Consider the following 72,089-nt stretch of genomic DNA (forward strand, 5'->3'; position numbering starts at 1 on the left):
TCCGTTATCCCAAATCTGCCCATTTCCCTACATCTTTACCTTCAACAGATTTGAGGTGCTCAAGTTACCTGCCTGTAGAGCTCTCCATTATGTATCTTGCAGTGTGAAGTCTAGATTAGCAGTGGAGTTGCTCACAAATCTAGCACAATGTGGACTTTTTACAACTGCTAAAAGACTTAGGCACAATTTTGCAACTCCAAATCTTTCCAAATTCTTACCACAAGCCAGTTCCAAAGGCTCCTTGTCTTGGTTACTTTTCTCTTGTTGCTGAGACAAAACACTTGATACCCAAAATTAGGGAAAGAAAGGCTTATTTTAATTTTTGGAGGTTTCAGTCCATAATCAGCTGGCTTCAAGGCAGGGTGGCACAACACCAAGGCAAGACTTCAAGGCGGCAGCCAGATTAAAAGCCGGGGGAAAAAATCTCTTCTCCTCCCTTATATTGTAAGCAGGCTACCCCCACCCAGGGCAAGTCTAGTACTTACACCACCTCTGAGGCCTTCTCTTGCACAGGCTGAGGATATTTACAAAGCAAGGTTCCTGGATCCCTGCTGAGTCTCTTAGTTAAAATTTTAACTTCTCAACCATAAAAGTGTTATCAACCATAACAGCTCCTAAACCACAAGATCAGGAACAGTCATAGTAACCACCCCATCCTCAGTACCAAAATCTTACTTTTCCTTGCTGAGACAAAATACCTGACACCCAAACTTAAAGGCAGAAAGCATTATTTAGGCTCACAGTTTATCGCTGTCAGTTTACAGACAGCTGGCTCCAAGTCAGGGTCGCATGGCAGAGGGGCATCGCAGAGCAGAACAGTTCATGGTGAGCAGAAGGCAGCAAAGCAGTGAAGCAGCAGCAGCAGCCCGCCTCTCCCTTCATTCTTTCCAAACTACTTGCTCTTCCGGTGGTGGCACCCACACTCGGGGTGGATCTTCCCATTACCCATCCCCAGAACCACGCCAAACCAATCAGTGAAGTAATGTAGCAAACACACATCCTTAATCTCAGCATCACATGCCCTAGAGCCTGATAGTTTTTAAAACCCCACCTATAAATACATTAAGGTTTGGGGGAACATCTTGACAGGAGCTATAATAGCAATGTAGTAAGACTCTGTTTCAAAATAAAAAATGACTGATTCAACCCCCCACACAATGAATTTATCTCAGGTTGTCCAGATTGATATAAAACACAAGCCCTTCAAAGTAGAGAATTTTATTTTACAAAGTAGAGAATTTTATTTATGAAAAGGGTAGGTGGAGCAGAGATAGGAGAAAGGAACTCAGAAAAATTTAGATCTTGAGAGCCGACATTGCTGGCTTTGCAGATGGAGGAAGTGAGGGGCGGTGCATGAGCTAAGCAATGTGATTGGTCTGCAGCACACAGGAACATTAAGACCCAGTTACTAGCCAGGATGAAAAAGACTTTATTTTTGAAATGCCCTGTACTTGATTTCTCCCAACTCCCTCTAGAGCTTCCATCATTGAATATAACCTTATTCATTATTGACTACAACCTTAACTTGATTTGAGAACCATGGAACTGAAAAACACACTACACTCTGCCTGGACTTTTGACATAAATAAATGTGAGTAATAGACAGATACTGTTTTATGATACTAAATTTTAATAATTTGCCATGTCACTAGTAAGAAATTCAATATAGGACAAATAATTTGTTGTGGATAATGAAAACCAGGTTTCTTGCTCTCAGAGAAAGGGTCTACAATAAGAAAAAAGACTAGATTAACTTCCTGGCACTAAATTTCAATTGGAAGTATTCATATATTTATGCCCTTGGTTTTACTTATTTAAAAAAATGCATCTAGGTACTGTGGTGAAGGGTCTTTGCAGGTTCAATGAGTATTACCTGTGCTGCAAGACCAGTGAAATGCAATAAAAGGGATATATTACTTCTAAAACTGGGTGACAATAAGACACTAAGACATAAGACCTCTGCATGTCATTATGCTCTATGAAATGGCTCACATGCAGAGGAATGGACTTCTTTAACCCTCACACAAACACACATGTTTACAGGAAGGTTATCTAATCCTGGGCACATCTTTAATGATTCTGTAGGCTCAGTCTTTACTGTAATCACTTTAGACCTTCAGAACCATGAAGCATAACTGCTCCTAAAGTCCTGACTGTAAGACAATAAGCATCATTTTAAGTTACTAGAATTTAAACTTGTTTAGGACTCAGCAATAGAAAAGAAACACATCATGAATGAAACAAGGAACTGTTACAGATTAGGAAAAACTAAGGACTCATAAAAAACAAATTTAATGTGGGAACTTAGTGTGGATACAGAGAGGATAAAGAACATTAGTACCCAATATGATTTACAAGTTCTGTGCCAAGCACTTTGATAAACTGAGATGAACTAAACACATTCCTTCCAAAACTACATTACTTCTGTAAATATCAGATGTTTTATAATATGCCATTTGTAACATATGGTTACTCATACAAATCTCAGATGTTCAATTTGTTATACAAGGAAACTATTATTGAGAGAAATTTCCCAATACATATTTCATAATCAGTGTAATTTATAGTTAATGAAACATATTTATTGAGATACTCAAAATCATTAATTACATTTGACTTCCAAAGTACAATTTCCCTTTCCCATTAATAAGTGTGCTTATATTCAAACTGAGATTAATCAAATTTCAAAATCTGTGTCGTTTAATAAAGTCGCTTGCTCTAATGTAAATACTTTGATTTAATAAAAGACATATATGGCAAAGTCATTTACAATAAAGAGAAATCTGAACATTCTAAACTTTTATTTATATTTTCTTCCAATTTACATAGTAAAATGCATACAGTTCTTTCCATGTATTTTCTGCTGTAGGAAGTCAAAATGCTTAAATTCTAAGGTAATATATCCAATTATATACAAAATCATAATAGGTCAACTTGTGAGTTCAAACTTTTTGAATACAATCATTATAAATTATGAAAAACATAACTTGTGAAAAATTTTTCTAGAAGTAGCATACCAACACATACAACCTAGGTCAGTGATGGCAAAGCTTTTAGAGCTTTCAATGACAACAAACAGCCCACTGTGACACAAATGCAAGAGATTTGCCACCACTGACCTAGGTGAATTCCAAAGCAAAAAACAAGGGTCATAAATTATAATAGTGTCTGTATCACCCTATCATTGAAATGAGGTATTCTTTCCATAGATGTATAGTATAAAGAGGAGTCAGATTCCTTTTGAATGGGAAAATGACTGTTCTATTGCAACCACTTTCATTAAAAGTTTGTAAAAATATATCATCTTATAAAACAATACATTTAACGCAGGGTAGCCCTTGGTAACTAACAATCTTTATGAAAGTTATTTACTTATTAACTCATCAAACTATTTCTCTCTGTGGAGTTATCTTTTTTTTTTTCTCTTTTTCTAAAATTAAGTGGCTCTGGTCTAAAGTATTTGTATAGTTATTCTGTTTGCTTTGTTTTCATTTCACATTTCTTTCAGGGAGGTTCTTAGAATTTGCCATTCTTTTACAGCTAAGAAATTCTCCCACTGAATCACTTGCTTCCAAGTAGAAAACACAGGAAGTCCCTTAGTCTTGGCCCCACCACGTGGAAACATTTAAAACGTGTCTTGCTGAGTGGAGGGACATACCCAACTGAGATACCATCATGTATTCCTCTATCTTGCATATCCCTTTGGTTGCTGAGATTTTGTTTCCAAGAACAAATTTTTTAAATTTTTGGCAGCCTTCTTCCTTTGATGCTTGTTTAAATGTTCCTAGTTAAGTAGATCTGCCCCTCTGATTACTGACCCACTGGTTCTCTCTCAGGATATTCAACTTGCTTGTCTGACTCCTAACTTACCTCTTCTTGAATCTCAGTCTGTACTGCTACTAGGTTCTTGAATGATCCTTGCCCACAGACTGTTGCCAAAAATCAGTGACATCCTGCCAACTTCTACAGCTTCTCATGTTGACTTTCTACTAGGTCTTCACTCTCAGTTTGCAGTATCCTGATCACAGTATAACAAGAACACTGCCCGTAAAAAACTAACTTAAGACTGATAGGGGAAACCTACCAAGTCTTTAGTTTGGAAAAACATTCAAATGTAATCACTTCTGGGGTTAAATTTCAAATTGCTTTTCCCTGGCTCAGGTTTAGGAAGTTGAGCCTCAAGCACAATAGGGAGGTCGTGCTTTACTACTGAGCAACACCCCTAGCCCTTGAACACTGTTCTCAATCAGGGAAATTCTTAACCATAGTAAAAGTTATTTTTGAGGATGTTCACTGCGATTCCCTCCATATTCTGAGTTAATGTGATGTAAATGTGACCTGAATAAACAAAGTTATAAACTGAGCTCTATCACTTAGCTCTACCCTACCAGCCCTCTTTTCACAGATCATTGGCACTTTTTATTAGCGAGGCAGGTTCTATCCTCTGCAATATATGCAACTGAATAATACTATCACAGGATCATAAAAATTAAGTGTTAAAAACTCAACAAATTACTTCCTGGAATTTTTAAGTTAAAGTGAAAACAGGTGTATTCAAAGCTGGTATTTCTGTATTCACCATATATTGGAACACAAAGAAGATAAGTAACCAATATTCTAACAGTTTGATAATTTACTGTGTTAAATAAAGTTCAAAATAATACACATAACTTAAAAAGAAACTATTTTATAAAGCTGCCTTTAAACTCATGAGCTTCCTATAATAATCCTCATAGGACATTGCATAAATTTGATGAGTTTAATTTTGCACGATTCATTTTCAAATAAACTCAAACTATTAACAATGAAAATTAAAACATAACAAATTGTAAAAAAGAAAACACTGCTCCTTTGGAATTTTTTTCTCACCATGTTTTAAAAATGTAAACATTTAACTAACGGCTGGCTGGCTTTCTTGTTATTAGTTGGTGATTTCATACCTAGAGTGTGGAAAAAAGTGAGCATATGTGATTTGAAGCTTCAGTGGACCTTGAAGGCACAGGTCTGATTCTTGCTTTGAAACAAATCAACAGTGCACACACATGCAACGAACACACTCAGTTAAAAAGCATCAGCTGTTAAAATGGTGTCCTTATTGGGCAGATAATGCTGTAATGGTACTATATTCTCCAAAATGAAGACTGATTTTCCAGCTATAAGACACCTTCTTCTTTCACCCATCATTCACTCCTTTGTTGAGGGCTTGTTCTATTGAGACAGCAGTCACATCTGCATTCTGATTTTGAAATGACACCTCAGTGCCTGGTGGAGGTGATTTGTACAAGAAGACTGCAAGTCCATTGAAGAAAATTGTGATAATTTTACAAGTAACACCTAAATGCAAAACCAAAAATTAATCACACATTTGAGGTTTTAGTTCCTGGAAAAAATAATGGCCTTTAAAAAATTCTACATGAACAGCAATTCACAATTTTAAAGAAAAGGATCATATGAACATTCTAGTTCTGTATTTTAAAATCTTAAAACATTAGGGAAAAATACAACACTTATGTACAAGTTAATTAGCATTTATTTTCTTTCTAAACAATTAGAATTAATTTTACAATAATACTAGTCTTATTCTTGGTCATCATTTACATTCTTGTAGATTAAGTACTATATAGGATCTAAATCCATGTTATATTTCTAACTTTAATAATGCAGTGTCTTACTTAAAAAAAATTACAAGCAACCAAAAGTCAGTGAGAAAATAAATTAGCTTAATCCCTGAACCTGAGTAAGAAGTTGCAAAGTTTTCATATACAAAATGAAAAATTCTTAAAATAAAAATGCTTTGTAATTCTTAGGAAAAAAATCTACGAAATTATATCATAATTAGTAATAATTCGGGGCGGAGGGTTTAGCTTGGCAGCATAAGTACTTGCCTTGCAAGCAGGTGGTCGTGAGTTCGATCCCCGGTACCGATAAAAATGAAAAAGACAAAAAATAATAATAATAATAATAATTTTCTCTAACCGATGAGCCCAAAAAACAAAATGTTCAGATTTCCTTCACAGGCTATGATTTCTTTTCAAACAGCTCCTTTGTCAAATAACTCATACTGTAGGTGGTTTTGAGCTTGACTACATGAAGTGAAACTAGTTTCGGCCCCAGTACTAGGCTGAATAAGTGCTAGCTGAGTTTATAAGCGTCAGCTGAATAAGTTAAACATGATCTCACAGTGTAATTTATACAGCTACTAATTTATTTGTCAATCATCAATATAGTATTTAAAAATGTGCATCCAAAAAACAAGAATGCTTATTGCTTTAAGCATTCACAGATTTGTAGGACGATTCTATAGATTAGAATTTTTACAATTTTTGTGGGTTTTGAAAATGTAAAGTTATGTGTCTTTGGGAAAAATTTCCATATTTACTAGCAAGAGAAAGAACACATCATTATACATATCTCTCAGCTAAAAAGTAGGGGAAAAAACAGTTAAATAGACTACATATGAATGGGCCGAATAAAAAGGCTTTCTAGGGTTAGGCTTGCAGCTCAGCAGCACAGCCCCTGCAGAGCGTGCATAACACCCTGGGTTTGATCCCCAGCAACACCAGGAAAAAAAACAAGAAAGAGAAAAATGTCTTTTAACAATATGCAAAAGTGGAATCAGGACTCTGGAGAACATGGCGGACAGACAACAGCAACTACTGAACGCTCTCTAAAGGCTCGGCTCAGAGGCCAGGAATGATGCGGACTAAGGAGATGCGAACCAGTAGAGATATGCTCTGCTGACTCAGGAACAAACTGGGCTGAGAGAATCCAACTTGGAATACAGTCCTGGCGCTAAAATAGGAACAGAAAAATCTCGGTGTGGAGGCTCGACTCCGCGCCATTGGAAACCGCGGTTTGGATTTCCCACCGCGCGGCGGCCGGCTACCTCCACAGCGGCTCAGCAAGGGGAGACGCGACCGCCGAGCTCTGGGAACGGAGTCGGAAACGCGACGGACAGGAAGGAAGGCTGACTGGAGGCGAGGTGAGCGAGGAACTGACTCCCTACCGCAGTCTGACTCCAGCGGAGGATTTTCTGGGCGCGGGCAGTCCTGTAAGAGCAGGGCGCGGCGGCAACTGCAGCCGCAAGGTTCCCTCTCGGTCGGGATTGGTGAAAGGTGCCTGGCCGGAGGGATGCTGCTCGCGGACCCCCTAGGCTGGCCTAGCCCAGATCCCAGAGCCTGACGGTGGCCCGGAGGAGCGACCGACTTCCGCGTAGGCTGCCTCCTCCGCAACTCCCTGGGGCTGGAACAACTAGCCAGCGCAATTCGATCAAGCTGTAGCTGACAGGCAGGGAAGCCGGGCCTCCTGTGTAAGATTACATTTCATAAGGAACAGAAAATATGGGGAAGGGAAGCAACAAAAAAGGCTCCTCGACCCCCAATCCTGAGAATCAGGCAATAGTGGACACTGTACCAATATACATTAAGTGCCATTTAGAGAGCCTCATAGACCAATTCAGGAATGAAGTTATCAATGACCTGAAGCTAGAAGTATGCAGAATAGTTAGAGAAATGCTAAGCACCACCCAGGAAAAAGCAGATGGTGGAGTGGAAGAACAGAAAAAGAGGGGAGAATTGCTTGATGGAGAAAACAGAGAAAGCATGGAGTATGTGAAGCAGGTGCAAAGGGACTATCAAGAAATCAAGAAGTCTACCCAAGACTGGCATAACAGCTTGAAAGAAACTAAGGACAGACTATCTGAATTGGAGGGCAGACTTGAAACATGGGAGAATGAAATGAAAAACTTCTTAAAAATAACAAAGAAACACACAGCAATAATACAAAGACAAGAAGATAATAAGAGGAGCCATAACTTAAGGATTAAGAACATAAAAGAAGAAGTAGGGACACAAACAAGTGAACTACAAAAGCTACTCACAGAAATAATCCAGGAGAATTTTCCTAATTTAGCAAAAGGTAAAGATACTCAAATGTATGAGGCATACAGGACCCCAGCTACCTACAACCCTAACAGAGAAACACCCAGACATATAATAATAAAAATTCCAGAAATTCAATACAAGAACAGAATATTAAAAGCTGTAAGAGACAAGAAACAGATCACTTACAAGGGAAGACCCATCAAAATTACAGCAGATTTCTCTTCACAAACCATCAAATCACGAAGAGCATGGGGAGAAATAATTCAAGCTTTGAAAGATAATAATCTACAGCCAAGATTGAAATATCCTGCACAACTGTCCCTGGAAATTGATGGAAAAACGAGGTGCTTCCAAGATAAAGAGGAACTGGGGGAATTTGCAACCACCAATTCAACCCTACAGAAAGTATTGCAGGATATTCTAAAAAAAGAAAAATACAAAGAACCCAGAAATAGGGGCGGGGAGGCCACAACGAATAGAGCAGAGAACAAAACGAAGAAGACAAACTGACAGCTACTGACAGAAAAAGAGCTCAACAGAAATGAGACAGAGAAGATTGGATGATAGGAACAGCTTTTTTTGGAGAAAATGACATCTTAATAGGTAATGCTGATTTAGTACCATCTTGTTTTGAAGTCTCATCTAGCTTTTGTTCTTCTGTCTCCAATGGTCTAAACAGGTTGTAGCTTATTGGATTTTGTTATGTACGATAGTATAAGAAAAAACCTTTTAAAGACAAGGAGATTATACAGAGACCATTGTTCATTTTCTGTTAGTCGATTCTAAATACTCTATAATGCTGTCATTCTCTTAAATGGATTTACATTGTTTTGATATACTTAATGCTACAGTATATGAAGTTGTACTCAAGGACTTCAGGGAGGGAGTCAATATGGTAACCATTTTTGGGTCAGGATTAGCTGGTGGTGAAACACTATTCTGCTTAAATGGTTATGTTTTGATCTGCCCTGTTTCGCTGTTATGCCCTCTTTTTTTTTTTTTCTCAATCTCCACTCCATTATTTACTTTTTTATTTTTATCCATTTAATTACAGGGAAAAATATAGCAGGATATAATATAGTAACCCACTTTGACTTTCTATTATCTCGATTTGAAGCCCTGTATTACTCTCACCATCTTGTTTTTGACTGAGGTTCCTATATTCTGTTTTGCTGGATAGTATCAGGTTCGAAAGTTTAGGCATCAGCTGAGAAGATAATGAGATTCATTATAACGCCCATTCTCGTTGACTTTTATCTACTTTTGAAGACCTACAATATCTCCAATGTTTTGGTTTTGTCGGTTTTATTCTTTACGGTTTTGTTCAATTGTATTACAACCAATGATATAGGCAATTCTATTAGAAATAGCATTATGGTATTATGGTAACCATTATGTATGGCATTATGGTAACCATTGTTGATCACCTTGTATTATGTTTTTTATATTATCTATTATGTCCACCCTTTTGACTTGACCGATTCTGTTCTGTTATGTCACATTTGGTTTTACTCTCTTCCAAAAAAGCAACAAGAACTGTGGGAGCAATGAAACCCAAAATGTGTAATAGTCACTGTACAAAAGAGAGGAAAAGAAAGTGCTCTAAACTATATAACTGCATGTATATTTAAAAGTATAAGATAGAAAATGATATCACAGAGTTTTATTGGATCATTGAACAGAACTGTTTGCAGTATCATTGTTGGAATGTCCACTCTACAAGCTTTAATTTTGTGACTTGAACAATTATTTCTAAGATGGCAATATGTAATCCATTAACTAGTGATTTCCTACTGCGCATTTTTTTATTCTGTAAACCTGTATAACTTGTACCCCTTCACTGTTTTTTTTTCTTTCTTTTCTTTTCTCCTTAAATAAAAATTAAAAAAAAAAACAATATGCAAAAGTAATGGAAAGATGAATTTTGTCTATTTTACTCAACATTAACACTCAGTTTTTTTGGAATTTATGTATCTTTTTAGTCAATGTATCTATTACTGTGTAATTGAGTAAACACATGTGAGAGTAATAGCTCATCTACTTACAAGTGTCAGAGAGCAATGAAAATCATATGAATACATATTCGATATTTCTCTATTTTTAAATACTTTAATTTCTTCTGTTCATTTTGAAATTCTACATTTCAAATTTTATCTTAGTACTACAAGTAAGACATGGTGCTCTATTTCTTAAATTTTAACTTTCAGCTATTATTTAACCAAGATATTATAGGCCACAAAAAGTAAAGAAGGAAAAACATTAGGGCTCTGAACTCTAACGAGTTCCCAGAGCCAGAGGAACCTTCCCTGCAGCAGCCCTTCTATGTCTTACAAAGTCCAGACACCTGGATAACAGTCAGTCTACAGAATTTCTCAGAATTCTCCTTAAGCTTCTCAGTACACTTCCTCCCCAAATCTGAGAGTGACAGTTGAAAGCAAGTCATAGGATATACAATGTAATTAAAGCTAGTCTTTTATTCTCTTCTTTTTAAGATTAGGACTTGCAGGCTTCATTCAAAGCCTCTCATAACAGCTGTGATAACTGATCTCCAACAGCACAGAATAAGCCTTCCCAGCACAACTGGGATCTAAGTAACCAGCAGCAAGGTTTTCTAACTCAACACTCATTTACTCCAGTTATCAAGAGGTCACTTACTTATGGCTACCAGCATATGGGCCATCTTGATGTTACCATAAACCCAGCAGGCTCCTTTAATTCCACATTCATTAATATCCCACAGAGTACATGTGCTGTCAATTGTGGCACCAAATATAATCGGTCCAGGTATGGTACCTAGAAGAAATATAGACAAAATACAAATAGGTACAGATTACAATTTGTAATCACAGGTTTTAAACTTTATGTTGACAAAAAGTAGGTATGTCTACCAACATGCAAATTATTTGATTCATGTACAAGCAAAGAGATAGAAGCACAAAAAAAACCATTTTAGATGGTTATGGATAATTTTATATTTCTAATCAATTCAAACAAGATTTTAATAAAAATCTCTAGCATAGATTGGGTTAATATTGAGTATAATAAATATTTTAAATTTCTTGCTTTTATAATGTGTTATGAATATGCCCTTGAAATTAGCTATTACAGATTCAAAAAAATCAAAATAAGTTATTCTTCTTATACAAATAAGTCTGATGAACTATGTGTGGGTAGGCACATTGATATAAGCTAATGTGAACTCATGTATATACAAGATAATGTGAATGTGTGTGCATGAGTGTATATTTATGTGTGGATACAAATATAACTCCATGCTAACACACCCAGCAGAATCATTTATTTTAAATTTTAAATTTTTGTTGTTCTTTTTATTAGTATACCTGTGCAGTAAATAATGATTACACTCATCCCAGGGAGTTGATCCACATACATGACATAGTTTCTTTTTTATTCCCTGCTTTTCTCCTCTCACCCCCTTCCATCTCTGGGCTTCCTTCCTTTTTGTAAAAGATCCATCTCTCTGTTCCCTATTAACCATCTCTTTCTTTGCTGGTTATTTATTTATATTTTGGGTTTCACATTCAAGACATCATGTGAGATTTAAGCTCATGTGTCTGATTTATTTCAGGCTGGAAAGCAATAAATCTCCACGCAGGGTGGTGGACCCTTCCTCTCTAGAGGTTCTACATTGGCAAATTTAGCCAACTGCAGATTGAAAACATTCCCTAAAGATTGTGCTGCTACTGGACATATTTATTATATTTTTCCTGTCACTATTCCTTATAAAGTAACTATTTACATGGTATTTGCATTGTTTTGTATACTATAAGGCATTTAGAGATGCATTAAGGTATGTAAGTTTAAAGTACATAAGAGAAGGACAGGCCTAGGTCACATTCAAACACTGCACCCTTTTAACCCAAGGCTTGAGGAATCAAGGATTTGGGTGTCCACAGGGATCTTGGAATCAACTTTCCCAGGAAACAGAGGAATGACTATAGTTAAGGAACTTGGGCTTATTACATATCGGATGCAGCATATGATTTGAGGAAATATTGCCTAGACAATGATCTAGGCTTCATGGCCTACCAGTTGCACAACAGCAACAAAAATGGTCGTAACTTAAATCACTATCTTAAGTCCTCTTTACACTTTTAAATGGTAGAATAGAGACAAAATGCTGCATTCACAGTTCCTTAACTTATGTATCTGAAAAATGAAAAAGTCAGACCAAGTGATTCCTAATATTTTAACATATGTTTTTGCTTTTAAAAGCTGATCTTAATTTTTTTAATGTTTCTTTCTTTCTACTTTTCCTACATCTAGAACCTTGCAAAAGCCTCCAATATGGGGCAGGAGTTGGCTCAGCAGCATAAGTGCCTGCCTGGCAAGTGCCAGGTCCTGCGTTTGATCCCCAGTACAAAAACAGCAACAACAAAAGATTCTCTGGTATAAATTCTTTCTTTCATCAAACCTTATCTAGTCATAGTCTTTACACCACAGTTACTTTTGAACTGTTTTAACTCCTTATTTTTCATTTCTAATACAACACAATAGTATCACAAATGGAGCTAAAAGCAGAAAGTATAAGCTTGAGGCCATATTTTATCTTTCGAACAAATGAGGTATAATTTTTAATGTTGCATTTATCACAGGTTTGGAAATAACAGTAACAAATCAGGTGGATGAAAAGTAAAGGCATCTTACTCTCATGTGCTATATAAAAATACTATTACATCTTGAACTTTGGGAAAAAGTTGTTTTTTCAATAACAATTCTGTAGTCTTCCTCTTCAATTGTTTCTTGACACATGCTACATCTGAATTAAGTCAATAACATTAATGAAACAAAATATCCAACACTTAACATTGCATCATATAAACTGGCATACCAACCCAGTAACCGAAGCAACATGAACTGTGTTCCCAATGCTAGAGACCGCTGCCTCTGATCAACACATCTGGAAATATACAAAAATGAGACAAGAAAGTTGTACATTCATTCATTGAGCAATTTCGTATCTTTATCAGTTTAGCATTTTGGTGCCAAATTAAATTTTGAGCATATAAAAGACAGAAAATTATTTATATAACCTTAAATTAGTTTAATCATCCTGGGTTTATATGAGAAGAAAAATGCTATCAAAACTAAAATCCTGCAAATAACAGAGTCACCAAGCCCTGTGAATTTTAACAAAGATAAAGGAGAAAAGACATTCATTGACAAGAACTGACCAAAAGGTTTTCATAAAACCTGTCAATAAATTAGATACAGAGCTGATGCACTCCAGCACCCTGCTAGTGTAAGTTACCATGCTACTTTAGGATGACTAGACTCACAAGTTCCATTCAAGATAGTACCCAAATTCCTATCCTAAGTAATTTGGTAAGAAAAAGAAATAAAAGCTATCTACGTTGGAAAGGAAGAAATATAATAGCCTTCATTTCCTGATGATATGAACTTTCATACAGAAAGCCCTAAAAACTCCACCAGAAAATTAGTTAGTAAATACTCAGGATACAAATTAACAAAAATTAAGTTGTGTTTCTATGCACTGTGTAAAATATCAAAAAAGCAACTAAGAAAACAATATCATTTATGATAACATCAAAAGATAAAATACTTAGGATTAAATCTAACTCACAAAAGAGAAATACTTGAAATTAAAAAAATTAATAAAAAAATTGAAAACACAAATAAATGGAAAGACATATTATTTTCTTGCATTGGAAAAGCTAACACTGTTAAAATTCCACTACTACACAAAGCAATCTACAGATTTGATACCTTCTAGGTCAAAATGCCAATAATATCTTTCACAGACATAGAAAACACAATCCTAAAATTCATATACAACTACAAAAGACCTAAAATGGCTAAATGAATCTTGAGCAAGGAGAACAAAGATGCAGGCATTACACTAACATATTTTTAAATATAGTACAAAGCTATGGATATCAAAAGACTATAGGTCTGGTGCATATATATATATATATATATATATATGCGTGTATATATAAAACAGAACAGAGAGATAAAAAATAGGCCTACATATTTATACGCGATTGATTTTTGACAATGGTATCAAGAATGCATAGTACTAGGGCTAGGGATTTAGGTCAGCAGCATACAAGTGCACAGCCATAAGTTTGATCGCTGGTACTGATAAAAAAAAAAAAAGAATACATAGTACAGAAAGAAGACTTTCCTTAATAAACCAGTAAGTGAAATAGTAAATGCTGGATAATTACATGCAAAAGAATAAATTTGGACCCTTCTCTCATAACATATACCAAAATCAACTCAAAATGGACTAAAGACTTTACACATAAGAGTTGAATCTATAAAATGTCTGCCAAAAGCATAAGCATAAAGTTCCCTGACTTTAGTCTCCACAATGATTTTTTATGTAAAATCAAAACTGTTCATCGGGGAATGGTACGTCAAAACCATCAATATCACCTCGCACCTGCTACCTGGCTATTACAAAAAGGACAAAAGACCACACATACTGGCAAGATATAGAGAAAAGGGAACAACTGAAAATTGTTTAAAGAATGTAAATTGGTATGGCTATTATGGAAGGGAGTCTAGAGTCTTCAAAAATTAAAAATAGAATTATTCTGCTATCCGGCATCTCAACCATGAGTACATATCTAAGAGAATAAACTCAATATGGGGGAGAATACTTATACCCTCTCATGTTAATTTCAGTGTTATTCACAATTGCTAAAATATGGAATCAAATTAAGTGTCCATTAGTAAATGAATAAAGGAAATGTGGTACATAATACTAGTCAGTTTCAAAAAGAAAAAGAAACCTTGGCATTTTTGACAACATGGATACACATATTAGATTACATGCCAAACTGAAATAAACCAGACAAGGACAAAATACTAATACTTAATCTTAGTCATAAGCAGATACTAAAGCAATCAAGTTCATAGAAATTGAATGTAGAATGGAGATTGCCAGGAGCCGAAGGTAAAGAACTGGGCTGATGTCAAGGGGTAAACATTTCAGTTATTGCAGGGTAAGCCCTGGAGATGGAATACACAGCTTGGTGACTGTGGTTAGTAACACTGTATTACATAGTTGAAATCTGCCAGGAGAGTCGATTTTAAATGTTCTTATCACACACACACACACACACACACACACACACACACACACACTATGTGAGGTGATGGATATATACAGTAGCTTCACTGTGGTAATCATGTCACACTGCATATTTATTTCAAAATTTTCCTTAAAAAATAAAAATTTTATTTGCCATCTGAAAACAGTTATATTTGTATTTATACCAAAAATAGTGTCTTTTTAGCTACTGCCATTAACCTAAGTTGTAACCACATAATTCTAACTCTTACTTAACTTTGACATTGAAATCCTACCTACGAGATAAAGGTACAACTTTGAAACAACATAAAACAGTTCCTGAAGCTCATTCTGATCCAAAAATCATTCTTTAAGGAATGATCACCAAAGATCAAGGAGGCAGGGTACTAGCCCACAAAAGTTGTGAGAGTCAACTAGTTGAAAGGCGATTTATATAATTTTCAAACATGAAAATTTTAAAAGTATTTTCCCTAAATAGCTGCCATTTCCATATAATATAATTAATGTTAATTATTTAATAGTATCAGAGTTGAATTCATAGAACTTTTCATTTTCAAATATATGAAAAGGAAGTGAAAACAAAATACAGTAAAAGTTTTGGAAAAGCCCTTAGGAAAGATACAGAAAGACCACAGAGTTTATAGATGGGCACACAGGAAATATTTTTAAAACAGTATAGAAGCAGAACATCTGAAAATATAAAACCCTGGCTAACAGCTAGACTGCCGGCTTCTTTTTGATTATCCTCATTTCTAGGATGACTTACTGTCAAAGCTCTTAGTATTTAGGGTAGAATGCACACCATTTTGAGTCTGGGTTACATGGAATACATTTAATTTTCATGAAACTCAACTACAGTGTACCTAACTCCAGCTCACCACTGAAGTTGCATGAAATAATCAGAAAAACTAGCTCCAAGCACACACCAGACAGGCACTATTATTATGGCACCTTCACACACACAGACTATCTCATTAAATTTCAAACATCTGGGGTTCTATGAGGGAGCTTTCCTAATGATAGAGAAATCATGTTATTTTAAGGGCTGGACTGCTCACCAATGGCCGCTATAAGCCCCAGCTGAACCCCTGGGTTAATTTTCTTTGCACTCAACATGTTGTCTTAGGGAATAAAAATTTCACAACACATACATAACTCAGTATGGACACAGTTATACGAGTACCAGCCATAAAGGTGTAGATCACAGTAACAAAAAACATGCCAAGGAAGACAGGCAAATTTGTGCAGTGAGTTTCACATTTTCCTGCTTTTGCTTCGAAGTTCACACTTTCTGTAGATGTTATTTCTGCTTTCTTTTCAATACAGGAACAGTTGTAATACCTCTGAAAAATATGAGACATAAACATAGTGAACGTGTTTATAGGAAGTAACTCTGAGAAACAGTAATTAACCTTAAAAAATTCAAGAATGCAGTTTAATCATTTGTATTTGAGACTTTTATAGCCATTATTTCAACTTGTAACCATTGTGACTTCCAAAACAAGTTGATGAGACTCTTAACAGTTATATGAGCTCACACATTCTCAACTTGCCTTCAAACATAATTATTCAAATAATGTTTTCCTGATAACATTCTTCCTTTTCATTACCAGAAGAAAAAGAAAGGCAGCCACTGTTCCAATTTCACTAACCGTAATTTATGTGACTTCTCAGAATTACTTAACCGAAAGCAAACTATCCTCAAAGTGACACTTACCAGTTACTACAGCAGAGGTGCCCACCAGTGGTTCCCACGAATACCATGCCATACGCAGCTCTCTTCTGCCACACCACTCTGCCTCGAAGCTGACCAACCATACAAGGACTGAAGCTTCTACAGTGTGTGCACCAAAAGGAACCTCTCCACCCTGAACTAAAGGGACTGGCTGCCGTTCAAAGCTCTAACACCTGCCAAATTCCTAGTGTAAGGGGCAGATTCCAGATTCATGCACATGTGCATCCATATTGGTTTGAAAGAACTCTTTAGTAATTTAATAGATTATTTCAGTTAATCATTCCTGCAGAAATGTTTTCTTACAGCTTTCAACTTATCCTCAAATGGGAAAAGAAATGCCATGTCTTTACCCCATATTTCATAGACTAAGGATTGTCATATGATTCTTAGACAGCTACTAACGTCTTTAAACCACAGTGCTTCTATCAAGTACTTTTAAAAATATCTATCACATTACCTACTAATGCACATTACTTTACCTACTGAGTTACATAATGGAAGAGGGGCACAGAAAAAAAAAAAAATAGGCAGTGTAGAATTCCACTACAGGGATTGGGACAATCCTAAATACACAAAGACTTCATGAGGGGTAAAGCAGCAGGCCCATTACCTTTGGTTTACTGTTTGAAACGTAGTTTAAGCAACCCGCAAAGCAGGGAGAAAAATATTGGACCCCATCTCTTCCACAAAGTGGATAATAATAAGATCGCAAACAGTTACAGTTGGTGTTACAAGGGGCTGTCAAGTTTCCAAGATCTCCTATCCTGTAAATAAGAGAAGGCATCACCAGGAACGACAGTTCAGAAGCAGTGTAATATCTTGCCATTCATTTAATCACACCATTACACATGGTACATACGGGAAGTCACAGATCTGCCTTTGTGCATAAGCTTAATTTCTTATGGCGGACAGGCCGTCAAAATAACAGTGATGTCTGCTAGTGAAATATAATGTAAAGCAGAGGAAGTGAGGAAAGGAGGTTCTCCTTTGATGCCAGACAGTTCTGAGTGGCACAGCGTTTGCAGATAGTGAGTATCTAGTAGCATTCCCACCTCTACCTGCCAGAGGTCAGTAGCTCTCACATTAATCACAGCAGCCAAATATCCCTTGAAAGCCGGAAAACTATTAAGTCTCAAAGGTTGAATTCTTGCTAGTCAGCTTACCAATGAAAAAACTAAGGCCTAGAGAGATTGAGTTACTTTTATTTCCTTACCAAATATAATTTTCCCACTGTTGCTTCATTCTGCCTCTTAACGGAAGCAACGTCCTTCATGATGCCAAGCAAGGATTACTCTAATTAAAGGTTCTTGTCCCAAGCCTCATTCATTCACTCTTTCACCCACACACACTGAACCAGAGCTAGGCTCTACACTGGTAACAGAGAAGACTGAATAAGATAGTGTACACCTTCAAAATTTTCACAGTCCAGTGAAGAGCTGTATATAGATAATGAGATTACAAACGTGCAAATCCTGGTTACCGATATCCACAAAGCACAATTTAGAAGCACCAAGAGAGGACACCACAAGTCAGAGTCCGGAGACGAGAGACTGAGAAACTGCTGCCTGAGATGAGCCTCAAGGGTGAGCACCAGCGTGGCCATGGGGGAGGAGAAGGAGACCTCAGCAAAGCCTGGCAGCGACGTGGAGGTCCGACTGGTGCCCTGTGGTGCAATAGGAACAGCGCTGAGCCAGAGCAGAAACACTGCTGGACAGCGATCAGGGACCCCCAGACCTTGTTAAAAACAATGAACGCTGATCCACTGGCAAAGGGAATCACTGAAGTATCTTCCAACTGGAAAGTTCTATTTTCAAATGTTCATTTTAAAGAAATAATCTGAGAAGTGGTATAGAGTTTCAGCTTGAAGGAAGGAGACCAATGATGACACCCAGAGGGCAGGTGCTGACAAGCTGAAGGAAAGCTAAACCCAAGGCAGGATTGCAGGAAACACTGGAGGAAAAAAACCTGGATCCCTAATCAGTGCCCTCTCTCTGAAGATTGGACAAGTTAAAGGCGACTCCTACAGTGCAGCTAGAGAAGGAAGTCAGGTGGGGAAGAGGAGGTGATGCACACCGAGGTTAAGAGTTTTGGGTCTGGCGACTGGCCTGAAGCTAGAGGTCTGCACAGTCCTGGGCCTTCACGCTGAGCTACGTGCTCAGCTCTTTTTATGTTGAGATAGGTTCTCTCTCACTAAGTCACTGAGATGCCCAGGATGGGCTCCAGATTGCAATCTTCCTGCCCCAGCCTCCCAAAGTGCTGAGATTATAGGAGCTTGTCACCATTCTGGGCTAGAAATCTTAGTGTCTGTCTGCATAGAGATGCAGTGGAAACCATGAGACTTGGTAAAATTGGCCTAATACACAATGGTGAGCAGAGCACAGGGGTCCCAGGCATTACTGATTTACTGAATGCATAGCAAACTCCAACCAGGTGCTAGCTAAAATACATCTAAAAGAAACAAGGAGCCAGAGCTGACAGAGAAGCAGGCATGGTGGTAAATTCCTGTAATCTCAGTTATTCAGGAAGCTGAGGCAGGAAATCACAAGTTTAAGGCCACACTGGAAAGTTTACAAAGTAAAGATGAGATCCATCATAGAGGTCTTGGCTAACCATGCTTGAGAACTGGATTCAAACACGAGAGAGACAGAGAGATAGAGACAGGGAGACAGAGAGGAGAAAGGAGAAGGATGAGGAGGAGGAGAAAGAGGAAGACAAAGGGAAGGGAGGTGGAAAAAAGAGATGGAAAGGAAGACAGGGAGAGGGAAGAAGGAAAAACCAAAAATAAATCTTTGGAATTCTGAAGGAAAAAGAAATAAAAGCAATAGCCTGTTGGTAACTATTGCTAGAGTCTCATCTTAATGTAATAATTTACACTCAAATTATGCAATTATACATTTTAACTTTTGACACTTAAAAAATACATATGTATATAGACATAAATGCTTGTCAAAAAATAGTGAAACTAAAACACTAATGTCTTAATAAAACCTCAACTAGCAGGGCATGGTGAAGCATGTTTATAATCTCAGCACTTGGGAGACAGAACAGGAGGAACACCAGAGGTTCAAGGCCAGGCGAGGCTACAGAATGAGTTCAATTTCAGCCTGCAATGCATAGGGACATGCTGTCTCAAAAAAACTAAAATAAAATGAAATTCAAACTGTTGTCCCATAATTATGCCTCTGCAGTAGGCAAAGATTTTCCTAAAATTATTGCAAAATCTTGCTAGACATGGCTTTTTTAAGGAGCAAATAGCTCATATAAACAATAAAACTCTTCCTATAGTTGTATACAAAAAAAGTCATTGCATAAACTTACTGCTGTTTCATATTTTGAGGTCTTAAGTACAAACACCAATCATCATTATCAAAGTATGATGCCAAAATACTAGAGATTATCAAAGCAGAAGAACAAACAAGGAGTTTTAATAAATAATAGGTTTCTGCAAATGTGCTTAGACAATCTCAAGTGAATTTAGTGTTATATCCAAATATAACACATAAATTAATGTAAAATATTATACTACTTAGTGACATGAACCTTGTTGCTATCAATATACACACGTATATAAACATATATAGAGATATACAATATATACATACACATACATAAACACACAGATATAAATATACATACAGATACACACACATAAACTCAAGTGAATGTGGGTATGCTTTTCCACCACTAAGAAACGTATATGCATATTAAACACTATCTCTAAGTTCCAGGTCTTGATGCGTCTTCATGATCCATTCCTCCAGTACCTTACACAGATACCATTACTTCCCTGCCCTTCTGTGATGCCAAAGATCGCTCACTCACTCTTGTGGAAACCAGAAAAGACTAAATGGACTGATACCTACTTTGTTATGCAGGGTGATAAAATGATAAAATATGTGCTAAACTATTCAGGATTATCTGCCTTCCTGAAACAAATATACAGAGAAAGTGGTTTGTTAGGAAAAGTTTGGGTGAAGCTTTAGTGGTTTAAAGTCAGGTCTGTACAACTTCATCTACGTGTCAACATTTGCAGGTACTTTTCTATCTCCAGATACATAACCCAAGTCCCATGCAAGTTGACACCTCAACCCAGACTCCATTTCTCATAGGATTTATACCCTACACTTAGCATGTTCCCTCTATCTTTGTCTCCTCTCAAGTCTTTATGTCTGAAAATTCTTTGTAGCTCTAAAAGATACCTAAAACAGTTCCACTTTGGGTCATGAAACTTCCTGAATGTAATCAACTAAAATCGAAAAGCTTTTCTTCTTTTGAACTTCACAGTCCTTTCTAGAGCCCCCAGTTATGTAAGTCGTTCTTCAGTCATGGTTTTGTTTTCCAATCTCTCTTTCAGAACACATTCGGCCCCAGAGGTCTGCCAGAGGAAGCATTCGACAATGCTGAATAGCCAGCACCGAGCTTAACCAAACCCCGCTCCCAAAACTCAGTCTCACATTAACCTGCAGGACAACAGGCATGTGAATAGCAACTACAACCCATGATTACTGTGACTAGCAAACATCTCCAAGCAAATTACATTTCATCCATGTCACCTGAGAGATGGATTACACAAAACGATAGAGTCCTGGGCCTGGAGTACCACGTCCCTCATCAGCTTTGTGCACATGTGACGAAATAATTAAAGCAATGCCACAAACTCTGAAATATACTTCCATGCAACACTCTCCTGCATGAACCCTTACTCACAGCTTAGGATTCCAAAGCCAAACAAAGCAGACAAACAAGGAAAGACACACAGTCAAACTAGTTTAGGCAGAAACACTCTACAGGACAAGCTAAGTTACTAAGAAGTTGTTATTTCTGTATGAAAAACCTTTAAAGTAAATATACAGTAACATCCAAGACTGTCTTTATTTTAATCTGTTCTTCTAGTCTTTCTCAAACTATCTATTAAGACAATTTTTTCACAGGGAATAATTTTCATTTCTTAAATTTTTAATTAAAGAGAGCTATAAGGTGAAATTCTCCCTACAGTGTTGTCATAGTCTGTTTTTCCTGCTGTATCAACATACCCAAGAATGGATCATTTATAAACCCTGTTTATGTTCACTTGGCGGAGGAGGTCATTACAAGGAAGAGCAAGCAGGCTGGCCTGGCTTCTCTTCCTCAATTTAATAAAGCCACTAATGCCACCATGGGGGGGTACCACCCCCCTGACTTCTAATTTTCATTATCTCCAAAGCCTCACCTCCATGTACCATCAAAATCTGAATTTTGTGGTGATTTCCAATACACAAACTACTGGGAAACAAATTCAAACCACAGCAGATGCAAACTTCTGAAACGCAGTGTTTTTGTTATGTCAGTCTTTATATCAAAGCCAAGCACACTGCACAGCACATGGTAGCTGTTTCTTAGATAAATTTCTGAATACACAGTAACAACTCTAAGAAGACATATTACTTAATCTAAACACTCACACATTCTTACACTTTTTGAAAGTTTAATATCTTTACAAAGTCAATTCCTCATCATTTGATTTTAAAATGGATACCTAGTTTCTTATTCTGATATTAATATGAAAAATGTGAAATATATTTACCCATTATATGACTCAGAGACACCTGCAAATGGCTCATTTTCACATTTGGCACAAATAAGTAAAAAAGTCAGCACAAGTGCAACTCCAGAAGTAACCAAAGCAAACTTCATGGCATATTTACACGTCATTTTGTATCTTGAAACAACGGCACCACCTAGAATCTGACCAAGAGCAGCTCCAGGAATTAAAACAGCTCCTAATGAGAAAAACAGTGAGAAAGCACACAAGTACACTCAGTAACTCATCCTGACAGTGAGAAAGCATCACAGCAAAAAGTATTTGCCCAGCAGAGAAATAATATGCATAAATGACTGAAGAGTCCATCAAGTAAGGGCTTAGTAGAATTAAACAATGAGCATTAAGATTTCTCTTTAGTGTGGAGGGTTATCTCCCTGAGTTCATACAATCAACTGTCTGATTTTAAAAAATCAGAAAATTAAAATCACAATAAGGTGTAAATTTCAGGGTGTGGCACATCCAAATTTTATACATATATACACATATATTTAACATTCAATGTGGCAAAATAAATTATTAGAGTAAATGAAAATAAAGGCAACATTTTACCTCTAATGGTAGCTGCAAAGCTGGATGTCAGCCCAAACTGATTTTCTATAAATTTAGGTAAAAATATAGCAAATCCAGTAGTAATTAAGGCTTCAGAAGAAGTACATATAAAGACAGTGTTCCTCATCAAATTCTAAAGGAAAAATACAGTTCACCAAATAAATAACTACGATCACATTAGCAAGAGCAGCATTCAAATGACAGTACAGTGAAATGGCAAAAATTCTAACACACAATGTAACATCTTTACAACTTTTACAGCATTTTAGATCATAAAAATTTAGCCATGGATAATTACTAGGCAGAGCAGCAAAGGGACTGACAAATGATTTTTCCTTTATCAGATTCAAAGGGCCAGGCGGGGGCGACAAAAGCCTATTTGGAAAGATTGTCTCCTCAGTCTTACTATAAATGTTCCAACTACAAATGTACCACTATGTGATTTTTAAAATTGGGTCTGAATTCCTTGGTCCACTAAATGAAGAACTTGAGACAGTGAGCGCAGTGGGAATGGACTTAAGGATCAAAGTCATCATTCTGTTCCACGATGAAGACACAGTAATCAAGAACAGCAGATGAGTTTAAGGCTGGACACCCTTACATAGCTGCTGTAAAGACAAACTTCTCAAAATCTATTAGGTGTAACTCAGCAAATTCTCTAGCATCAAATACAGACTTTAAAAATTTATGAAACTTACACAAAAACACACACGTAGAACTTCCAACTGTCACACAGTTTTTTTAAATAAAAGGACTGAGCAACACCCAGAGAGTGCTGAAATTAAAGTGCTGAAATAATTCAAAAGTATTCATGTGGTCAGAACTATTATCCAATACTTAAGTAATATCCTAACCCACAAATAAAAGGCTGCACCCACAGAGACCTGACTCAGAATACGAATCCCTACACAGGAAGCCATAAGGACTAAAAAAAAGGCGGGGCTGGGGATTTTGCTCAGCAGCATAAGCGCCTGCCTTGCAAGCAGGCAGTCGTGAGTTCGATCCCTGGTACCGATAAAAACGAAAAAGACAAAAAAATTAAAAAAGGCAACAGTGGTTAATGACTGTTGATAATGTAAATCAGAATTTATAAAATTCACAAAACAGAAATCTTAGCCGGGTGTGGTGGTGCACACCTGTAATCCTAGCGCTTGGGAGGCTGAGGCAGAGGATCCTTGCCAGTTTGAGACCAGCGTGGGTTACAAGCCCAGCTGAGCCTGGGTTACAAGCCTGAACACAAGCCCAGCCTAAACAAGAAAATGAAACTCTGTCTCAAAAAACACAAAACAAACAAAAAACCCCACAGAAATCTTACAACAGAAAATAAAGAGTAGTTGGAATTAAATGTATAAACAATAGCAAAACAACATGCATGTCTATGGGAGGAGAGGGAGGTGGAAGGTAATGAAGAATCATGAAATACTAATATAGCTAATAAAGTAACTCACGTAATTTCAATTTCCTACTGTAGAATATCTCCATCTAAAGCGCTATGAAGTAATCTGGCTGCATGTGGTGCTGCATGTCTGTAATTTCAGTACTCTCTGGACTGAAGACAGGAAGATTGCAAGTTTGAGGTGCCTGGGCTACATAGTGAGACCATAAGCTCAAAACAAAACAAAACAAAAAAAACACCCCAGGTATGACAGCACAACCCTGTGATCCTAGCACTATGGAGGCTGAAGCAGGAGGGTCACTGAGAGTCCAAGGTCAGCCTGGTCTGCATAGGAAGTTCAAGGTCAGCCTGGACTACACAGTGAGACTATCTCAAAAAACAAATGAACAAAAACTGGATAGTTTACATAAGCCCAGAATGGCAGTAAGTAAGCAAATAAGAATACATTATAAGAATCTGTATGGGGTATAAGTATGCATGTATATTGTGTGCTTGAATGAATGTATGGCTATTTGTATGCAATTCTCTACATACATACATGTGTACATATGTACATACAAGAGAAAAAGAGACAGAGAAACACAGAAACTGTTTTATTTTACCTTTAGAGCCACTGGAAAATCTTTAATATTTTGCCCAAAATTCTGATCTACACGTGATAAGGAACTGCGTTTACACTGATGAGTCTGGGAAGTTTTCTCAGCTTGAACTTTTGCTGTACCTACAAATACAGTAAACTTACTTGCTCTATCATTTCACTCATTTTATGTTTTTCCTTCCACTTTTTTAAACTTTTTTACCCCTATTCCCTCACTTCCCTCCCCTTCCCATCTGAACATTTCTTCCTACTTCCCAACATCTATCGTTGATTTTCGTCCTTATTTACTCTTTGGGTTTCTCACATTTAAAAAAAAGGCAGTAAACAGTCCAATTCATTTCATTTAAAAGCATGGTCTGAAGGTGCACCCATTTACTTAAAAATGTCTCAAGTTTACCCTTCTTTATGGCAGGGTGGTATGATTTTTTCTCATTGACAACATACTTCTACGAATATGTAAATCCTGTAACACAAAGGATGTTCCTCTCTGTGAACAAAACTGTTCAAATACCTATGCTTCTCACTAGGGCGTGCTAGAGCTGGAATTCATCAATACTAAGGAGGTGTCCACCCAGCTAAATATTAAAATGAGACACTTTTTCTTCCAATGCACATTCTGTCCATTTTAAGTTTAAAAAAATTTTCCCTATATGTATATCTTTTTCCTCTGCTCCCTTAGGAGCTTAGGAGCTCCCTGCTTAACAGATAAAATAATACCTGCTATCTGTTCCTTCTGACTTTTTTTTTTATGGTACTAAGGATCAAAATCACAACTTCACACTTGCCAAGTAGGCACTTGTGCCACTGAGCTAAACCCCTGGTCTCCTTTAGATTTTTAATAACAGTACTGTGAGTAAATCTGAGAAAACAATCAACATATAGAATTAGAATTGAATGGCCCAGTGTGTAAAGAAATCGATGAGTCCAATCTACTACTTCTAGTTTGTCAAGTTTTGCCTATTTCCAATAATTAATCATCTATTCTGTTGCAAATATCAATGGAAACAAATACCTTCAACCTACAGATAAATATTTCTACAAATAATTTTAGTTGCAGAAGCAAGATCTCATATATAAAGGTACAGATATTATTTTCTTCATAAAACTAATGTTGAAATTTTATTATTGAAATTTGATTAAAAAATAACTACGGCATAACTCTGGTGATAACTGAAAATAAAAGGACTTGTACTTTCAACTACAAATAACATGAATGATTTAAGGCAGGTTGGTCCTTGAAATCAGTGACACAAACTAATAGTTTAAAAGATATTCCATCTTGCATACAAACTTAAAGCAAGAATCAAGATAAAACATAATAAATAAATTTACTAAGTAATAATGAAGTGATAAGAACAGTTGTATTATTAAACAAAAACAGAGAAAACCCATAATAAATGTTGAGATTGCTATTCAAAATTTTCTAAAATGAATATCGATATTTGATGTTTGTGTAGGCAAACAACTGAGATTCTATAAAACAAGGTGAATCTATTTCATTTATATTCATCATGTAGGAAATGATATGTGGCCTAGAATTAGAATAAAATGTTCTGAATTTAAAGAAAACAAGTTTACCTGGCAAATGTTTGGGAAAACAAGAGAAAGGTATTATCAAAGACCAAGCAAAGAGCCAAGATACAAGAAATCCAATCCACCAAGCCCCTAGCCATTGAGGGTCATCTTTAGTGACATCAATGCTACATGAGAGAAAAGAAAAAGCAAAAGTCAACTCAGTCTTGCCCGTTAAAACTCAGCTGTGAAGACCTTACGGTTTATAACTCAAGTGCAGGTCGCAGAATATTACTATAACATCAAAAATTTTAATGAAGTCATTATACATATTCAAGTAACAGCACACTTAAATGGGTTATAAGAGTAATGGTTTAGAAAGTATTTTAAACTGACAAATATGACAAAAAGTCTAAGACATTAAGTAGTAACTGTAAGTATAATGAGTACTTGAAAACACACATAGAATTCTTAAGCATTCTTTACCTTTAGCTACTTTATTTTCTCCTCTGCTGTATGTATTACATAAAACACATCTCAGCAGCAAATCACGGATCTGTGTAAAATGTCATAAACTCTGCTTCCACTAGAGCATCTCTTTACATGTAGGCTGACGTAATGTATTCAAAGTTTTTATAATGGTTTACATATTTTAACATGAATGGGTTCTTTCTATAACACACCATGCACACAATGTGTATTCCTCCATGTATTCCTCCAACAAAGTTAAAATGTCATTTCTTAAAAACCTGATTCCATGCTTCTAGAGTTGCTTCTGCACACCTCTGAATAGTCTTTAAAATACTAACCTAGACTAACAGCTGAAAGAACAAGTCTTATATCTAGGAGCACGTTTTCTTATTCATTGCTCATGGTCATGCCAAGGGTTATGCAGCTATAACCCGTCAACTCCTTTAATGGTAAAATATAAAAGGGGCATCATCAAAGGTCACTGATGTCTACTGTTAAAAAAGAAGGTGACTCAGTGGGGCTAAGGGGGATTTTGGAGTGAAATATTCTACTTCAAGTCATGTGTTGACCACTTACTAATGTGTAGTATCAACTGTCTTACAGGATTACTGGGAGGATTAAACAAACCAATGTGATGAGTGTTGACACAAAAATGTACGGGCAGAAGAGTGTGGGGTAAATATTATCCATTATTACCATACTGTTGCTATTATTAAAGTGACATAATTAGGATCACTATGCCACTGTCAGAACTACCAGAGAACTGACTCTGAGAATCACAGCCTTTCAAGACACTGCAGGCCATCTATCTATAATTAAAGCTAATGAAAATATAACTGTTACCAAATTATTTTTAAAATGTATGTATTTCATTTCACCAGATTCCTCTATTATACATCCTTATTTATGAATAAATACAGACACTGTAGTACTGATTCAGGAAGCCTAAGTAATATATCATTCAAAAACTGTGTGTGTTCAAGTTTTGTTTCCTCCAAAATCCCTCATGCCATTCCAAGTAAGTAGAATGAAAACATTGTGACATTAGCATTATTTAAAAAAGTGAAAGAAATTGCCTTGCCTCTGTCCTATAGCAAAATCAATGTATATGTTTAACAGTTGTCCTCCCAAAACATAGCCAATGGCAGGGCCCAAGAGTGACATAGAGTAGCCAATTCCTAGAAGAAGAAAGAAGACATTGGAAATACTGTATGCACTTTTCTTTCTATGTCTAACAATAACAAGGAAAGAAAAATATTTTACTACAGAAAAATCTTACTGGCCAGATCTAAATCAAAATTACACAGACTCACTGTAATAGTTGGTGGACTAGTAATAGTAATAATTACAATAAGCCAAATAGTTACAAATCCATGCAAAGTTTTATTATGTTCACTGGGGGTAGCAGTAGTATGTCTACTGTTATCATTTTAGTGACAATAATAATTATCATTATAAATAAGGAAACAATGTGAAACGAGAAACTTTTTGCACTCTGCACCCAGTTGGAAAGCATTCTTTACTGTGCACTAACACAAATTTCAGAACCTGAATTTGCTGACAAGTCTGTTTCTTAAAAGTAAGACATCTGATCTTAGCAACTCATTGTTACTAACAGCAGGATTAAGTTGACTTTATGTCAGTCAAATATTTAATTTTTTTCATATATAATTTAGAAAATTTATAAAATTTATTTGTTTTACCATCCTTAAGACTTTTTATTAGCTGATAAGATTTTTATTCTCATAAGAGAACAAGAAACTTAGTTTATACTCAAAACTAAGCACATATAGTGGCAAAAAATACTTAAGCACTAGGTAAGTCTCCAAACAAAGCTTACCTGAAAACACGTAAGACTATTTTTTTTATGGCAGAATATATTTATTGAGAGAAAGAAAGCTTCTGTCCAAGAGACAGACAGAAGGGGTTCCCAGTGGTTTGCTCATGTAAGAAGTTTATCCTTCAACCACATTATTTTATAGTTTAATTTTATAATGTAAAAAAATATTAGTAGGAAAATTCAAATATATAAGTATTTAAGAGTGCACATATAAAAGATCCATGCTCAGAACAGTTTATGACCAAGAGTATACAATTAAAAATGCTGGAGCCAGGCAAAGTGATGCATGCCCATAATCCCAGAATTCTGGAGGCTGAGACAAGAAGATCACAATGAGTGCCAATGAGTTCAACGTCAGCCTGGACTACAAAGTGATTTCAAGGCCAGTCTGAACTGCACGGTGAAAAGGTGTCTCAATAAAGACCAAAAGAAAAATGTTGGAAATCAGTCATTTATACTTTTTTTGTTGTTGAGGGACTTTTAAGAATAATTTCCAATTAGGTCACACCAATAAACTTGTAAAGATACTAATTCACCTCTGTAAAAATATAAAACTGCTTTAGAAGTTTTTATATTAGGACCTTGCAAAGATGGGAAGGAGAGTTGGTGATGGGAGGTATGGCAGTGAGGGAAAGTAAAAAAGAATCAAGATGAGTATACACACATACACCAATGGGAGTGTTCATTATGTGTCAGGAGCATGTGTACTGACACTCAGCAACTGGACTCTCTCTGACAGGATAATAAAGTCATAAAGAGAAAATTTAATAATTAAACATATGGCCTTGTGTAGTCTAGTTAGCTCCAGGCTGTAGGGAAGAATTTACAAACAAAAATTAGCCATATATTTATAAAACAAACAAAAATGTGCCATATATTTAAAAATATTATGTTATATGGAAAATTCCAAGCATTTCTGGATACTTGCTTGTGGCTTTTCTTGTGGACTCCAGTCAAGTCCACACAGGGTCTAGTAAGTCACTGTCTCCATATCTTGTGTACATTTCCTGGGGTTCAACCAATCAGGACACAAGGCTGCTTGGATGACGCTTGCCATCTAGTGAGGTCAGCGTGACAAGGGCAGGACATCAACAGAAGCCACTAAGCATTCTATTCCCTGACTTGAGACAATCAAACCCGTAAAAGTCATACTGCAGTGACCTAATGGAGATATCTATGGTCTGATAAGAAACCTTTTAGTAACCCTAAGTGTTATGTTTTATTATAAAGTAACCAAGAAGACAAAATGATACTGAGACCGTTACCATAGAGAGTAGACTCACCAATGTAGAGAGAAGCTTTGTGTGTGGGTACAGACTCATCAATGAAGGCCGTGCCCAGGGTGTAGAGAGGGGTTCCCCGACCCCCAGCAATAGCTGGCCCAGGATGAAGACATACAGGTAGTTGGAAAGCAATGATCTTGAAGGGGCACAGCTGGTGCTATTTCTTGCCAAGCAAGTACCTTTAGTAGAGGAAAAAATAACTAATTATAGACATTTAAGTACCTGTCTTATATACTTGTCTAACATAACATTTAATTATTTGTTACAGTTACTTCATTTTGATATTTAAACCATTTACATTACTACAGTACTTGTAAAGTGTTACATGTCAAAATTTAGAAAATAAACAGCAAAACTAAGAAATATTACTTAAAGCACAAAATTAACAAATTTTAAATAGAACAATCTAAAGGCAATCAAAGCAACTGATGTCAAGGAATTACAGTTTTCAGATTAAGAAAGAAAAAAGTAGTCTTTATTTTTCTCCAAGTCAGAAGTTCAAAATTACCAATACAATGAATTTATCAACAAATACCTTAAATATATTTGAAGAAGTTTTGGTATTTTGACCACAGTATTAACCTCAATATTTACTGTGAAGCAGGAAAACTAAAGTTACATCTAGTTCTGTTTTTATCGCCCAAACTATTCTATTAAATTTATTTTTTAAATTTTATTTTAAAAAGGATAAAACAGAATAAAACCAAAACAAACCAATGTAAGAGATACAGGATTTCAAAACATTATGAAATCAACAACAGTTGCCATAATGCCTTTTGATGTCTTCAAAATAGTTGCAGATAACTTGGACACAGTGAAAGTCAAACAGAACAGAACAGAATAGAAACAAAACAAGATACTGAATGCAATAAAGGGCTTCAAAACAAGCCTATAGTTAACCCAAATGGCTATCATAAAATATCTTGTTATCTTAGAAATAGCTGCTCCTGCCATAAAATTGAACATAAACAAAGGGGAACAAAACCCAACCTAATAAAACAAACAATAAAGGACCTCAAAATAAGACTAAGGAGTCAACAATGGCCACAATCCTCAGAAGGAGATCCCCTCTAGATACCACTCTGCGTGGCACTATCCTCTGAACCCATGATCAGACCACTGGCCCTAGCCCTGCGATGTTAGTGAAACACCAAAGCACCACAGGCATCCAACTGCACTTCACCTCCATGGCTATCATCACAGCCTGTGCTTCCCTGGCTAGGCCAGTCACTTACAAGAGAGTGGGGGAGGTAAATTGTACTTTTAGTCTGCCAGCCCAGACACCAGAAGGGGCTAGGGTCTGGCTGTTCCCAGTCCAGCAATGGCCCGTGCATGGCGCTGGTTCCCAGATTGGGCTTATTTCTCACTCTCTCTCTCCACAGTCTGTGAATGGTGCTGACTCATGGGGAGAGCTTGGGTCAGCTGTTCCCAGTCCAGTGCCAGGCCACACATGATGCCAGTTCCCAGACTGGGCTTGCTTCGTTGTGTGGCCCTGTTGTCTCTCCCCATAGCCTGAGAATGGCACTGACTCATTTATTTTTTGAAAAAATATTTTTGAAGCAGTATTTAGGGTTATAAGCTATCATTATAAGTATTATAAAAAAGTTATCTTTAAGATGTGACCAAAATCTTTTCTCAAAAAATAACATGAAGAGTAAAGATATTATGCTAAAATTATGTTTCTTAAACTCGATATTAATGAAATGAGATGCCTGTTAAAACCTATTCCCAGAGCACTCTCTCTGAATCTGGTATAAACACTCAGAGATCTGCATTTAACAACAGCCTCAGCTAATTCCACTTTTATTTCCTTAACATTAGATCAAAATTTATTACCTTTTGACAGAAAAGTACAGCCCCCAAGCATCAACCCTGAGATTCTCTAACTGGTATGAAGAAATTAAGTTCATAGTTATCAAAGCATCAGATGCAAACTTGTGCATAAAAATCTGCATTTTTACACTTAAAATATACCTTCTCAGATAATTTATACATACTATAACATGTGGATAAATATCTGGACAGATAATCTACTTCATCCATACCAATTCCCTGGCCATAGCAAACATTCAAATTGTAATTTCTGGTTTTAATACTCACTTTCTTCAGATAGTACATTAGACGAACAAGGTAAGGTAATTAAAATATTTAAATTTAGCCTGTCTATAGATAGACTTAACTCTTAGCATAAGAATGTACATGTAATTGTCTCAGATTTTAAAATTCTTTTCTGCATTTACCTTTATTCATATTCAGTGAATTCATGATACTGGATTATTTTTCTTACTTTTACTTTTTTTTCTCTTCTTTTAATCTTTTCCTTTTCTTTTAATCTTATCATTCTTTTAACAGTTGGGCCAAGACTTTGCATTTTAGATAAGGAAACTGACACGTCTTAGCTCAGAAACTCTGGGCATTTTATCTTGATAGAAATATTTATAGAAATGTTTTGAATTCCTACCCTAAATTTCCTAAGTAACCTGTCATACACATACACACACACACACACACACACACTCCTGTTTCTTCACACTCCAAGACACACATCCATGGGCCAGGGTGGTCTCTGGTTCACCTGGTGTGGAAAGCAAAGGTTATTGCATTTTGCTGGAACCAAAGAATTTACTCCAGCTGTGACAGAGAACTCTGGGACTTCGGTGCTTGCTAGTTCTGACTGCTGAGCTGCCACAGTCACCACAGAAAAGCCAGCTGTGTGGTCAGAGTTGTTAATGCTATGTCAGTTGCTAAGAAAAATATTCACAAAGACAGTGCAGGGTGCTTCCTGGATTGGTTCTGTGAGGCAGGTACTGAACTACTGTAGGTAGCCGTGAGTTCTCAAAGTCTCTCTCTCTCTCTGTCTCTGTCTCTCTCTCTGTTTCTGTTCTCTCTCTCTCTCTCTCTCTGGAACCCCTCAGCCTCGTTTTAGTGGCAGTTATGGCAAGAATAACTCAATATAATGAATTCTCACAAAACCCATGTCATGGGGAAGATGTCAACTCAAATCATTCTCCCACCTGACACACTGTGGGAAACATCTGATGCTGAAATGTTGGCCACCACTAGCTGCCTTAATATGAGGGGGCAGAGAAAATGAGGACATTAGAGCAACATCAAATCAAGCTCTACAGCTCTTCCTCTGTAGCTGGTCAGAGGCCTGAGTGATATGCGTCCTATTTTATCATCCAGTTTATGTTCTCTGTACTCCTGCCTACTTCTCAGCTGGACTGCGATTCTACAGATTCTTTTAAACGTCTCCAGCTGTTCTCTCTTTATTGGGTTATGGTATGCTATTGGTTATGAGGTGGTAAGACGCATCCAAGTACAACTTCTCTTTCAAAATCTATTGTTGCTTGCAACTATAAGGAAACAACTCAATTTTCCCTTGGTATCTATTATCCAGCCTATTGGCTCTGCCTGCGAGGAGACCTTCTTTATTATGTAGAACAAAACACAATTAGGGAATAGTCTTTTGAATTTAAGGCAATAATACTTGTACTCCATGATGGAAAAATTTACCCCCTTGGAGGCTAAGATTCAATAAGGCCAAGACAGGAAGCAGAAGTTCCAGGAAGGAGATCAAGTGAAGCATTGAGACACATCAATCCACCCTGTGCATTGTGGTTGCAGAAGATCTAATACCACAGTGGCTTCCACTTCAATGCATGCACACGTTGAGGAGGAAAGCAAACCATTCTGCAAGTTATACCTCGACAGACACCATTGTGTGGAGCCAGCAGCTCCCCGGTGTTGAGGCACATGGATTTCAGTCTTTAACCTGTGCTTCTGATGGGTTTCTTGCTCAGAAGTGATACAGCACATGACATAATGAGAATGGGTATGGCATTATAGAAGTCACACAACGTTGGGTATTGCTATATGTATCACAGGTAGTAACAGCAAATTCCGACCCAGAATATGAATTTATCTCAAAAAGACAAATTGCAACCAGAATAGGCATCTGTCACCTGACCTGGGCAATGCTGTTTGCCCTGGGCGATGTTATCACAGAACTCAGCATCAGCCTCATGGGTAGTAAATCAGGCAACCGATCTGCAGTGGAGCCTTCCTGAGGCAAAATTCATAATTTTTAACTCATTCTCAGCTCCTTTAACATCATGATGGTTATTTTTACTTGGAACAATCCTAAAACTACCACAGCATTTGGGGGAAAACACAGTTGGACATTCACTGTGTGGACTACTGAGTCTTGCTCTTTGAGAGTCTCTTCCATAACAGATGCTTTCAAGTAATCACTGCGAAATAAAGAATTATCTTTATATCCTGGGCCATTCCAAGAAGCACAGGGCACACCCCTGAGTGGGATGATCTTATACTTTTGAGTATCTTTCATTTTGGTTTCTTTCAGGCTTCTGCCTATCTGATCTAGTGGTGTTGTTTATGAATAATCAATAGAGATCTGTGCCCAGAACAACTTCTCTGCTGTCAAAACTGGGTTTCTGTTTTTTGGGTTGTTTGTTTCTAATTTTGTTTTTCTGAGACACAGTCTTGCTACATAATTAAGGTTGGTCTGGAACTCACTGTGTAGTGCACACTAGTCTTGAATTTGAGGTGATCCTCCCGCCTTAGCCTCCCACAGTGCTGGGATTACAGGTTCCTACTTAACATTGCTCCCAGGGAATATGACTCACTGGAACTGTCATTCAGAGACACCCACCTGTAGTGGATGCTGCATACCTCGTAAGCTCTGTAAACCAGCATATACATCCTCCTCCACTAGCCAGTTACAGAAAAGTTTTTGTGAGGTTCTCACAATGAGTGCCCCAGGTAAAGCTAGTAAGGCCAAGCCAACTTCTCCCTATCATGACACCTTCAAAGGAGGGGGTGCAAGGGACCCTCCACCTTCAAAGGAGGGGGTGCAAGGGACTTTCAACTGATAGAACAGTACAGTAGGATGCAATTCACCAGTTAATCATACATTCTGTAGCAGTACGTGCTATTTCACCCACCAATGAACGCTACTCCTGTAAATTTTCTAATCAGTCACAACAGATAAAAAAAAATACTCACATGAAATTCAAGTCTCATACTTGTAATCATACCTATGCTTAACCAACCAATCTATGGGAATAACTCAAGAGCTGCTTGTCATGTGAAGAGTTACAAAGTGTTACTATAAAAACATAGGGTCTTCCTTCACGATGATTTCCCATCTTGAGACCACTGCTTTCCTACACACTCTGCCTTCCACAAACACTGCCATACCTCTTTCAGAACTTTATTTTGTCTCTTTTCACTGAAATGTGGCAGCCTCATGCATTAATGGATTGAAGTATGTAAATGAGGTAAAAGATTGCTCCAAAAACATTACACATTGTGCCTCATTCTTAATGTGCAAGAGGTTGGTGGATACTGTGACGGGGCCCAAGTTTAGTACCATCTGTGTAAAACCCAGTATGGTGTTCTTGAGGGTGACAAAAGACTGATCACAGTATTTTTAGGGCAGACTCCCAATCTTTGCATCGTGTCGGTTGCAAAGGACCCTCCTACACCGACTGGGGTTTATAGGTGTCCCTCAACGCTACCCAGTAGATGCTGGAACTATCCTACACTCCACCGTCATAACAAAAACTGTTTCCAGATGTGGATACTCAGCCCCTTGAGACCATCAGACTTGTGTCCCCATATAAGAATGCATCACTGCACAGCTCCAAAAGCAGCAGTCACTTAGACGTCAGAATGCAAAGCAAGATCACGGGCCTATTCCCACCCACTCACTGCTTTTTTAAGTAAAAATTTATTGCAACACAACTGCTCTCATTTGTTTAGTGTTGCTATGCCTGCTTTCACACTGTAACAACAGAGTCAAGCAGACATTCAATGGCCTGCAAACCAAAAGTATTTACTGCCTCACCAGTGAAGCCTGTGTTGCTAGCCTAGATTTCCACCTTCCTGCAACAGTGACACCTTTCTCCCTCCCTGCTTCTATGGTGTTGTAAAAAGAACCTAACAAAGTGACATTCTGGCATACTCCATCGAGGCTTTCCCACGTGGTGTCAGCAGCAATCATGAATATGAAACTGACTTTAGAGTAAAGAAATTTACCAGACACAGTGGATATACCAACAATAGTTAATTTAGCAGGAAGGTATGATAATCCAACACACAGAGTCACCAAAAACAGAGCTAAAACATGAAACAGAAACTAACAGTTTATAGCTACATTTTAGGAATACTATTATGGTTTATTAATCTTTATATATTTAGTTAAATTTCTGCTCTTAATGTTGAATCCTATTATTATTGGTTGTATAATTGCTGCAGTTAGTAGATATTTAATGTACGTCCCTGTTCAGTTTATCTTTGCATCTATATTATAATTATAAATCTCCTATTCATTTTAGGAAAGGGGCTCACTATGTAGTTCATGCTGGCTTTTAAACTCACTATGTACCCCAAGCTGGCCTTAAACCCATGGCGACCCTCCCAAACTCACAAGTTTTGGGATTATGGGCATGTGTCACTATACCCAGCTTATTGGCTCTTATGCTATGCCAATACATAGTTTGTCTTTTTTTATTTAAAAGAGAAAAAAAGTAAAAATAACAATAAAGAGTTTTAAAACAGGCTAGGAGGACAGTAACAATCAGTATATGGTGTATTGTTGTTCAGTTTGTCTTTGACTTTGTTTTACTATTGCTGATATTGATGTCATTTCCAGGTGGCCGAGTTGTGATATTAACTGGTTTTTTACTGTATGTCAATTCTGGTTTCTCAAGCCAGGCGTGGTGGCTCATGCCTGTAATCCCAGCACTCAGGGAGGCTGAGGCAGGAGGATCCTTGCGAGTTCGAGACCAGCCTAGGCTACAAAGTGAGCTCAAGGCCTGCCTGAACTGCACAGCGAGACCCTGTCTCAAAAAGACCAAAAAATAAAAAAAATAAAAATTCTGTTTTCTCTTTGTACCATCCACATACAATGGTCCATCCCAGCAGAACTGAGTGCTGAGACTACATAGCATCTCTCCACTCCAAAGTAACAGAGGCAAGATATTGGGACATTTTCAAAGGCCCACTACTAGCCACTCTCAGGATTGTATCACTGAAAAACAGGCACTAGCTAAAGAGATCATCACATTACCAACAGCCTTTCCACTATAACCAACCCTCAATGCTCAGTGCATACACACACGTGCATACACACACACTCTCTCAGAAACACAAAATGAGAAAAAAAATGCCTCCAAAAACTACCAGCACCCCTAAGCAGATCTATGTGATGTTCACATGTACAAAATCAAAAGTCAAACAGCTAAGATACATAAGATAAAAGAGTGAAAGGCACACAAATAGATCAATAAGGTACTTGCTAAGCTCAAAGATGATATAACAGACAACTGATTTAATAAACAAGATAACCACCAGTGACCTTACAGAACACACTAATAGAAAGCTAGCCACCTAAAAAGTACCAAACATGACTGAGTAGTTCAGAGTCCTTAAACTGGCACCAAAAAATCCAGGCATGCTGATACACACCTGTGCATCAGGGGGCTGAGGTGGAGGATTGCAGCGAGGTTACACAATGAGGTTAAGACCAATCTGAACTACGAATTGAGACTCTGCCTCAAAAAACAACCAAGTAACAAAGACAAAACCAGATTATAAAAAATTCTACTGACAGTGTGAGCAGCAGAACTGACCAATGTGAGGGCAGTGTCAGAACTATACTGTAGTATAAGGCTGATGCAAGTGACCATATACTCAAGAGAGTCCTTAAAGACAAGAGAAAGCAGATATGGACCAAACAGCTGCTACATGACACAAACAAGAACAATCTAGTATTAACTGGAATTGGTGAAAAATTAGACAGCATAAATGGCATAAAAACCTATTTATCGAAATAAAAACAGAGAATTTTCCAAGTATGGGAAAAGAACTTAGCACACAAGTAAGTGAGATATCCAGAACTCCAAGTAGCATGAACAAAAAATTTCTACATGACAGATCAGTCAATATCCCCAGAAGTCTTATAATCTCAGTACCCGGAGGCTAAAGCAGGAGGATCACTGTAATTCAAGACCAACCTGGGCTACACAGTGAGTTCAAGGCCAGACTACACTGCATAGGGAAACACTTTCTCAAAAAAGACAAAAAAAAGAATCCCAGAAATCCAACACAAGGAGAGCATCTAAAAATCTCTTAAAGAGAAGCAACCAAAAAAAGAAAAGAAAAACAAAGAAAGAAAACCAAAAAAAGGAAAAACAGAAAAGCAACAAATCACAAATAAGTTTAACTCATTAGAATTATAACAGATTTATTCACACAAATTTGAATGGCAAGAAGAGCCTGGAGTGAAGTATTAAAACCCCTGAAAGAAAACTTTCAACCTGGCCTAATATAGTCTACAAAACTATCTTTCAAAATGGATAAAGAAATAAGATATTTAGATGATAAACAGCACCTAAAGAAATTCACCCAAACATTCCACCAAAAGACTATTAGATTTATAAGCAAATTCAGTAATATAGTTGGATACAAAATCAACACCCATAAATCAACAGCATTCTTGTACATGAATAACAAACTCATTGAGAGAAATTAGAGAAAATATACCTTTCACAATAGCAAACAAAAAATTGAAATACCTAGGAATCAACCTATCAAAGGATATAAAAGACTTCTACATTGAAAACAACAGCCATAGAATTAGAGAAAACAATCCTAAAATTCATCTGGAACAGCTGAAGAACTTCATGAACACCAAACCAACCATGCAAAAAATGTTGAAAGACAGTTTAGATACACAAAGGAAAAAACCACTAAGCAAAGCAGATAATTGAACAGAACAGAAAGATAAAGATGCAACAGCAGAGAGATAACATGTCAACCATAAACCAGCATTTAACAGTAATAACCATTAATGTAAATGGTCTCAATGCACCAATCAAAAGAAACAGACTAGCAGAATGGATCAAGAAACAAAATCCAACCATATGCTGTTTACAGGAAACCCATCTAACCCAGAAGGATACTCACAGACTGAAAGTCAAAGGATGGAAAACAATACTTCATGCAGCAGGAATCCAAAAAAAGGCAGGAGTAGCCATTCTGTTTGCAGACAACGTGAGCTTTAAACCAACAATGACCATAAAGGACAAAGAAGGTCACTACATACTCGTAAGGGGAAAAACTCCAAGAGGAAGAGATAACTATCTTAAATATATATGCACCAAATTCCAGAGCACCCAGTTATATAAAACAATTATTAATAGAAATGAAAACTCAAATTATCTGTAACAGGAGACCTTAATACGCCATTGACAACAAGGGACATATCAACCAGACAGAAAATGAGCAAAGAAATAAAAGAACTCAATCACACCTGCGAACAAATGGATTTGATAGACATATACAGAATGTTCCCCCCATCAACATCAGAATACACATTCTTCTCAGCAGTACATGGATCCTTCTCTAAAACAGACCATATATTAGCTCACAGAACATATTTAAGCAAATGCAAAAGAGTTGAAATCATCGCTTGCATGTTATCGGATCATAGCGCTCTGAAATTAGAAATTAATGATAAAAGATACTGCAAAAACCCCGCAAACATATGGAAACTGAATAACACACTCTTAAGTAATCAGTGGGTCACAGGGGAAATTAAACAATACCTAAAAGAAAATGAAAATGCAAGATATAACTTACTGGAATTTGTGGGATGCAATGAAAGCCGTCCTCAGAGGAAAATTTATTGCTCTCAGTTCCCATATCAGGAAAACAGAACAAATACAAATAAATAACTTGATGCTACACCTCAAACAGCTAGAAAAAGAAGAGCAAGTCAAGCCCAAAACCAAAAGAAGAGAGGAAATTATAAAAATCAGAGCAGAAATCAATGCAATAGAGACTAAGAAAACAATCCAAAGAATCAACGAAATAAAGAGTTGGTTCTTTGAAAGACTAAATAAAATTGATAAGCCCCTAGCCAGCCTTATTTTAAAAAAGGAAGAAAAAGCTCAAATTCATGCAATAAGAAATGAAAAAGGAGAAATCACTACAGACCCAATAGAAATACAGAAGATCATCAACACCTATTTCGAAAACCTCTACTCTCAAAAGTTTGATAACACAGAAGAAATAGACAGATTCTTAGAAACATATGAAGTACCAAAGCTAGATCAAGAGAATGCAAAACTGTTGAATAACCCAATCTCTGTTAATGAAATTGAAAATGTAATTAAGTCCTTACCTACAAAGAAGAGCCCAGGCCCAGATGGATTCACTGCAGAATTCTACAAGAAATACAAAGAAGACCTAATGCCGACACTCCTCAAACTCTTCAATGAAAATGAAAGGGAAGCAATCCTTCCTAAGTCATTCCTGGAAGCAAATATTACCCTAGTACCAAAACCTGAGAAAGACCCAACTAAAAAAGAGAACTATAGACTGATCTCCCTAATGAACACAGACGCAAAAATCCTCAATAAAATATTGGCAAATAGGATGCAGCAAATCATCAAGAAGATTGTACACCATGACCAAGTGGGATTCATCCCAGGAATGCAAGGATGGTTCAACATACGTAAATCAATAAATGTAATCCACCATATCACTAAAGCCAAAAGTAAGAATCACATGATCATTAATATAGATGCAGAAAAAGCCTTTGATAAGGTCCAACACTTATTCACGATAAGAACTTTACAAAAAATTGGAATAGATGGTCTTTACCTCAATATAATAAAGGCCATTTATGACAAACCAACAGCCAGCATCACACTAAATGGCCAAAAATTGAAAGCCTTTATTTAAAATCAGGCACAAGACAAGGATGTCCTTTATCACCACTCCAATTTAATACAGTACTGGAAGTACTAGCCTAAGCAATTAGGCAAGAGAGAGAAATAAAAGGGGTAAAGATAGGAAAAGAAGAAGTTAAATTATCATTGTTTGCAGATGACATGATACTCTACATAGAAGACCCCCTAAACTCCATTGAAAGACTCTTAGATACAATAAATAAATTCACTAATGTGGCTGGATACAAAATCAATACTCAGAAATCAATAGCATTCCTATACATGAACAACAAAATCACAGAGAGGGAAATACGAGAAACTACACTCTTCACATTAGCAAGCAAAAAAAAATGAAATATTTAGGAACTATTCTTACAAAAGAAGTGAAAGACTTATACAGTGAAAATTATAATACACTGAAAAAACAAATTGAAGATAATCTCAGAAAATGGACAGACATCCCTTGCTCATGGATAGGAAGAACAAACATTGTGAAAATGGCCATTCTCCCAAAACTCTTATACAGATTCAATGCAATCCCAATAAAAATACAATCAACATACCTTATAGATCTAGAGAAATCACTCCTAAATTTCATCTGGAACCAGAAGAGACCTAGAATAGCAAAGGCAATTCTAAGCAGCAAAGGCAAGGCAGGAGGCATCACAATCCCTGACTTGAAGTTATACTACAAAGCAACAGTAGTAAAATCAACATGGTATTGGAATCAAAACAGAACCGAAGATCAATGGAATAGATTAGAAGATACAACCACAACTACAAACACACTCAACCACCTTATCTTTGATAAAGGAGCCAAGCAGGTTCACTGGAAGAACGACAGTCTCTTTAATAAATGGTGCTGGAAAAACTGGCTCTCCATTTGCCGAAAACTAAAGCTAGACCCATGTCTACCACCATGTACTAAATTAAAATCTAAATGGGTCAAAGATCTGAATATTAAAACAGAAACACTAAATCTATTGGAAGACAAATTAGGTAGAAACCTTGGAGACATAGGAGTAGGTAAAGAATTCATGAACAGGACTCAAACCGCACAGGAAATACTTCCCAGAATCAATAACTGGGACCACTTCTTATTAAAAAGTTTCTGCATGTCAAAAGAAATCTCCAGCATAGTGAAAAGAAAACCCACAAACTGGGAAAAGATTTTAGTGAACTCTCTCTCAGACAAGGGACTCTTGTCTAAAACATATAAAGAATTAAAAAAACTCAGACCTCCAAAATTCAAAGATCCAATCCAAAAACGGGCATCTGAGATGAATACGCAATTCTCAGATGAAGAAATGCAAATGGCAAATAAATACATGAAAAAATGATCATCATTGGTCATTAGAGAAATGCAAATTAAAACCACACTGAGATACCATCTCACTCCTGAAAGAATGGCCAGGTTCAAGAAAACCAACAACAACAAATGCTGGAAAAAACTAAACACAAGCTAAGACTCCTATTTTGACTACCAGTATTCTAAATCATACGCAAAGTAAAACATTAATACCTCATACACTTATAATAAATGACTAGAAGATAAGACTGAAAATTTAATTTTGATTGACTCAAAACTGTCCTGTCCAGATACAGAGTAAAATGTAAAGGCATTTAAACTTTGCTGCAAATTGAAAATAATAGGACTGCAATTAAATTTTACTAGTTATACCTTTTAAGAGCAACTAAGTTGTTTTCACTAATAATGACTAGAGTATATATGTTACAATGCCTTTAAATGTTGATTTATCAAGACTATAACTAAAAAGGGAAAGGCGATGAAGAAATGGATTGAGTTACCCATCCATGTACCAACTTCCCCATCAGGAACCTAAACATTACGTACTACACACACATACTGATAAAGAAAGGAAGTACTTAAGACACTTCAAGAAAATTGACAGAGCAACTTTCAAAAGTCCTAACATAATATTGGCTTTTAATGCCAATGTTACAGAATCATAAGCTAGTCAACAATTCTTAGAATTTAAAATGAAGCATTCACAGTAACTATGAATAACACTTTTCTAAGGAAATACTTATCAGGAACTATGAAAATTTCCTCATCCAAAACTCAACTTCCCAAAACCTATATCACACTGATTAATAACTAGTCACTAAAAATCACTGCCTTTCTGGTGAAAATTCTCTTTGAAAATAAAAGTTCAAATACCTCTGGAAGGATAGCACTGTAAGTCCAATGAATCCTTTAATGAATCCTAAGCTATACAAATTCTAAGAACACTGCTTGTAAAAACAATTCCATGAAATACTGCACACTACTTCTATTGTTAAAGCATGAAAATAGGAAGCACATTAGGAAATTAAGCACTAAGGTAAACCCTATTTTTTTTTTTAGAAATAGTAAAATCAGTCTAGTTTTGTTTTGCTCCCTAATTAAGTCTCTATTAATATATGATGGAAAGAGTCTTCCTGAGAGTCATATTTGAGATACCCTGAAATAATGTCTTCAGTTACTGGAACTTAAAACTGGAACATGCGTTAATTCTCTTTCACCCCAGACTGTGCTTTTTGAATCGCCTCTGGGTAGATGCAGTTCCAAGCTAACCCTGACACACTTTTCAAGAGTGCCAACTTTACTGGGTGACAATTTTAAACAATACCTTATGGTAAATATAAAACAATATAGTCTTAATATTAAATGTTCAGAGTTTTATTTTCTTGTATGGTACTGGTGATTTTATGGCCCAGGGCCTTCACATTGAATCATATCCCCAGCCCTTTGGAAGTTTTATTTTCAGTTTGGGTCTCACTAAGATTGCTAAGCTTCCCGGGCTGGGCTCAAACTTGTAATCCTGTTGCCTTGGCCTCTGGGCACTACAGGCCAGCACCACCACGCCCAGCTGCTCCAAAGAAAATTTAGGTAAAAAATGAGACAACAACAGTTTTATTTCTGTTCAACTTTTTGAGCTGTGCAACCCCTTGGCACTGAGATGTTTCAAAATCACTGATTTTGGACCTCTAGGGTCAAGTTATGAATAATGGTAGGAAAATGAGGAAGTGGAAATAACTCAGGCACAAATTTTCAGTGGAAAAGCAGAAGGAGACTCACTTTCAACAAATAATTAGCGTTTAACCAGGGACAGGAGTTCCTTGGAGAGGGGAATGAAAATAAGAACGGGAAGTACACACTTTGATTTAGTTTCCTATTAACTTAGCCAAGAGCAATTTCTAACTCCCTCCTCCCAAAATACTCGTTGGGGTGCATTTCTTCCAGTCAGTCCCTGACTGCGCTAGGCAAAATATTCTGAGACCAGGACTCAAATGAGCCAAAAAAACGTCTACATACAAATGCAAACTCAGCCCCAGCACGTCCTTCGGAGCCCTTCCCCGTGTCCTTCGGCCCCCAAGCTCCCTCACCTGAGTGTTCCTTCCCATTTCCTTCACCCCTCATAGCACCGGCAGCGCCAGCAGCTCTGTGCTGCCCGCTCTGTGCCCGCTTTAGAGGGAGCCGGTCTCTCCGCCAGCTCCTAAGGGTTTAAACTTGGACGCGACTCCCCGGAGAACCGAACCGCGGGCCTGACGGCAGCAGCTCCCAGATAACTCCGGAGACTCCAGGGCTTGATAGAGGTTGCGCCCGGCAAGGCCCGAAGCCGGGGCTGCCCGGCCGGTGCGCACGCCTTACCGAGCGCAAAGTCTTTGTACTCCCCGTCTCAAAGCACCTCATCCTTACACGCAAAACACCTCCAGCCTTCTGCTGGAAAAACATACAAAACCACTTCGACAAAAGACACCACACAAGGGATGCTCGCATAAAGCAGACCGCGGAGCGGGGACACGCTGCTTCTGAGGGAAGGTTCTCGTAACCTTCCCTGCAGAACGCCGCATGTTAGTGAGGCACCGCGGATGACAAAGAGTGAACGCTCCGCCCGTAAGTTTCAAAAGCCGCAGCCCAGGGGGCGCGGGGCGCGGGGCGCACGGGACGGTACCTTGCGTGACGGCCAGGACGCAGTAGTGCAGCAGGAAGCCGGCGGGCGTGTTGCAGCGCCTCAGGCTACGCGGGGTGAAGCGCCCCCACCCGAAAGACCCCTCCTTGAACTGAGACAGAGCGAGGGACTCGGGCTCAGCGGGCGGCAGCAGCGGCGGCTCCGGCGGCTTCGGGGGCTGTGCGTCTTCGGTCGGGGCGTGGGAGACCTCGACCTGGGAGGGTGAGGCGGACGAGCGGCGCGGGGTGTCTGGGCTGGAGGGGACGAAAGCCGGGTTATCGATGCCTCTGGCGCCCTTCATGGTAGGGAACCGAGCTCCCGACTCCGAAGCCTGCGAGTGGCGCCCAACCAGCGGCTTGGTGGCTCCTCCCCCGGACAGGTGACAGCGCCCCCGCGCGGGAGCCGGGCCCGCCTCCTCGCTCTCCTCCTCAAGGCGTCGCGCCGCGTGTCCGGCGCTTCCTCCTGGGGCTGCAGGAGCGCGCCGTGCCGCCCCACCTGTCGCCCGGCCTGGCGGCGCGCGGCGGAGTGCGCAGCGCGGGCGTGAGACCCGGCTGTGGCCAGGTGAGGGGCGAAAGCCGCGCCCTGCTGGCCCCAGCGCAGCTCGCTGCGCTCCTCAGCTAGCCCGCAGACTGCAGCAAACAGAGACTGCGAATCTGTGGGCAAAAGTTCTCCCGGGTTCTGATAGGACAGCTGTAAACACGATTGCGTCAGGAGACCTTTCAAGAAAATAAAGAAAATGCGGTTTTTTTCCTACCACATCAAGCCTCCTGGACTCCAAGAATCAAGCAGCCGTGGTAATGTTTTGGGTTTCATGAACATCGTTTTAAGATTTTACCTATCATCCTCACTGGAACCGGAAATCTCCTCCCTCCCATGTTACCACACCTTTAACCACAAAACAACGACCATCGTTTTTTGATTTTACTTCCCCCATACTGAAGGAAAAGAAAGTAAAATTTTAAAAATGACTCTCTGTGGACACATACTGCACATTTAAGATCAACGACAATGATAATCATGAAAATAATTTCTACTTGTGGGTTAAATACACAAAACGCTTTGAGGATCCTAAGGCCATCATATGATACTTACAATGCATTCATTTTTTTCAACTAGCATCAAAAACTTTATTGTATGGGTGCTGAACACCATTAGTTAACACTCCTGCCTTCGTGGTGCTAACATTTCAATAGGAGACTGCAAATAATAATTCAAAGTGCCTGGTACATAGTATACTAAATATTATTTTGTGAAATTTTTGTATCGTTACGTATGCTGTCTTTATTGGGTTGAGACATATACATGTTTGTTTTGTTTTGTTTTGAATAGACATTCTGTTTCCTGTTCCCTCACAGGATAAAAACAGGTCTAGGCTAGCCCAAACAGGGGGAAGGAGTACAAAAAGGAACTAATATTTCAAATATTGGCTGGGTATCCCATTATTAATCCTTCCTTGAGCATAGTTAGTATTACCAATATGGTAAACATTGAAGAAACCATAATCCAGCGATTATGGTTTCTCCTAAAGTAGCTCTCCTAAAGTCATATAGTTAATGAATGGCCTGCCACTTGTTAGGGATTTGAATTCAGTTATCCCAGTTTGGACTTTGCACTTTCTGTCTTTTAATTTATAGGCCCATCTCTTGTGGTTAGAATTATTGCATAGTCATTCTGAAAGATCAAAACACATTTCTCTGAATTTATAAATTTTAAAACGTACATGCTTTGCTTTTCTCAGTACCTCGATTTTGAAGGTGTACAGACTAAGCACAGTATGTAAACTCTCTGGACCTTCTTTAGATGGAAATGGGCTCAAAGTAAATATCTAAAAGTGTAAATAGATAACATCATTTTATCTCCACAAAATGAGGTAATTTACTTAACCAGGAAGGTTTGCTCTGATAAGATGATTAACATACAGTCATGTTTTAAGACTATTTTGCAGCTCTGAATTAATGCATTCCAAATACAATCTCAAAACCAGAGTAGCTTAAATCCATACTAAGGAATAATTTTGATTCTTAACAATGTTAGACGGTAGGATTCTGTTGAAAGACTAGCAAGAGTGCTGTTGCTTCATCATCAAAACATCCTGCTCTTACTGAATGTGTTACCAACAGCACTTTCCAGTTACCTTGCATTCTTTAAGCTGCAATGATCACAGAAGGAGACTCAGGTTTACAACACAGATTTTAAAAATGGATCAATTTAGTCTCCAATGACTCTGGAAAATCATCATATTTTAAGCTAATTATGCAACCAATCTGTGTTAAATCTGTCTGGAATGCATATTGTCAAAATACACCAACTCAAATTTTAGAAGATATTTGATAAACTGCAATTTTTTCAGTGGATTTCATTTGCTTTATTTTTAAGGGTAAAGAATAGAGGAGAAAACAACATCCAGTTTTCACACTAAACCTTCCCATGGATATCATTCTCTCCAACAGAGCTTCCCTACCAGGAAGTGGATAAAGCAAAACAAAATAGTTTAATGACAGAAAGCAACAAGATTATGCCACTAATCCCCTCACTCTAACTCCATGCCCTGCTCAATCTTAGGACTGTATGTTGACATTCCTTGTCAGTGGATCTACTAGTTGAGAAGGTACTGATATGTTTATTTTGAAAACTTCATCATATTCTCTTCTGTTTGCTTTATTCTCTTCCTGTTACAGGCTGTATGTTACAGGCATCCTTTAGAACTGTAACAGTATAATGTTTATAGACTATTACAATTAGAAGGAACAGGGTAAATGCAAGGGTACAAATACAGGCAAATGCAAATGTTGAGATTAATTTTAAAAATTATGAAAATATCTTGTCAGTTAAAGCCTTTTAAATTGAGCTCAATATTATTTATTAAGTATCATAATGTATTTTACAAATATCAATACATAATAGCAAAGAAATCATTGGATATATATATATATATATAATGAGATGTTTTAAACTAGAAGAAAGTATCCTATTGTAAATTAGCACTAAGGGCATTTCTTCTAGAACATATTTCTTTCCTTTCCAAGATCTGATTTTGGTGCCTGGAAAAGTCTTCAGTTGGTTAGTCTTGATTGTCAGCTTGATTGGCTTGCACAACACCTAGGAGATTGGTGAAGCTCACTTCTGGGAGTCTGGGGCGGTGTTTCGGAGACAGTTGGCATTCAGGCCAGGACATTGTGCCACAGATGGAGTGAGAAGGGAGGGAAGGGGAAGCCAGCCCACCTTGCAACCTCGATTCTGTCAGAGCAGGTGATCTGCCGCTGCTATTGCCACCTATAGAAGTGGGTCTCTGGCATCTTTCTTCTTTCAAAGGGGACCATACTAGCAACTCTCTAAGGACCTAGGCCTGCTTTCACTGGAGCTACATCCTTGGTCTGTCTTGTTCTGCACCTTCTAGCTGCTGAGGCCAAGCAGCAACTGATTGGATCTTTTGCCTGTCCAGTGTCCAAGTGGCTTTTGTCCACTATCTTGATCCTACAAATCACCTTACTAAATCTCCCTTGTGAGTTTCTCTGCATTATGTATCCATTCTAACAATTCTGTTCTTTTCCTCAGTTTTTTTTTATTAGTGCGTCTTTGCAGTACACAATGATTGCATTCCTTGTGGGGAGCTGGCCTGTGTATAGAACGCAGCATAATTCCTTCTTCAGCACTTTCTCTTCCCTTCCACATCCCCTCCCTCCACCTCTTGATTCCCTTACCTTTTGTGAAAGTTCTATTATTTTACACTTTATATAGTGTATTTCTCTTAGAAACCGTGTCATAGTTAAGCTTGTATATATGATTTATTTCATTTAACTTTATGGACTCAAAGTAAATCCATTTTTCTACAAATGACACAAGTTTATCTTTCTTTAAGACACAGTAGTACTCCAGTGTGCATAAATAATACAGTTTTAGTTTTTTCTTATGATTATAGCAGCACAGTTCATAATACCTAAACCTTGGAAGTGGCCTAAATGTCTATCAGTTCCTTTTGAGCACCCTAACCAATACAAATACACTATTATTCTATAGAAGATATGTAATTGTAATATCATAATCATGGAAGAATACCACTTTGCTTTTCAAGGCCTTGAACCCAGGGCCGCATGCACCCTAAGAAAGTGCTCCACAAGTAGGCCCCATCTCCCTTTTTTAAAATTTTATTTTGAGGCAGAGTCTTGCCAAGTGGCCCAGGCTGGCCTGGAGCTTGTGTTCCTCTCACTTTACCTCCTGAGTAGCTATAATCACAGGCATGCACCACCTTGTTCAGCACAAAACGCCATGTCTACTGAGTAGAGAAACAACCATACAACTACTCTTGATAGTCCTGTCACAGCTACAATTTAACCATTATTTGTTTTTTAGAAATGGAAGTAGGAGGAGGATAAGGGTTATTAAAATTTAAAACTGTAGAAAGGAACGTCGAGGCATCATTTGTTCCAGGAGGCTACCTCCAGGAATTTTAATAACAAATCCATCCAAAGGCTCAGTTCACTCAGAAGAAAAAAAAATTAAAAAGTTCTGATTATAGACAAGGTAAGAGAGATGAACAAGGAATTTTCATACATTGTTTAGTAGTAATTTTTTTCACTTTCCTGGCAATTAGTTGGAAGAAATCTAGTAGTGTACAGCTGAGGAAGCTAGCAGGCTGCTACTAATTAGCTAGCAAAATACTTACAAATACAAGTCAGAACAGTATGAATAAAGGGTAGGGCAGTAGGCATAGGTTAAACTAAAACTTTAAAAACCTTACATTTCCACTTATAATCACTTGTGGAAGTTCTCAGAGCAAGATCCCAACGGACAAAGAAAAGGATTTCACATCTCACAAAAGAAGAATGATGACAAAATTACTTCACTGAGCATTGGGGAAAGCTAAGAATCAACTGCCTATTTTTTGATTGACGAGGGAGTTACAAGAATCTCCAGTTTATAAGAACATATGAAACTTCCTAAACCAAGGATTGTAGGAAATAGAAGCTTCTGAGGTAGTAGTAAATTAAAGACTAAAAATGTTTTTAAAATGTTAAAGAATTGGCATTAAAATATAGTCAATGCAAAGACATCTTCTTCCGGCCCAAATGAAATAATAAAAACCATATTTAAACCTTTGCCTGAAAGACGCAAAAGGTAGGAAAAAAATGTTAAAAAAAAAAAAAGATGTTAGCTAAGAGACATTGAGAGACCATGATCTCTAAGAGATAAAAGGAAATGAGGTGAGTGGTTTACATCCTTGAGGAAGTTTTCAAGTGAGTAAGGATGGAAGGGAGGGTGGTACAGACAGAGCTGAAGCCCAAGGAACCCAAGACAGAATTTGCAGAGCAGAGTTGTCCTGTGGAGAAAGCTGCACAGGGAAAGATGCAGAGTGGACCCCAAATATCCAGCAGATTGTGGGCAGTACATGCCAGCAAAGAAAGTATTCTAGTATAGGGAAAGAATCATTTAAAAGATTAGGGAAACAGAGGCCAAATAGAAGTAAAATGAAGAAGTTTTATGACATTTAAAAAATCTGAAACTCATCACCAAGAGCAAAAACATACACATAGAAATTGCCTTGGTTATTTTTCTCATTGCTGAGACAAGATACTCGACACCCAGAGTTAAAGAAGGAAAGGTTTGTTTGATTCAGTTTGTCCATAACCAGCTGGCTCCAAGGCAAGGTAACACATAGCAAACAGGCATCACAGAGGAGAAATGGTTTATGGTGGACAGAAGGTAGCAAAGCAGTAAGGTTCAACCACAGTTCTTTCTACCCCTTATATTTTATCCAGGCTACTTAGCACAGGTAGCACTCACACTTTTAATCCTAGTGCCCTTGAGCCTAGCATCACACCATGAATCAATCTCGGTGTCATACAGTCTAGATCCAGTCACCTCTGAAAAATCCCCACCTATGACTGCATGAGGCTTTGAGGGGACATCTAGACACAAAGCATAACAGAAATGTTCAAAAAGTCTTTCAGAAAGAAAAAAAATGGTGCTAGGTAGAAGCAATCTATAGAACAGAATAAAGAGCACCAGAAATGAGAAAATAAAGTATATGACCCATGAATAAATTGTAAGGTTTTAAAATATTATTTCAATCTCTTTCATAGATAAATCACTGTTTTAACAGAATTAAAATACTGTGGGGGTTCAGATGATATGAAAATATAAAATGTATGGCAACAGTGACAAGGCTGCAAAAGAGAAATGGAAGTTACATATATACATGCCTGATAGATGAAATAATATATCAAAGGTAAAATATGATAATAATTTATACTACAAATCAAAATTACTCATAACTTATTTGAATTTCATTGTAGCATTTGTCAAGAACTTTATTATGTCCTTGTATTTAAATGTGGGTTAAATGACAATAGAGCTGAAAGAATCTTTCTTGAATAAATTACTATTGCATATAGTGACTAAAGAACAAATTAATGTCAAAATAGAGAAAGAAGTTTAAGAAAAGCAGAAAATACATACTAGAATAAGTTATCAGTTCTAACTAATATAAAGCAGTAAATAACTGTTCCTCTCTGGCTTTGGCTTAGAGGTTTCCCTTTATAGAATTTCCCAGAAATTTCTCCTGCACACAGTGATTTCACTCAAGGATACCAGTTCTTCCACTTTCTGCTTCTCTCATCTCAAAGTTCCTTTTTGAGAACAGGTAAATTGGAGAGAGAGTGAAGATGTGCTGTGTTCTCCCTAGCACTGAATCATGGTACTTTTCTTATGCTAGTGTTATGGTTTAGGTCTAAATGTCCCCCCAACGTCTCATATGTTTGGAAGGTGATTGGGTTGAGGATGTGCTATTCTCATCGGCAGATGCATCCAGTGATGAGTTCTGGAGGTGAATGTGCTGCTAAGTGTGGGGACTAGTTGTAGGTGGTCACCAGGGTGGCCTAGAAGGGACTGTTCTTGCCTTTCCTTTCTTCTCTGCTTCCTAGCTGCCTTGGGATAAGCAGCTGTGCCCTGCCTTCCACCATGCTGTTTGAAACAGCTGTCTTTGCATTGAGTTCGCTGGGAAAATGTGAGCCAAATAAACCTCTTCTTTAAGTATTTTGCCCCAGCAGTGTGAAAGTGACTAATACAACCAATGATCACAACCTGTTCACTTGCTGGAATACTATGAATGCTTTGTGTAACAGCATCAAGACCAAAGAAGCTAAACCCATGATCCATATGATTGGGCCAAACAAGTTGCCAATTAAAAAAAATTAAAATCAGCTTGAATCAAAACTGTAACATAGCTAGACATGGTGGTGCATGCCTGTAAACCCAGAACCCAGGAGGCTGAGGCAGGAGGATTGTTGTGAGTTCAAGATCAGTCTGGGCTATAAAGTGTGCTCAAGGCCAGACTGAACCGTAAATCAAGACCCTGCCTGAAAAAAACCAACCAAAAATACCTGTAACATAAGTGAGATTTGAGCAAGTTAAAGAGTAGATCAAAAGTGAATGAATTTAAAAGACAATAATTGAAGTACAAAATCCAAGTTATGTTTTTTATCTCTGCTATGTATCATTTACATTTCCCCAATTTTTGTTTTGCTTTTTTTAATTTTGTTTTGTTTTGACATGAGATCTCACTTATGTAGTACAGGCTGGCCTCGAACTCATTAGGTAACCCACCCTAGCCTCAGACTCACGGCAATCCTCTTGCCTCAGCCTCCTGAGTGCTGGAATAATAGACATGTGCTATACCAGGCCTGGCATCACACCAAAATTTCATAATCACTTCTATACATTTGCATCAAGAGAATCCTTGACTAATGAGAGCAAGCCCAATGATTATATAATTAAAATCGAATGAATAATTGAAATACTTCCCTTGAAAATCATTTGAAGAAACTATGAACATTTACCTGAATAATAGTTATACAGTTAATATAACTATAATAAAATATTCAGCAGGTGCACCATTTAAAGACACAAGACTTATGCTTTGCTGTTTTTCAGATTATCTGGATACTTGAAAAGACCAAGACCTATTCATTATGATTCCTACTTCTTATATAGAGTAAATAAGAATAGTTGTCTTGTTTTGGATTCTTCAAAAATAAAGACCAGTAAACCCTTTCATGCATTTTGAAAATAACACATTGAACACAGAAAGTAATATTAAGCTGGTGCCTTAGTTATTTTCCTCACTGCAAAGCCACAGTACCCCACCACCCAGAGGAAGAGAGGTTTATTTTGGTAAACAGTTGCAGAAGTCTCATCTCAGGGCTGAGGCTCTCAAGGGCAGAAACAGAATGGTGGAGGAACCTGCTACGTGGAGGAAAGCTGGCACCTGGGCGGCAGCCAGGAAGCAGAGTGAGGGGTGAGGAAGGCAGGATGATTTGCTCTCCCAGGCCAGGCCCCACTGGCCTAGGCTTCCCCCAAGGCTCTACCCATGAACAGCTCCATCTGCAGCTAAATCCACAGACGAGTATAGTGCCCCATGATGCACTCACAGTCCCGAAGTTCCACCTCTGAATTCATGAGATTCTTGGAGGACATTTCCGACCTAGACCATAATGGCTTGTTTCATACAATTTGAGCCTCGTGTAAAAAACGTGTTATGTGTTATGTTGATGTTTGTTTTATTTTGTTTTGTTTTGTTCTGTTTCAACAGTGGAAATTGGACCCAGGCCTTTGTGCTGGTCAAAGTCTCCTATCTGAGCTTCCCACAGTGCTGGTATCACAGGCAGTAGACACCACCTGCATGTAATACTTGCCATGACTTTTAATATGCATATTTTGATAGAGGGCAATACACACATACACAATAAATATTCTTATGTAATATTCATATATTCTTATGTAATAAATATTCATATATACTTCAAAAATATTCATATATACTTAATAAATTCTCAATCTCAGTTCCAGCTGCATCAGGAAAAGTAAAATATGTCATATGAATAATAATTTCACTGATTTTTTTCAAGGCAAAATAAATAAAATTGGAAAGTAAATTAGGACAAAAGATTGGGAGGACAAAGCAAAAGAAAGAAGCAGAGAGACAAGGAATTTCATGACTTTGTACTTTGCTTTCAGTACAAAGTTACCTAGCAGTTGTACATTTATCAACCTCAAAATGGACTTAGGCTATTTCTAGTCATAAATAATAAGAAACAAAAAAATGGCGTAATATAAACGGCCCATCACAGAGGTAATGATTTCCTTTTGCTAGGTAAATTTTTACTCCAAAGCGACTCCTCAAACTCCTGATGTTATCTTTTAATTTCACTCAACAAAAAAGGAAGAAAAGGATGAAGAAGGGCGCTACCTGGACTCTGCACACATCACGTTTTCTGGCATCCCATAGGAAATGAAGCACATGTGGTGAAAGGAAGGCCAGCAATTGACAGTCTCTGTTCCACGTATCTACGTGGACTATTAAAAGAATCTAGATTTCAACAACTAAGGAAGAACAAATGAATTATATCTGAACTATGGTAATTAATAACAATAGCTTAGTCGGGAAGAGGAGGAGTCTCAGTTGTGGTAAGGAGACTGCTGTGTGCATACGATGGCATACAGATTTCTGCTTTGGGACTGCATGGCTTTGAAATGTTTGGAGAACAGGATAGAGTGAACTTTCAATAAATGGTGATTTTGAAAATGAACACGTACATCAATGGAACTATTTCTTTTTTTTAAATTTTATTAAGGAGAAAAGAGAAAAAAAACAGTGAAAGGGTACAAGTTATACAGATTTACAGAGAAAAAAAATGAACAGTAGGAAATCACTAGTTAATGGATTACATATTGCCATCTTAGAAATAATTGTTCAAGTCACAAAATTAAAGCTTGTAAAGTGGACATTCCAATAATGATACTGCAAACAGTTCTGTTCAATGATCCAATAAAACTCTGTGATATCATTTTCTATCTTATACACTTAAATATACATGCAGTTATATAGTTTAGAGCACTTTCTTTTCCTCTCTTTTGTACAATGACTATTACACATTTTGGGTTTCATTGCTCCCACGGTTCTTATTGCTTTTTTGGAAGAGAGTAAAACCAAATGTGACATAACAGAACAGAATCGGTCAAGTCAAAAGGGTGGACATAATAGATAATGTAAAAACATAATACAAGGTGATCAACAGTGGTTACCATAATGCCTCCTGCTATCTCTAATAGAATTGCCTATATCATTAGTTATAATACAATTGAACAAAACAGTAAAGAACAAAACCAACAAAACCAAACCATTGGAGACATTGTAGGTCTTCAAAAGTAGATAAAAGTCAACGAGAATGGGCGTTATAATGAATCTCATTATCTTCACAGCTGATGCCTAAACTTTCAAACCTGATACTATCCAGCAAAACAGAATAGGGGAACATCAGTCAAAAACAAGATGGTGAGAGTAATACAGGGCTTCAAATCGAGATAATAGAAAGTCAAAGTGGGTTACTATAATATATCCTGCTATTTTTTTCCCTTTAATTAAACAGATAAAAATAAAAAAGTAAATAATGGAGTGGAGATTGGGATAAAAGAGGGCATAACAGCGAAACAGGGCAGATCAAAACATAACCATTTAAGCAGAATAGTGTTTCACCATCAGATAATTCCGACTCCAAAGTAGTTACCATATTGACTCTTTCCTTGAAGTCCTTGAGTACAACTTCATATACTGTAGCATTAAGTATATCAAAACAATGTAAAACCATTTAAGAGAATGACAGCATTACAGAGTATTTAGAATCGACTAACAGAAAATGAACAATGGTTTCTGTATAATCTCCTTGTCTTTAAAAGGTTTTTGCTTATACTATCATAGATAATAAAATCCAGTAAGATACAACCTATTTAGACCATTGGAGACAGAAGAACAAAAGCTAGATGAGACTTCAAAACAAGATGATATTAAATCAGTATTACCTATTAAGATGTCATTTTCTCCAAAATAGCTGTTCCTATCATCCAATCTTCTCTGCCTCATTTCTGTTGAGCTCTTTTTCTGTCAGTAGCTGTCAGTTTGTCTTCTTCATTTTGTTCTCTGCTCCATTCGTTGTGGCCTCCCCGCCACTATTTCTGGGTTCTTTGTATTTTTCTTTTTTTAGAATATCCTGCAATACTTTCTGTAGAGTTGAATTGGTGGTTGCAAATTCCCCCAGTTCCTCTTTATCCTGGAAGCACCTTGTTTTTCCATCAATTTCCAGGGACAATTGTGCAGGATATCTCAATCTTGGCTGGAGATTATTATCTTTCAAAGCTTGAATTATTTCCCCCCATGCTCTTCGTGATTTGATGGTTTGTGCTGAGAAATCTGCTGTAATTCTGATGGGTGTTCCCTTGTAGGTGGTCTGTTTCTTGTCTCTGACAGCTTTTAATATTCTGTTCTTGTATTGAATTTCTGGAATTTTTATTATTATATGCCTGGGTGTTGCCCTGTTTGGGTTGTAGGTAGCTGGGGTCCTGTATGCCTCATACATCTGAGTATCTTTACCTTTTGCTAAATTAGGAAAATTCTCCTGGATTATTTCTGTGAGTAGTTTTTGTAGTTCACTTGTTTGTGTCCCTACTTCTTCTTTTATGTTCTTAATCCTTAAGTTATGGCTCCTCTTATCATCTTCTTGTCTTTGTATTATTGCTGTTTGTTTCTTTGTTATTTTTAAGAAGTTTTTCATTTCATTCTCCCATATTACAAGTCTGCCCTGAAGTTCAGATAGTCTGTCCTTAGTTTCTTTCAAGCTGTTATGCCAGTCTTGGATAGACTTCTTAGTTTCTTGATAGTCCCTTTGAACCTGCTTCACGTACTCTATACTTTCTCTGTTTTCTCCATCAAACAATTCTCCCCTCTTTTTCTGTTCTTCCATTCCACCATCTGTTTTTTCCTGGGTGGTGCTTAGCATTTCTCTAACTATTCTGCATACTTCTAGCTTCAGGTCATTGATAACTTCATTCCTGAATTGGTCTATGAGGCTCTCTATATGGCGCTTTATGTCTATTGGTGCGGTGTCTGCTATTGCCTGTTTCTCAGAATTGGGGGCCGAGGAGCCTTTCTTGTTGCTGCCTTTTCCCATATTCTCTGTTCCTTATATATACAAGCTTACATAGGAGGCCCAGCTTCCCTCCCTGTCAGCCACAGCCTGATCGAATTGCACTGGCTAGGTGTTCCCGCCCACCGCAGCGCACCAGGGAGTTACGGACTAGGCAGCCTACACGGGAGTTGCCCCGCCGGGCCACCGTCAGGCTCTGGGATCTGGGTTGGGCCAGCCTACCGAGTCTGCCAGCAGCGTCACGCAGGCCAGACACTTTTCACCAATCCTGTCCGAGAGGGGAATGTGTGGCTGGAGTCGCCACCGCGCCCTGCTCCCGCAGGACTGCCCAAGCCCAGAAAGTCCTCCGCTGGAGTCAAACTGTGGTAGGGGGTCAGTTTCTCTCACTCACCTCGCCACCAGTCAGTGTACACCTCCCTGTCCGTTCTGTTTTTGACTCCGTTCGCAGACTCCCATTCTCAGAGCTTCTGTGCATTTCTCTCCTTGCCAAGCCGCTGTGGAGGCAGTCGCCGTGCAGCGGGAAACCCAAATCACGGCTTCCAATGGCACGGGCTCTAGCCTCCACACCGAGGCTTTTCTGTTCCTGTTTTAGCACCAGGACTGCATTCCAAGTTGGTTTCTCTCAGCCCAGTTCATTCCTGAGTCAGCAGAGCATATCTCTACCGGCTTATGTCTCCTTAGTCCGCACCATTCCTGACTTCTGAACCAAGCCTTTCAGAGAGCCTCCGTAGTATCTGCTATCTGTCCACCATGTTCTCCCGGAACAATGGAACTATTTCAAGTGAGAAGAGCAAGGTCACTTTTCTCCTATCCCCCAAAAGGCCTGGCATTCATTGTATTTCTGTAGCTAAGGATGCAGTTCCTATTGATGCCCCACTCCACCTCTACTAAGTGCTACAAAGCACTTCCCAGGTGCTCGAGGCAATATTATGCCTTGGACTTTCTACAGTTGAGTTGTTCTGCTGATGCCAAATCCATAACATTCACTTTCTTTGATGGGCTGATGGAACCAAGGTGCACGGAAGTATTAAAGAAGTCTGGAAGGCATTTAAAGTCAAATATATAGCTTTGTATCAATGTGAATTTTTCAAGAAAATGAGTCTGCAGCTATCATATACATTACAAGATCCCCCAACTCCTCTCCCACCAAACATTAATATTTGCTGGCTCAGAATCAGTCTTGAGATATAAATGAGTTTTCCTGGATCTCACTCTGACTTCTTGAAACTTCTCAAGAAGAAGGTGCACACATCTAAACCTCGAGGACTTTACATCCCAAACATAATTATCAAAGAAGGAAAGCAAGGGCAAAATGTTCTCCCAGGAGAAATAACTAGTTTAGATATTGTCCTTTTGTACTGAATCTTAAAGTTGGATTTACGTGCCCCTGTCAGAGACAAGTGAGGCGGGGGTACAGAGTATGCAGCAAAGGACTTAGCTCCATGAACTAAAAGTTCTAGAGAAGACTTCTCAGTGCCTATTCTTTGATTACATGAATAAAATTCAAACTCAAGGAGCTATAAATTCAGTTTTCAAAAAAGGTTAAGAGAATGTCTCATATTCACTCTTTATATTACAATTGCATCTTCTTTGCATTTCCTATTTTTTTATTTAAGGAGAAAAAGGAAAAAAACAGAAAAAGGGTACGAGTAATATAAAATTTAAAAAATAAACAGTAAGAAATCACTAGTTAATAGATTACATATTCTCATCTTAGAAATAGTTGTTCAAGTTACAAAATTGAAGCACCTAAAGTGGACTTTCAAACAGTGAGAGTGCAAACAGTTTTCTTCAATGATCCAAAAAACACTCAGTAATATGGTTATCTATCTTATACACTTAAACATATATACAGTTATAACCTTTAGAGCACTTTCTTTTCTTTTTCTTTTTTTTTTTTTTGTAGAATGACAGTTACACATTTTGGGTTTTATTACTCCCACAGTTCTTATTACTTTTTTTGAAGAGAGTAAAACCAAATGCGCATTTGGCATTTCCTATTCTTATCATAGCTTTAACTCAACAGTCACATGGATTAGTAAAGTCTTCCTCCAATATGCTTATCCTAGCAAATCTTCTTCATCTCTCATGTTGAGTTGCTAATTTGATGAGTCCATTTGACTGGGCCAGGTATGGGGTCAAATAGTCAAGTAGTGAGAATGTACCTGGATGAAATTAGCACTTGAGTAGGTAAACAGAGGAAGGCAGATGGCTCTTTCAGTGTAGGTGCACTTCATCCAACAAGCCGAGGAAATAAAAAGCCTGGCCTATCATGAGGAAGACAGAATTCTCCAGCAGATGCCTTTGGACTCAAGCTGGAATATCAGGTCTTAGATGTTCATCTTATCACACATGCTGCAGATTTTAGACTTGTCAGCCTCCATAATGGGGGAGGCATTTCCTTATTTTATGTTTCACACACACACACACACACACACACACACACACACACACTCACAGAGCTGATTCTGTTTCTCTGGAAAACCCTAATAATCCATATTTATCCATGAGAAGTGCTTTTTAATCTAGCTTCAAATACATCATGTGTCAGTCTTGTTCTGTCTTCATTAAAATGCATTTATTAAGTTATCCATCTCCTCTTTAGTACCTTTCATAGTCTCTGCTATCGTTGAAATCTGGAACATCTGCCTTGAAATGGACAGCAAAGGTCCATGTGTCCAGGTTTTAGCTCCCTCCCAGCTCAATGGAAACTTTAGGATGTGGGGCCAGTGGGAGATTGTAGGTCCTCTTGAGCCTTCAGGGGGGCTTGAGGACTCCAGGCTTCCTCTTCTCTTTTTCACTTGCCAGCCATGTGGTAAGCGGCAGGCTTTGCTTCAAACTCCCTCATGATGTGCTGCTTCAGCACACCCATAAACAATAGCCCAGGGGAGCCAGAATAGTAACCCCTGAAACCATGAACCAAAATAATTTCCTCCTTATAAATTGTTAATCTTGGGCATTTTGTTATACTAACAGAAATCTGACTATCATAGCCCTCTATAGGATTTCTACTAAAGTTCAAAACACTTTTTTCAAGATAGTACTCAGAATGACTTATTTAATATGTGGAAAAGTTTAACCATCATTATAAAAATGATAATAATGAGTTACAGTGCATTCTAATAAAATAAATCTATTAATTTATATCCTTTTAAATGAAGAAAAAGAGACAGTGCTTCCTTGCAGTAGAATAATAGACAGCTGAGTTATTTAGAAATATGATAAGTAATTACACAGGGCTGGACACTTGAGAGGTCAGTGCCAAAGATGACCGTGGCTGGAGAACCACTCGTCAAAGGTCAGGCATCAGGATAAAGAAAGGACTACATCACACACTTCCCCTAGGGATGAAGAGAGTGATCGATAATCTAAACAAGCACTAATCAACTTGGGTAAAGGACTATACCACCCCAGCCTCTCCCTTCTGGGAAAAGTCCTTGTTCCATGTACGGTTACCATGTGACTTGCTCCTCCACTTGATTGCCATTTAATCAATACACCTAAGTGATTACGCTCATAATATTACTAGTTGACCATAGTTTTGCCCCACCTTATACCGACTTTGTGATTTTCCACTGGATAAATATTGCCTAAGCAACTATACTTGTAATCTTATTAGTTAACTGTAGTTTTGTCCCACCTTACACCTGCCTCACCTCGTGGTTTTGCTCTACAAAACTCCCTTGGGAAGCAGGTTCCCAGGCACCCACTCCGGAACCTCTTATGTTCCTCTTAGACAGAAGCTTTTTTTCCCCAACAAATATTTCCTACTCTTAACATCTACTATTCCCAGAATTCATTCTTGGGCATGAACTCAGTGTCTCAGACATCTAGCAGATTGTAAGTTATAGTTCCCTTATGTTATTTGGATTATGTTATTTAGAAGTCTTATGTCATCTTTGTATCATATGCCCTCTATGAATACCATGTAGCAATAAAGAAAGAATAATGGGTGAAAAGTTGAGGAGACAGGTGTGCTGCCGCACGCATCACAGTGTGTAAGCTATTAAAACTTTCTTTAAGCTAAGTTGGAAACAGCTGGATGTGTATAATATTTTGACTTTGGCACAGGTAGTCTCTTGCACTCACAGGCTGCAGGTTGCTTTAAAGAGACAAACATGGCGGGGGCTGTGTCTCACTTCAGAGTCACTCTAACGTTTACAGTTGACTTGGCCAAATAATAATAACTTGCCTTTAAAAACTTCTAAGCATAACTTTTTCTTTTTTGGCAAGCAAATCCGAAATATCAAAGAAGTACTTGTTAAGACAAGCACTGTTGTGTTTGTTGAGCATCAAAATTCTTTGAAAAAATATTGACCTTTCTCACTTCCAAGAGGAAATGAGGTTACTCTAGGCAAAAATTAAAATACTTTTTCAATTTGCACAGTTACATCTTATTCTGCTACAGATTGTCTTCTACAAAAAAATATGCTGTATATATGTGTAAGGTTTTAGTTACTTTCTCATCCCTGAGACACAATACCTGGCACCCACAAGTTAAAGAAGGAAAGTTTTTTGAGGGGGTCTTGTCTTGTAGACGTTTTGGTTCATAGCTGGTTGCAAACAGAGCAGGAAGGCTGAGAGGGGTATTGCAGAGGAAAAAGAGCTCAGACATGATAATGGTAGCAGAGTGAGAGAGAGTAGGAGAGAAGGAGATAGACCCCCTCTTCCCTGGCCAGTTCCTACCTCCCAATACCACATTCAGCTATAAAATCATCAGTGAAGCGATCCGCTGACGCGTATTACACCGTCATGATTCAATCACCTCCCCAAAGCCACACCTACGAACATGCAAGGCTTGGGAGTAAATGTACATGCATACTTCCACATGTAGGTATATGTGTGTGCATGTGTGTGTTCATGTATGTATGTCATATGTATATGTGACCATCTTAAGTGACACATCTAGTCTTTGCTTCAGGTACTAACAAAAGAGTACAGTTTAGAATTGCAAATCTGTATGTCAAAAGGGCATATGGGATGTAACTGATGGGAGGAAATGTTAACCATAAGGTCTTCTGAATTTTTGAATACTCAACTTAAAAACAGAGCTCTAGGAATGAGAGAAACTTTATACCTGTTAGAAATATCTACACCCAGCTATAACCTGGTATCTCAGGCAACTCACGTTTAACTTGGGATTAATAATTAGGACAAGCTATGTGAGGTCACATTGCACCAACAACTTACTTATCAACCGGTGACAGGTTCTCATGATAGAAAACCTCCTTCCAGGTGTTCAGTGGGGTCTGCGTGTACTCACTCAAGGGCCCAGGTCTACTGTGGAGCTGTTATCTTGTACTGTTTGAACCATTCAGGAAAAGCAAATCTGAAAAATGACCAATCTATTTAACACCTAAATCTAATGGGACAGGAGAATGTAAGTGTGGAAATAAGTAGAAAATTGGATGAGTATTATTTCTGTAACAGTGTCATTCCTCTGAGGATTTTTTGTCTTGGGTTTTTTTGTTTGTTTTGTGTTGTTTCTGCGGTTTGGTTTGATTTTTGTGAGACAGTGCCTCACACTGTAGCTCAGGTTACTAGAACTAGCTGTGTAGCTCCAAGTGGGCCTTGAACTCATGCTCTTCCTCCTTCACTTTTAAATATTTGAAAACTAATATGACAGCTATTTTAGTTCTCTATTGATGCTTTAACAAATAACCACAAATCAATGACTTAAAAAACATATTTAAGAGTCAGGCATGGTGGCTCATGCCTATAATCCCAGCACTCGGGAGGCTGAGGTGGGAGGATCGTTGTGAGTTTGAGACCAGCCTGGGCTACAAAGTGAGCTCAAGGCCAGCCTGAACTGCATAGCAAGACCCCATCTCAAAAAAGACAAAACAAAACAAAAAAATCATGTTTAAGGTCATGTGCGGACTGCCACCACCTGAAAGACAGCCAGACACTAACCTTTTCCCATGAATCAACACAATTCACAGACTGTGGGGGAAGAGAACAAGAAGCAAGCCCCTCCTGGGAACCAGTGCCATGTGTAGGCTGCCACCATCTGGGGACAGCCAGATCCCAGCCCCAGCTTGGAAACAAGAAGAGCCAACCATTCCCCCCACCCCCAACTCACTGTAAGCAACCTACTGATTCAGAGGAACACAGGCCGCGGATGATAGCTATTGAGGTGAAATGCAATTTGATGCTTGTGGTGTTTGGTGTTTCACTGACTTTGCAGGTCTAGGGATGGTGGTCTGGTCATCTATTCGGAGGACCATAGTACACAGTGTGGCATCTAGGGGATCTCCTTCTGAAAGTGGTAGCCGTTGTTAACTCCCTATCATCTTGTTTTGAAGTCCTGTATCATTTTCATTGTTTTGTTGGATTGGGTTTTATTCTCTTTCGTTTTGTTTGATTTTGTTATAACCAATGCATGGGCAGCTATTTCAAAGATAGAAAAATATATTATGGTAGCCATTTTGGATTCACTGTCTTGTTTTGAAGTCATTTATTGCATTCAATGTTTTGTTTGTACTGGTTCTACTCTGTTCTGTTTTGTTTGACTTATACTATGTCTGAAGGTATCTACAGTTGTTTTGAAGACAAGAAGCATTATGGTAACCATTGTTGATTTTGTATTGTTTTGAAGTTCTGTGTCACACAGGTTTGTTGTGATTTGTTTTGTTTTGTTTTGTTTTGCTTGTTTTTATTCTCTTTAAAATAAGAAAAAGCATATTTACATTCTTACAGTTCTCGACATTAGAAATCCAAAATGGGCCTCATAAAACTACTATTTGTTGAATGTGGCTCCCTTCTCCCTTCAAAACCAAAAATATCCCAATTATTCTTTGTCACATCACATCAGCCTTATACTGATTTTTCTGCTTTTCTCGCTTACATTTAAAGAACACTTAAAACATTCAACTTGTATAATCCAAGCCACTATGTAGTTCAGATTGACCTTAAACTTACGATATAGCACATGCTGGCCTGTAACTCATAGCAAACCTGCCGTAGCCTCCTGGGATTACAGATGTGCACCACCATACCTGGCTTCCTTATTCTAAAGGTTACAGGGTTAGAACCTTAATTCCAACTGCAATCTTAATTCTCCTTTGCTATGTAATTTAGCATATTCATAGATTCTGGAGATAAGTATGTAAGCATAATTAGATGACCCTTTTATTCCCTTATAACAATAAAAATATGAAAAGAAAATTTATACAGCTTCTCCACACTGCTAATCATATTTATTACATTCTACAATGATCTTTATGTAAAGTTCAGATTTAAAAACTATAGGAACTGATAAGTTTCTCCTATCAGTTCATGGAAATGAAGCAATACATTTCCCTTTTTATCTTAGAGACAAGGGAAAAAGTAAAACGAATTCAGTAATACATTGTCATAGGCATTTCAGTACCAATTGTGAAACAAGTAAATCCTGTTTTTCTAGGTTGTCTTATCGTCATTTTCTTTAAGAAAAAGCTACTTCTAATGCTTCTAGAAGCCAAAATGTTATAAAGTACAGCTATAGAAAAATAATGTTAGCATTGCTGGATCAAAAAATACACAATAATGGGTACGAAGTAAAAGTAACAATAAACATTGACTATTATTCTGTAGACTAATAAATTTGTTCTTATATTTTATATATAGCCATGTATAAAGTACAGCATATGAAATAAGAACCACAGCAGTAAAATATTATCCTTTGTCCTTTTCTCAGGAGCAAAACATTTTGTGGAAGTGATAAAACCGTATTCATAAAAGCAAAACCATTTAAATCTAGCAGAAAATATATAGAAAACTGCCATATAAATAAATAAATATATAAATAAATGCTATGACTTGCATCCAACAAAGAACAATTAATTATATGAAAAATAATTCTGATAAAAAAAAGAATCAGTTTAAGAAACATTTTTGAGATGGGAGATTAGGGCATGGTAAAACTGGCTGGAGAAGTAGGCATGACCTGTTAATTACAAGATCCTAGACACATGGGCAGAACAATTCTCAAAGCCCTGCGTAGACTCCTCCTGACAGCCCCAGCAGGTTTATAACAAGGTGACCTGGACCTGACATCAGCCTAAGGCATGGGATCCCTGCACTGCCTCTTTAGGATCCAGGTGTAGAAGTTCTCTGGATTTTCTCAAAATTCGGACTGTGTAAAAAAAAGGCAGCCATAAGGAATGATGTCATATCTTTCCATAATACCCCAAGCTGTGTTTCCCAGATGCAGTGTGTAATTTACACAGTGCTCTTATTCTCTTTTTCTATTTATTTGGCCCAATCTAGTTGTACAGAGCTAGTTTCTCTTACATTCTTCACTTTTACTTTCTCAAATAAAGTTTGCAACTGCTCTTTGCTCGTTTCATTCAGTTCTTTGTTCAAGAACCGAACATGGAATCCAACTTCAGAAGGTGAAGCAAACAATCCCAAACCTGGTAACAATTGGCTGATGAGTCACTTTTTAGAAGCAAACTACCTGATAACATTTTGAATTAAAAAATAAAAGTTAGGGGGCTGGGGATTTAGCTCAGCAGCATAGGCACCTGCCTTGGAAGCAGGTGGTCGTGAGTTAGATCCCCGGTACCAATAAAATAGAAAAAGACAACAACAACAAAAAAAAGTTAGAATCAAGAGTCATGGTGCACACCTGTAGTACCAGCATTCTGGGAGGCTGACACAGGAGGACTGCAGATTTTAGCCCAACCTGTGCAATTTAAGCAAATCAGTCAGGCCCAAGCCCATGTCTCAAAATAAAAAAAAAAAAAATACTGGGCATGAAGCTCAGTGAAAAGGCCTTAGATTTGATCTTCTGTGTCGAAAGAAAAAAATAAAAAACAAAAACAGGTTTTTGTGTCTTAAGCACTTTTTCTTTTAATAAGTTTTGTGATGAAATGTTCCTTTTTACATGGCTAATACAAACCTGATGTAAAAATCAGAATCAGCTATTCCCAACATGAAAGTTAAAGATCAATTTCACTTAAAAATTTAGGTGCAAAAATCTCAAATGAAATATGCCACATTCTCTCTCTCTCTCTCTCTCTCTCTATATATATATATATATATATATATATATATATATATATATAATTTTTTTTATTGGTACTGGGGATCGAACTTAAGACCGCCTGCTTGCAAGGCAGGCGCTTATGCCGCTGAGCTAAATCCCCAGCCTCCCCAGAATATTCTCAAAATATTCAAATAAATGTTCAAATGGTTCTTATCCCAGAATTATAAGAATAATTTTAGTACTGAAAACTTATCATTATGTTTGACACTGATAGATGAAAGAAGAAAAATAGAATGCTTATCTCAATAGATGTTATAAATTCACATAAAAGTTAAACAGAATATATTCTCCAACTATAATAAAATCCATATAAAAATCTGGAAAATCACTATGTATTTAGAAATTAAGTGATACAGTTATTTTTAAAAAGAAACTATCAGGGACCTGGCCAAGATCTCCAACTGCCTGTATGAGGGGTATGGCAAACGATGAGGGGAAACAAATTTAGTAATTCATAAAAGGGGGGTTGGAAGATCAGTGCCTCAGAATGGATAAAGACGATGACATTCCCAGTCAGTCACTATTTATTCAGTGTAATTTAAACTAATTTAAACTAATGAGGATCCTGCCTTCAAGTATCTTTAGTCTCAGCAGTTTTACTCTTAGTTTTATTTTTAGTCTTAGTCTTAGTGGTGGGAGAGAATGGCCTTCCCCTAATAAAATAGTGGCAAATCTTAAAATGATGATACCAGTAATCCCAAGCCTCCTTTCATCCCTGGGGAAGTATGTAAAACTAGCTACTGTGAATTTTTGGTCTCCAATAAAAATCTGTGTGTAATTGACAAGGCATGCTTGTGTTTTGAGCTCAATAATAATCCTCAAGACAAAAATATATAAATATTTTAAAAGAATATAAGGCAATGTTTAGGGGGAAATTATACCATTTTAAATTATATAGCACAAAAAATACTTAAGAAACAATTACCTGCCAGCCTGTAATTCCAGCACTTGGAAGGCTGGGACAGAAGGATCACCATGAGTTTGAGGACAGTCTGACAGCCTGAACTACAGAGCTAGACCCTGTCTCAAAAAACAAACAAACAACAACAAAAACAAGAAAATGAAACAAAATATTATCTTCTCTTTTATGATCAAATGAGAGAAACTAACTCAAACTGTACACAAAGAAGAATATTACAGTATAGGAGGGTAAATCAAAATAATAGGAAACCCACACACAAAAAAATAGGAAACAATTAGTAGGGAAACGGAGTTAACTTTTTGTCATTAAAAAAAAATAATGCAGTATATAAATTCCTAGCTAGACTGATCAAGAAGAGAATGAAAAAACAAAATTTATCACTGTAAAAAAGGAGGTCAGTATTATTATAAATATCGTAGACAAAAAAGTTTGAAACAATGTCTCACTGTATATCCCAGAGTGGTCTTGAATTTGTGATTTTCCTGCTTCAGCCTACTGAGTGCTGGGATTAAAGGAGTGAATCAGCATTTCCAGCTCATCAATGGTTTTTTTTATAAGCAAAGTCAATAGATAAGAAACAGAAAATTTAAGAGTTTTATATCTGCATGCATAATTATACTCCACACACACAAATGTACAACTCAGACATACAACTCCAGGATGATTTACCTCATATGTTCTACTGAAGCTGTAAGAGAAAAGTCATATTAATCTAAACAAACACATTCAAAAAGCAAAGGAGTTGAGATCACCACCCACATCATTTACCATACAAAATGAAGACATTAAACAAAAAAATTTAAAAAATAAAACTTTTCATGAGCATAGACTTAAAAGTCCTTAAGGAAATATTTACAGAACATATCCAGTAATAAAGTTAAGGAATAAGGTAGCATGACTGAATTTAGATTGGGGATAAAAGACTCCTTAACATAGTAAAAAAAGCAATAAAATTCATCACATAAACAGAAACATTTAAAATGATTGCACGAACAGTTCAGTGTAACCAACAAGCAATTAAATAAAAATCAACTAGTCAAAAAAATGAACCAGTCACTTATAATAGAAGTACCTAGTAAATCAGGAACATAAGGAGTTTCTACATCTAGTAAAAGATTCCTCAAAAGTATGTAGCAACCCTGCATGGATTAGGAAAGGGTTCCTTAAATGACACTCATCACTTCTTAACTAATACTTACAAGACATAATGTTGTCATGCTCATTAGACTCATACTCTTAATACCGGTAAGTCTTAAATGAGATTTGTAATACTCATAAAATTTATGAGCCATAAAATATTAGGCTGAAATGTTAAAATTAGAAACTTTTCTCCATTCAAGTAAACTGGAAAAAGATGTGAACAGATAACTCACAGAGAATATTTGCAGTACGTACATATCTTCAAGATTGAGTAGCCAAAATAGCCAAGAAAAGAAACATGACTCAACATAAGAGAGTATAAACAACTTACATAATTTACATCAAAAGAAGTTAAGAAGCAAGATTTCTTTTAAAATGTTTCTCAACTTTACAAATAAGGATTTATAGTACAGTCCATCTATTTGATTAAAAGCAACCCTGACCCAAGTAGAAGAAAGCAATGAGATTACTTGATAATTCAGTTTTGAAGAGCACTTTGGAGCTTTTTGTTTCGTATTGTTTTTTGTTTCTTTTCTTTTTGAAACAGGGTCTCACTACAGAGTTCAGGATGGTCTTGAATTCACTGTGCAGCCCCAGCTGGTCTCAAACTCACAATGATCCTCCTGTCTTAGCCTCCCCAAGTACTGAGATTTTAGGCATGCACCACTGTGCTCAGTTCTGAAGAGTGCGTTGGCAATAGCTGGTGACACTGAGGAGTGAGTCTATGCTAAGACTCAGGAGCTCAGAGATGCCTGTAACCAGGTAATGCATGGTTACACATACATGTTTCACAAAACACTGTCTGTGAAAGTGCTAACTTTATTTTTAGTTACCTGAAGTCTGTTCTATTCACACACACAGAGGGGAAAAAAAAAACTGGCACAACTATACACAAGAACACGCCCCATTTAAGTCCATAAAGAATTTCTTCCTCATAACTTGGGCCTGTGATTTTTAATTCTTCAGTGATTATATGTTTTGAAATCAAATGTTCCTTCTCCTCCATGTACCCTTTCCTTTTAAGCAAATATTTGTCTTTGCTTGGTTAAATTTACATAACTTTTAATGCCTTCCGCATGACCTGTATTATCATACAGCCCCTGCTGATGGCTTGCTCAGTACACATTCACATCTTTTTATTTAAATAAGTCACTTAATTTTTTTTTTTACAGTGACAGTACACATATTTAGAGAAGACCTCTCTTCAGTCTCCTCGTAACTAGGGATTTCCAAATGATGGTTCTGGACACTGAGTTTAAGCAGGGAAACAAGTCACTGGTGTGTCTTTTGATATTGGCTTTCTTCATATTTTTTACCTTTCTCCCTTTCTGCCTAATGGAAGGACATAAATCCTGGAATAGCTAACTCGGGACTGTGACAAAAAGAGCAAAATGTTAAAGATGGCAGAGTAGAAAGATGGAAGGGACGTGGGTCCTCTTTTCTTGGAGTCCTGGTCCAAACCAAAAGCTGTCTGCTCAACGCTTGCTGCTTGCAGGAAACATGAATCCCCAAGATGTACTGCTTCTTTCACAGTCACCCGCCTGTCACTTGGTCATTTTTTGATTGTGTGTATCCTACATGCTCGTTAGTAAAAGTGCTCTTACACAGTGGGCTTCTGGCTTTGCTCTCAGCCGGGACAGGTATTTTCAGTTAGTCTATAGCACAGCCTATTTAAGTGTTGTATTTGTCCTAAAATAGCCACTGTTTGTATACTCGCTTGAGACTTATACCCCAGACACTTGTACCCTCCAGCGGACTACAGTCTCGTGCCTCTCATCCATACTTTTTCAGAAAGAATGCTCAGTTCACTTTCTAGATTCAAATCTCTAAGGCATATACTGGTAGTTAACATACTAATATTTTGACTTGCTCGTCAAGTTCTTGACTTCCATTCTGTTTCTACTTTACTCCAGTTTTGATCACAGTGCATGATGTAATCACTTTTATGAACTGCAGACATTTGGGTCCTACACTGAGTTTCTTTCTGTACAAAGATTGTGGTATCAATGATGAGTAAATGCCTTTCTTAATGTGAAGGGTGGGAGTCTAAGCTCTTAATGGGTGACATTAAAAGAAAAAATTCCTATTAAAGATTGAGCTGGGTTGGAAGGAGCTAAACTTCTAGGTGCTAGAGCAGGCAGGTTAAGGGAGTGGTCAAGATTTCAATCAGTTCCAGTGATAACACAAGCTAGGAAAGGAGACGGTGCTGAATGTGCCCACCTTAACGTCTTCAGGTTAGATAAGTGCAGATCTGGGGACTGTGTACTTGCTGATACAGTCCCAGACAAAAGAGTTCTGACATTTTTTTTTTTGATCCAGGGATTGCAGGTAGCAAAAGAAGGGATAGGAATAGAGAAGCACTGAATATTGAATTAGAGAGAAAAATGAATGCCTTCAAGGCCATTTGATAATATGGTATCAGTAAAGACAACTGAGAGAGGTCTTTGGGCTCTAATAAAGAGGCCTTCAAACTAAGGTGAGTGGGCAGATAGGCACAAGAAAAATACCTGCCACCCATCTCTAGTCTGAATACTGAATCTGAGTTTGGTGTGGTAAAAACAAATTGCTCTTGCCTTTTAAATCATTTATGAGGAACTTTTACTGTTATCTCAATCTGGATTTTTTTTTTTGTAACTGTAACAAAATACTTGAGGCCAACTAACTTTATGAAGAAAAAAAGTTTGTTTAGTTCACCCTTCCAAGACCATGGTGCTAGCAGCAGCTCAGCTCTTAGAAATGACTTCATTGCAGATGAGAAATGTGCATTTTGAAACTCTCTAGAGAGACTAAGGATTTGAAGGGGGTTTTATTTGTTGTTGTTGTTTTTTAAACCACATTGTTCTGTTTGTTTGTTTTTGTCTTTTTGAGACAGGGCCTCATTATGCAGTTCAGGCTGGCCATGTAGCCCAGGGTGGTCTCGAGTTTGCAATGATCCTCTTGCCTCAGTCTTCAAGTGCTGAGAGTACAGGCTTGTGCCACCCACACCTGGCAACAAATTGCTCTTGGGAGAACTCACCATTTCCTAACAAGAGCAGCGCCCCCTCTGGCCGAAGAAACTCCCAGGAGGCCACATCCACCATACTGGAGATTAAGCTTTCAACACATAAGCCACTAGGAACACACACAAACTGCATCCAAACTATAACAATTGTCTTTAGTAATTGCTTGCATAATTACTTCTACTAACACTCTTTCTTTCTTCAAGTGAATTTAAGTTACCACCTAGATTCACAATGCTCATCTGCTGCAGTGAATGCTGTCAGTCTTTGTTTTTATAAAGACGCTTTTATTTGGCAGGATTGCTTTGCTGGATATAAATTTCTTGCATGACAGTTTTTCTCTTCCCACTATTGACCTTTTGTCTCCATTCTTTATAAGAAGGATTTACTTGTTTATTTCCTCCTGTATGGTAAATAATTACAATCACAATTCCCTCATATCTGATAAGTTGTTATTGTCTTGCTGCTTGCAAAGTTTTCTGGCTCTTAATCATTTGATTGCCATGTGTCTAAATGTTCATCTTTTAAGTGTATTCTTCGAAAGTTGGGTTGCATTACTTGGATGTGAAGATCAATGATTTTCATTAAATTTGGGAAATGTCCGACAATTACCACCTGAAATGTTTCTGTCTGATCTTTCTTTCCTTTCTGAGTCTGGCCTCTGGCTAGTTTGTGAGAAAGTTCTTATCAGGGTGTAAAACTGCCCCCTCCCAGTATCCTTTAGGCTTCCTAACTTGTCATACAATATCTCGCTTTTAGATGCACTGCCACCTTGATGGCATCTACCATGCAGAGAGATCCATGCCACATCTAGAATCAGGTTATTCAGGCTTAACCTCAGGTACTGTGTTACAGTAATAGAAAATAGATGAATATACTTTCCATGTCTTACAAATTTTTTTTTGTCAAGAAACATACATTTTAGAAATACATTGTAGTAAGTCTACATTTGGATCCCTCTGTCCTGAATAGGCTTTATTGTTGTATGTTTATTGCTTTAATTAATTTAAGAATATATTACATTGCATACTTAGCCTTTGATGAATATAGTCATTTTTGTTTTGCTTCTGTTGTTACTTTTGATGCTGCTTTTCTACATATCTTTAAATGTTTACTTAATGACTGATTAAAGATTGTGCTTGTACATTGTGAGACACTTAGGTTTTTACACTTTACTGATGGATCAGTGTGTAGTTTGGAAGTACTTTCAAAATTCAAAGAATATGTGAATCTGTGCAAGTTTCTACTTTCTGCATTTACAAGGCGTGCTATTCAGCTTGGAAAAAACAGCTCAGCCAGGTTCTTGAGGTTCTCTTGAACCTTGTACATTAGAGCACCTTTGTAAACAAACAGGGAAAACAAGCTACTCTT

The 72,089-nt window shown here is 37.6% G+C and overlaps 1 protein-coding gene across 1 annotated transcript; it reads right to left on the minus strand.

Annotated features, from left to right (window-relative positions):
• Positions 1–2,276: 2,276 nt before the first annotated feature.
• On the minus strand, positions 2,277–45,291 carry LOC100729205 (solute carrier organic anion transporter family member 4C1-like). Its single transcript, XM_063246762.1, has 11 exons — positions 44,655–45,291; positions 29,933–30,111; positions 26,405–26,564; positions 24,831–24,949; positions 22,833–22,965; positions 22,266–22,461; positions 17,313–17,466; positions 16,126–16,310; positions 12,740–12,807; positions 10,539–10,676; positions 2,277–5,334 (listed from the first exon to the last, which is right to left on the minus strand). Exons 1-11 carry the CDS (start codon positions 44,950–44,952, stop codon positions 5,174–5,176), a joined length of 1,791 nt encoding a protein of 596 aa, XP_063102832.1. The 5' UTR covers positions 44,953–45,291; the 3' UTR covers positions 2,277–5,173.
• Positions 45,292–72,089: the final 26,798 nt, after the last annotated feature.

The sequence above is a fragment of the Cavia porcellus genome, unplaced genomic scaffold (assembly GCF_034190915.1).
Source record: "Cavia porcellus strain 051 isolate PalLab524CR breed Dunkin Hartley unplaced genomic scaffold, mCavPor4.1 scaffold_4, whole genome shotgun sequence".
Lineage (NCBI taxonomy): Eukaryota > Metazoa > Chordata > Mammalia > Rodentia > Caviidae > Cavia > Cavia porcellus.

Bases quoted from the DNA above. Each gene is read 5' to 3' on its own strand.
- LOC100729205 (XM_063246762.1), bottom strand. From the start codon at position 44,952: ATGAAGGGCGCCAGAGGCATCGATAACCCGGCTTTCGTCCCCTCCAGC. The intron at 30,112-44,654 runs GTACCGTCCCGT...CCTCTACTAAAG, and splicing joins CGTCCTGGCCGTCACGCAAG to GTACTTGCTTGGCAAGAAAT. The intron at 22,462-22,832 runs GTAAAATGTTGC...TTTTCTCATTAG, and splicing joins CTTTGCAGCTACCATTAGAG to GAGCTGTTTTAATTCCTGGA.